Source organism: Hemiscyllium ocellatum, unplaced genomic scaffold, assembly GCF_020745735.1.
Source record: "Hemiscyllium ocellatum isolate sHemOce1 unplaced genomic scaffold, sHemOce1.pat.X.cur. scaffold_898_pat_ctg1, whole genome shotgun sequence".
NCBI classification, from domain to species: domain Eukaryota; kingdom Metazoa; phylum Chordata; class Chondrichthyes; order Orectolobiformes; family Hemiscylliidae; genus Hemiscyllium; species Hemiscyllium ocellatum.
In genome coordinates this window covers 49,515-120,629 of record NW_026869293.1, presented here as the reverse complement: position 1 = coordinate 120,629, position 71,115 = coordinate 49,515, and the positions used below count along the sequence as shown (strand labels likewise).

Sequence of the window (71,115 nt, the reverse complement as noted above, 5' to 3'; positions counted from 1 at the left end):
AACACCTCAGTTGGAGGAGGGTCTGGTTGGAGGAGAGGATGGGAAAGACACTTTGTTCAATTCTCCAAGAGCTCTGCCGTTATGGGAAATAAAGAGCATGAAAGCATGGGAAGGGTTAAACCATGAAGATCACTGGCGATCTGTTGCAAGGGATCTGTGGAATGTAGGATGGAATAATAATAGTGGACAGCTCTTACACTAATTAGCAGAATAAGGTTGCGGCAGAAAGTACACTATGACGAGTTGAGATAACATAGTTACTAAAGTTAGTCTCCCTGTTAAGTATCACTACGACAAGATTGGGGCCATAAATATTTGGGACATGACATTAAATATCTAATTAATAGTGGGTCGAGTCAGCCTGCTTGAGACTATTGACAATATATATCTAATCATAGCATGAGGAAAATATTAAGTAGACCTGGAATGAGAGATCGTTGTTACGAAAGCTGACACTAAATGTCTAACCGTGACATTAGAATAACATAAGAGATCATGGAAACTACCTGCCCCCCACCCCGCCCATTTATCTCACTACCCCCTTGGCTCACAGCCTCATTCCTAATGGAGATAGCTGGGACAGCTTTCACCGTCTCTCTCTCGCCTCCTGAGCACCTTTGAGGATGAAGAACCTCTTGATGTTCTCTTGTACAGATTCCCACCAGTCCACTGGTGACTCAAAGAGGGGCTTCACGGTTCTCCAACTGCGTAGTCCCTCTTGAACTCCTCAATGTTTCAACAGCTTTGTGTTCAGCTTCCACATTCCCTTACCAGCCCGCTGCTCATCCTGTAGGTGAGAGTCGGCCAGCAGGAGGCAGTGGTCAGAGAAGAACACTGGCTTGACGACGGTGGATCTGACCGAGAGCGTTTGGGGCACAAACAGGTAATCTATCCTTAAGTGGATAGACCCATCTGCCCATGACCAGGTGTATCCACGCTGCGCTCCCTCTGCAGGGGTGCTGAAGACGCCGTGCAGCTTGGCATCTTTTACCGTGTCCATCAGGGCTCTGGACGTGGCGTCCAGTTTACTGTCTCCCCCGCCGGATCGTCCATCTGTGTCAATGATTCAGTTGAAGTCTCCGGCCAGAGTGACCGGCCTGGACGTAGCCAGCAACAGTGGAAGCTGCTGCAGGACGGCCAACCGTTCACTCTTACCCACTGGGGCGTACACATTAATCGGTCTCAGGGGAGCATTCCTGTACATGACGTCAGTGACGACGAGGCGCCCGTCCACCACCTCCTTAACCTCGGAGATGGTGAAGTTGCCTCCTCGCAACAGGATATCATTACCCCCCGACCAAACTAAAGGCCATGGGCACACAAGCTCTTTTATTAATTTCAAAAATATACTTTATTCATAAAATACTTTGATGATCTATACAACTGGACAAGCCATACATATGTAAACATTCCATTTCTTTGCATACCGAAACAGAGTAATCATTCCTCTTTACAGGTCTGTGCGATTACATGTTTTAGCTGAGGTGTCAGCAGAGCCCAAATGACTGCATGGGCCCCCTGTTCTTCCTTAGGCAGGCAGATGTTACACGGTGGTCTTTCCCCACCGCGCCTTGGCAGCAGCTGCCCCAAGCTTCAGAGCGGCCCTCAACACGTAGTCCTGGACCTTGGAATGTGCCAGTCTGCAACACTCAGTCAGGGTGTTTGGGTATTTGGTTCGGGGGGAATGGGGCATGCGCCAAGTCTTGGGAGGAGCGTATCAGCAAAATGAGGCAGAAATCGGGCAGATGGAAGCCTCTCCATCACTGGAAAAAAACTTGGTCTCAGATTCTATGGACTACCTAAAGTACACAAACCAGACATCCCACTCAGACCCATAGTATCACTACCAGGGACACCATTACACAAACTGGCTAAAGAGCTACAACAGAAACTGAAACACCTGATCAGCGGATCCAGACACTCTTTACAGTCAACACAAGAATTCCTGGACATCATCAGAAATATACACATAGACAAGGAAGAAACCATGGTCTCATTTGATGTAATGGCACTGTTCACTTCTATTGACAAAACCCTAGCCAGAGAAACAATATCCAAACTGCTGGACATACATAACAGACAACAGGACGCTGAACCTATTAACAAAGAAGGCACACTTAAACTACTGGACCTATGTCTCACAACACACTTCACATTCAACAACCAGATATATGAACAAATCAACGGAACACCCATGGGCTCACCGAGCTCCGGACTCATAGCAGAAGCAGTAATGCAAAGGTTAGAAACAACAGTTCTAACGCAATTACAACCCAAACTCTGGGTCAGATACGTGGACGACACTTTTGTAATCATTAAAAACACAGAAATAGAGAACACACACCGGATCATCAACGCCACACTCACAGGAATCCGATTCACGAGAGAGGAAGAAAAGGACAACCAGCTACCATTCCTAGACGTGATGGTACAAAGAACACCGAATGGAGAATTCACCACGAAGGGAGATAGGGTTTTGTGATTTACATATGAAAGAAGTGAAACTATCATTTTCATTCTAACAGATGAGAGGTTTAACAAATAATCAAGGTATTTTTTAATATATAATTTAAGTTACATCACACTGTAAACTTTTGCTATAAATTCAGTGTCTTACAATTGTGTCCTCCACACCCGTCAGATGAAGGAGCAGCGCTCTGAAAGCTAATGCTTCCAATCTCACCGCTTGGACTATAACCTGGAGTTGTGTGATTTTTAACTTTGTATACTCCAGTCCACCACCGGCACCTCCAAATGAGGAAAAGGATGTTTTTTATACAGAAGCGATGTTGGCGGGGAGGAGTAAATGAGAGAGAGAGAGACCAAAGAGAATGAGAAGAGAAAGAGAGAATTTATGTGGAGTCAGCTGACCAAAGAGGAAGTTGAACGGTGTTCAAAGTTTAAAGATGGGAAAAAGTGAGGACTGCAGATACTGGAGATCATAGTCGAGAGTGTGGTGCTGGAAAAGCACAGAAAGTCAGGCAGCATCCGAGGATCAGGAGAATGCAGTTTCAGGCAAAAGCCTTTCATCAGGAATGAGGATTGTGAGCCAACGGGGTGGAGAGATAAATGGGAGGGGGAGTGGGTCTGGGGGAAACGCAGCTGAAAGTCTGACTTGGAGATGGAAGTGGGGCTGAAATTTGTCAGATGACCCATGAACCACAGGGTGTCCCCAGCCGGACGTTGACATGAACAAGGAGGCAGCTAGCGTACAGTTCCCATAGTGTAGTGGTTATCACGTTCGCCTCACACGCGGAAGGTCCCCAGTTCGATCCTGGGTGGGAACATTATGCTGCGGTACTTTATCTTCCTTTCGGGAAAAAGGCCCGCACTCACATGTTCCCCCATCCGAAGCTGAGAATTGATTCCTGGAGACAGCGTCAGTGAGAGGTCAGTGGAGGTTTTGGAGTGGGTCAGAGAGCTGTTGGAGAGAAGGTGTGTGTTTCTAAAGACGTCAGTTACCCAACATGGATCTTGGAGCCACATCCCAGAGATCCAGGCTCTCTCTCACTGTCAGAGAGATGGAGGACTGGATAGCAGAGGACTGGATAGCAGAGTCCTGAGTGTGGTGCTGGAAAAGCACAGCAGGTCAGTCAGCAGCAGGAGCAGGAGAATCGAAGTGTCAGGCAGACGGCCTCCATCAGGAATCAGGCAGTGAGCCGAGGGGGTGTAGAAATCAATGGAAGGGGGAGGGGGGGGGGAATGGAGATGAAAGTGCGATATGTCGAAAATAAAGTACCGCAGCACAATTCTCCCATCCAGAATCGAATTGGGGACTTTTCGCGTGTGAAGCAAACATGACAACCACTACACTATGGAAACTAAACACTTAGAAGGTCCTTGCACATGTCTGTTTCCGCTTGGGGACTGCCTGCGATTTATGGGTCATCTATCCAATATCAGCCCCACTTCCATCTCCAAGTCAGACTTTCAGCTACGTTTCCCCCAGACCCACTCCCCCTCCAATTTATCTCTCCACTCCGTTGGCTCACAATCCTCATTCCTGATGGAAGGCTTTTGCCTGAAACTCCATTCTCCTGCTCCTCGGATGCTGCCTGACCGTCTGTGCTTTTCCAGCACCACAGTCTCGACTATGATCTCCAGCATCTGCAGTCCTCACCTTCTCCCTGTGACATCAAGGGGCCGAAAGACATCTTGCAAATAGAAACAGCAGGTTGAGCTGCTGCAGGTATTTGTGGTTTGTCAGTGCAGTGTGTTTGATTGGAGCTACGCCTTCACAAGATAAGGCCGTGTTTGGACAGGTTCACAGGTTGTACCAGACTGAGATCTGGTCAATCGTTTTTTAATTCAGAGTAAAGCTAATGGTAGATCTGGGATTTGTATCCAGGTCCCAGACAGGGGCAGCAGGGAGTCAGATAACTGCAAGTTCACAGAGAGTGGACTCTTGGAGAGCAGTTGTGGATGTTCTCTCCTGACCTTACAATGGAAAGGATGGGGTTGGTGATGGCTCATCAGATGGGGGCGTCGCCTGGTGAGGCCAGAGGGTGTTACCCGTCCCTAATTGCCCCTTGAACTGTGTGGCTTGCTGGCGACACAGAGTTATGTAGACTCAAGCTCTGAGAGTCTCTCTCTCTACATCTCTCTCTCTGTGGCTTGCTGGCGACACAGAGTTATGTAGACTCAGGCTCTGAGAGTCACTCTCTCTACATCTCTCTCCATGGGATAAAAGTAATTGCCAATTCCCCCCACAGCAGTAGGGGGGACGGCGCTCGTGTGGCCCGGCTAGCTCAGTCGGTTGAGCATGCGACTCTTAATGTCTGGCTCGTGGGTTCGAGTCCCACGTTAGGCGATGGGCTTCTGCTTTTGAAACACACACACATTCCCGAACAACAAATCTCTCCCATTTGTACGCGCCCGGATCTTTCACTGCTCTGAGTCAATCAGGAGGCTCAATACTCTCGGGTTCCTGGTGAAGGGCTTTTGCCCGAAACGTCGATTCTCCTGCTCCTCGGACGCTGCCTGACCTGCTGTGCTTTTCCAGCACCACACACTTCCCTCTGATCTCCAGCATCTGCAGTCCTCACTTTCTCCTAATTTCTCCCTGCAGTCTGATGGAGTGCAGCGACACACAGACTCTCTCTCTCTGCAGCCGCTCGCTTCACTGAGAGCTCCATTACCCAGTGCTGCTGCCTTTCCCAGCGACACTGCGGGAGGATGAGGGCTGCACTCACTCACAGACACAAACTGTAACCTGCGGCGCTGTAAACCCGCCTGGGGCAGGGGAAGCGAGTCTGACTCCCCAGCAGCAGGTACCTTGGGGGTTGGGGGAGGGTATCAATTTTATCACAAGCTCACACTCCAGTTCGTTTATGAGGTTAGAAAAAAAAATAAACGCACACAATCAAGAGAGAGACAAAAACCGCCAGTTCAAAGACAAGCTGCAGCTTAAATCAGCACTTGAGACCGCTCGGCCAGCCTGACACATACTAACCCCACCCCATTCCGTGCTCAATCTTCACACGAAGACTGAGTCCAGTCAGTGTCTGCACACACCTCTCCGTTCACACAGACTTCTATCAAACTCTCTCACTCACCCACATTCCAGCCTGTTGTTTTGTCAGCACCCCCACCCCCCACCCTCCCTTGAGTACAAATACACACAAACAATGATGCTTTATTCCCACCTCTGGACTGAAGGACCCCGTCTCGCCAATCAAATCTTGCAGCCGGGCTCAGTGAGACTTGAGCAATGTGCTTTTCACAGCCCGGCCACTAGTGGGTGGGGGGGGGGGGCTACACTATTACTTTGAACTGGGCACCACACTTCATCTCTCTCTCTCTCTCTCTCTCTCTCACACACACACACACACACACACACACACACACACACACACACACACAGTCGCCTCACACACACACAGTCTCATAACTATGTCTCTGGTGGTGAAGTCTGACTGTAGGTGACAGAAATGGTGGAGGATGATGCATTGTATTCAGAGATTTGTGAGGTGGAAGGTGAGCACAAGGGGGTTTCTATCCTTGTTGCGGTTGGAGAGTTGGGGTTCAAGGGCAGAGGTGTGGGAAGTGGAGCAGTTGTACTGGAGGGCATCGTTGAACTCCTCGGAGGGAAAATTATGGTCCTTGAAGTAAGAGGTCATCAGGAATGTTCAGGAGTGGACTTGATTCTTCTGGGAGCCGATGCGGTGGAGGCAGAGAAATTGGGACTGATGGGTTGCAGTTTTACAGGAGGCGTGGTGGGAGTTGGTGGGTTTGAAGTGGATACCCACTTTGTGTCAGTCACAGGATATGGAGATGGAGAGGTCCAGGAAGTGGAGGAAGGTGTCTGAGATAGGGGTATTTGGAAGCAATGACTTTTGACACAGACAGACTCTAATCTCACACCTTCAATGCATTGTCTGAGCTGAGAATTCACCTTTATATGTGTGTGTGTGTATATATATATATATATATAAAACCTTGTTATCTCGAGAATGTGATTTCAAAGAAGTTCTGGGATTTACATATTACTGACCCGAAACCTGCAACCCTCTCTGAATGATGAAAGACTTAATACCAATCTAAGTTTGATCAATATATTCTTTCAGTTGCATGACACTGTGAAACAGCTAAACCTGCAAATTCAATTTGCTAAACGTCTTTCTGACACTTGATGGCACAGCACAGATCTCACTGGGTATGGAGGTCAAAAGCACTCGTCAAAGCATCTGGCCGGAAGTGAAATGCTCCATCTATCTGCCCAAAAGAGAAAGTCTACCTGTTTCACAACTGATGTCAGGAAGTGTGTCCCAGCTCTTGCTCAGAGATTTGACCTGGTCACAGTGAATCACAGGGGTGACTCCAAGCCAGAAATGACATGTACAAAGATCAGGCATTTGTGAAGTTACCATGGTGTCGTGGTTGTCATGTTCGCCTCCTCCGTGAACGGTTCCCAATTCGATCCTGGATGCTGTCATCGTGCTTTATCTTATGTTTTTCTCCTCCTTCATGGAAGTGGGCCAAATCTCACAGCCCCATCCCCTCATTCCTGATGAAGGGTTCATGTTCGAAATGTCGATTCTCCAACTCCTGGGATGCTGCCTGACCGCCTGTGCTTTTCCAGCACCCCGCCTTTTGACTCTGATCTCCAGCATCTGCAGTCCTCACCTTCTCCCTGTGACATCAAGTGTCAGAAAGACATCTTGCAAAAAGAAACAGCAGGTTGAGCTGCTGCAGGTATTTGTGGTTTGTCAGTGCAGTGTGTTTGATTGGAGCTATACCTTCACAAGATAATGTTGTGTTTGGGCAGATTCACAGTTTGAAACAGACTGAGATCTGGTCAATCGTTTTATTTTATTCAGAGAAAAGTTAATGGCAGACCTGGGATTTGTATCCAGGTCCCAGACAGGGGCAGCAGAGAGTCAGATAACTGCAAGTTCACAGAGAGTGGACTCCTGGAGAGCAGTTGCGGATGCTCTCTCCTGACCTTACAAGGGAATGGATGAGATTGGTGATGGCTCATGGGATGGGGGCATCGCCTGGTGCGGCCAGAGGGTGTTAACCGTCCCTAATTGCCCCTTGAACTGAGTGGCTTGCTGGCGACGCAGAGCTATGTAGACTCAGGCTCTGAGAGTCACTCTCTCTCTCTCTCTACATCTCTCTCTCTGTGGATCTGTGTGTTTGCAGTGAGTACATGGGAAAAAGGTAATTGCCGATTCGCCCCACAGCAGTAAGCGAAACGGGGGCGGGGTGCCCGGCTAGCTCAGTCGGTAGCGCATGCAGCTCTTAATCTCGGGGTCGTGCGTTCGAACCCCACGTTGGGCGTTGGGCTCCACTTTTAAAACACACACACTCTCTCCCATTTGGACGCGCCCTGATCTTTCACTGCTCTGAGTCAATCAGAAGGCTCAATACTCTCGGGTTCCTGGTGAAGGGCTTCTGCCTGAAACGCCGACTCTCCTGCTTCTCGGATGCTGCCTGACCTGCGGTGCTTTTCCAGCACCACACACTTCCACTCTGATCGCCACCATCTGCAGTCCTCACTTTCTCCTAATTACTAGCTGCAGTCTTATGGAGTGCAGCGACACACAGACTCTCTCTCTCTCTGCAGCCGCTCACTTCACAGAGAGCTCCATTCCCCAGTGCTGCTGCCTTTAACATCGACACTGGGGGAGGGTCTGAGCCGTACACACAGAGGCTGCACTCTCTCACAGACACAGACTGTAACCTTCGGCTCTGTAAACCCGCCTGGGGCAGGGGAAGCGAGTCTGACTCCCCAGCAGCAGGTGCCTTTGGGGGTGGGTTGGGGGTCAGTTTTATCACAAGCTCACACTCCTGTTCGTTTATGAGTTGACAAAAAATTAAACGCACACAATCAGGCGTGAGACAAAAATCGACAGTTCAAAGACAAGCTGCAGCTTAAATCATCACCTGAGACCGCTCGGCCAGCCTGACACATACTAACCCCACCCCATTCCGTGCTCAATGTTCACACGAAGGCTCAGTCCCGTCAGTGTCTGCACACACCTCTCTGTTCACACAGACTTCTATCAAACTCTCTCACTCACCCACATTCCAGCCTGTTACTTTGTCTGCCCCTCTCCGGTACAAATGTACACAAACAATGATGCTTTGTTCCCCCTCTGTCCTGAAGAACCCAGTCTCACCAATCAAATCTTGCAGCAGGGCTCAGTGAGACTTGAGCGATATGCTTTTCACAGCCCGGCCACTAGGGGGGCCCTACACTATTACATTGAACTGGGCATCACACTTCTCTCTCTCTCACACACACACAGTCTCATACACACACAAACACAGTCTCATAACTGTATCTCTGGTGCTGAAGTCTGGCTGTAGGTGGCAGAAATGGTGGAGGATGATGCATTGTATTCAGAGATTGGTGAGGTGGAAGGTGAGGACAAAAAGGTTTCTATCCTTGTTGCGGTTGGAGAGGTGGGGTTCAAGGGCAGAGGTCCGGGAAATGGAGGAGTTGTACCGGAGGGTATTGTTGACCTCCTGGGAGTGACTTAACACCAATCTAGGTTTGTTCAATATATTCTTTCAGTTGCATGACACTGTGATCTTTTGCTGTAAATTCTGTGTCTTACGATCCTGCTCCACAGCTCCCTGATGAAGGAGCAGAACTCAACAGCCATTGCTTCCAAATAAACGTGTTGGACAATACCCTGGTGTTGTGAGATTTTTAACTCTATCTTGTGATAGAGTTACAAACACACTGCACTGACAAACCATGAATACCTGCAGCAGCTAAACCTGCTGTTTCAATTTGCTAAATGTCTTTCTGACATAGTCCAGACCTCACTGCGTATGGAGGACAATTGCGGTCGTCAAAGCAGCTGGCCGGAAGTGAAATGCTCCATCTATCTGCTCAAAAGAGAAAGTCTACCTCTTTCACAACTGATGTCAGGAGGTGTGTCACAGCTCTTTCTGAGATTTGACCTGTTCACAGTGACTCACAGGGGTGCCTCCAAGCCGAAAAGGGCACGTATGAAGCGGCAGTGCTTGTGAAGTTTCTGTTGTTTCCTGGTTATCACAGCCGCCTCCGAAGCATACTATCCCCGGTTCAATCCTGGGTGCATTCATTGCGCTTTCTCTCATGGTGCTGGGCCCAGTCTCACAGCCCCAACTCCTAAGGAAGTGCTGATGCTCGAAAAGTCGATTCTCCCACTCCTCGGATACTGCTGTGCTTTTCCAGCACCAACGCCTTTTGACTCTGATCTCCAGCATCTGCAGTCCTCACTTTCTCACTGTGACATCAAGTGGCAAAAAAACATTTTGCAAATAGAAACAGCAGGTTGAGCTGCTGCAAGTATTTGTGGTTTGTCAGTGCAGTGTGTTTGATTGGAGCTACGCCTTCACAAGATAGGGCTGTGTTTGGTCAATCATTTTTTTTGTTCAGAGAAAAGCTGATGGCAGACCTGGGATTTGTATCCAGGTCCCAGACAGGGGCAGCAGAGAGTCAGATAATTGCAAGTTCACAGAGAGTGGCCTCCTGGAGGGCAGCTGTGGATGATCTCTCCTGACCTTACAAGGGAATGGATGAGGTTGGTGATGGTTCATGAGATGGGGGCGTCGCCTTGTGAGGCCAGAAAGTGTTACCGTGTTCCTAATTGTCCCTTGAACTGAGTGGCTTGCTGGCGACACAGAGTTATGTAGACTCAGACTCTGAGAGTCACTCCCTTTTTCTCTGTGGATTTGTGAGTTTGTAGTGAGTGTATGGAAAAAAGGCAATTCCCCCTACAGCAGGAGTGACCGAGGCCGGGGCAAGGCCCGGCCAGCTCAGTCGGTCGAGCATGAGACTCTTAATTGCAGGTTCGAGCCTCAAGTTGGGCGATATGCGCCCATCTTCAAACACACACACAACGTTCCGCACAACAGCTCTCTCCCATTTGGACGCGCCCTGATCTTTCACTGCTCTGAGTCAATCAGGAGGCCCAATCCTCTCGGATTCCTGGTGAAGGGCGTCTGCCCGAAATGTCGACTCCCCTGCTCCTCGGGTGCTGCCTGACCTGCTGTGCTTTTCCAGCACACTTTCAATCTGACCTCCAGCATCTGCAGTCCTCACTTTCTCCTTAATTGTCCCTGCAGTCTAATGGAGTGCAGCGACACACAGACTCTCTCCCTCTCTCTCTCTGCAGCCGCTTGGTTCGCTGAGAGCTCCATTCCCCAGTGCTACTGCCTTTCCCATCGACACTGGGGGAGGGTCTGGGCCGTACACACAGAAACTGCACACACTCACAGACACAGACTGTAACCTGCGGCTCTGTCAAACCCGCCTGGGGCAGGGGAAGCGAGTCTGACTCCCCAGCAGCAGGTGCCTTTGAGGGAGGGGAGGTGGGAGTGGGTGTCAATTTTAACACGAGGTCACACTCCAGTTCGTTTATGAGTTGACAAAAAGTTAAACCCGCACAATCAGGAGTAAGACTCAAAACTGCCAGTTCAAAGACAAGCCGCAACTGAAATCAGCACCTGAGACCGGCCAGCCTGACGCATACTAACCTCCGATTCCGTTCTCAATGTTCACACGAAGACTCAGTCCAGTCAGTGTCTGTAGACATCCTTATGTTCACAGACTTCTATCAAACTCCCTCTCTCTCTCACACACACACACATACACAGACACACACACACATTACAACCTGTTGCTTTGTCAGTTCCCTTTGGCACAAAGATGCACAAACAATGATGCTTTACTCTCCCACTGTACTGAACGACCAGAACTCGCCAATCAAGTCTTGCAGCAGTGCGCCTGGAGACCTGAGCAAAGTGCCTTTCACATCCAGGCCACTAGGGGACCCCTAGGCGCTCACATTGAACTAGCCGCCTCACAGTCATCCGCACACACACACACTCACCCGTACGCACAGACACAGAGGCACAGTTACACACAGAGTCACACCTACCCACACAGTCACACAGACACTAAGGGAGTTTCTCACTCACTCAGCGCTGCCTTTGCACTCCTCCCACGGGCTCATTTTGTTTAACCATCCCCTCAGCGAGAACCCTTCCCCTACCCATCCTCCCCCAGCACGGACTAAATGGGCAGAATGGTCTCCTCTATGAATACCAGAAGAAGCTGTCCTCCCATTGGGGAGTTAAAACAACTCATTTGGAGGAGGGTCTGGTTGGAATAGAGGGTGGGAAAGACACTTTGTTCAATTCTCCAAGAGCTCTGCCGTTATGGGAAATAAAGAGCATGAAAGCATGGGAAGGGTTAAACCATGAAGATCACTGGCGATCTGTTGCAAGGGATCTGTGGAATGTAGGATGGAATAATAATAGTGGACAGCTCTTACACCAATGAGCAGAATAAGGTTGAGGCAGAAAGTACACTATGACGATTTGAGATAACATAGTTACTAAAGCTAGACTCCCTGTTAAGTATCACTATGACAGGATTGGGACCATAAATATTTGGGACATGACATTAAATATCTAATTAATAGTGGGTAGAGTCAGCCTGCTTGAGACTATTGACAATAAATATCTAATCATGACATTAGGAAAATATTAAGTAGACCTGGAATGAGAGATCGTTGTTACAAAAGCTGACACTAAATATCTAACCGTGACATAAGAATAACATAAGAGATCATGGAAACTACTTGCTCCCCTGCCCATTTATCTCACTACCCCCTTGGCTCACGGTCACATTCCTAATGGAGACAGCTGGGACAGCTTTCACCGCGTCTCTCTCGCCTCCTGAGCACCTTTTAGGATGAAGAACCTCTTGATGTTCTCTTGGACAGATTTCCACCAGTCCGCTAGGGACTCAAAGAGGGGCTTCATGGTTCTCCACCTGCGTAGTCCCTCTTGAACTCCTCAATGTTTCAACAACTTTGTGTTCAGCTTCCACGTTCCCTTACCAGCCCGCTGCTCATCCTGTAGGTGACAGTCGGCCAGCAGGAGGCAGTGGTCAGAGATGAACACTGGCTTGACGTCGGTGGATCTGACCCAGAGCATTCGGGACACAAACAGGCAATCTATCCTTGAGTGGATAGACCCGTCGGCCCATGACCAGGTGTATCTACGCTGCGCTCCCTCTTCAGGGATGCTGAAGACGCCGTGCAGCTTTGCATCTTTTACCGTGTCCATCAGGACTCTGGGACTCTGGACGTGGCGTCCAGTTTACTGTTCCCGCCCTCCCCCCCCCCCCCCCATCTGCATCAATGATTCAGTTGAAGTCTCCGGCCAGAATGACCGGCCTGGACGTAGCCAGCAACAGTGGAAGCTGCTGCAGGACGGCCAACCGTTCACTCTTACCCACTGGGGCGGACACATTAATCGGTCTCAGGGGAGCATTCCTGTACATGACGTCAGTGACGACGAGGCGCCCGCCCACCACCTCCTTAACCTCGGAGATGGTGAAGTTGCCTCCTCGCAACAGGATATCATTACCCCCCGACCAAACTAAAGTCCATGGGCACACAAGCTCTTTTATTAATTTCAAAAATATACTTTGTTCATAAAATACTTTGATGATCTATACAACTGGACAAGCCATACATATGTAAACATTCCATTTCTTTGCATACCGCAACAGAGTAATCGTTCCTCTTTACAGGTCTGTGCAATTACATTTTTTAGCTGAGGTGTCAGCAGAGCCCAAATGACTGCATGGGCCCCCTGTTCTTCCTTAGGCAGGCAGATGTTACATAGTAGTCTTTCCCCACCGCGCCTTGGCAGCAGCTGCCCCAAGCTTCAGAGTGTCCCTCAACACGTAGTCCTGGACCTTGGAATGTGCCAGTCTGCAGCACTCAGTCAGGGTGTTTGGGTATTTGGTTCGGGGGGACTGGGGCATGCGCCAAGTCTTGGGAGGAGCGTATCAGCAAAATGAGGCAGAAACCGGGCAGATGGAAGCCTCTCCATCACGGGAAAAAAACCTGGTCTCAGATTCTATGGACTACCTAAAGTACACAAACCAGACATTCCACTCAGACCCATAGTATCACTACCAGGAACATCATCACACAAACTGGCTAAAGAGCTACAACAGAAACTGAAACACCTGATCAGCGGATCCAGACACTCTTTACAGTCAACACAAGAATTCCTGGATAACATCAGAAATATACACATAGACAAGGAAGAAACCATGGTCTCATTCGATGTAACGGCACTGTTCACTTCTATTGACAAAACCCTAGCCAGAGAAACAATACCCAACCTGCTGGACATACATAACAGACAACAGGACGCTGAACCTATTAACAAAGACGGCATACTTAAACTACTGGACCTGTGCCTCACAACACACTTCACATTCAACAACCAGATATATGAACAAATCAACGGAACACCCATGGGATCACCGATGTCCGGACTCATAGCAGAAGCAGTAATGCAAAGGTTAGAAAAAACAGTTCTAACGCAATTACAACCCAAACTCTGGGTCAGATACGTGGACGACACCTTTGTAATAATTAAAAACACAGAAATAGAGAACACACACCGGATCATCAACGCCACACTCACAGGAATCCGATTCACGAGAGAGGAAGAAAAGGACAACCAACTCCCATTCCTAGACGCGATGGTACAAAGAACACCGAACGGGGATTTCACAACGAAGGGAGATAGGGTTTTGTGATTTACATATGAAAGAAGTGAAACTATCATTTTCATTCTAACAGATGAGAGATTTAACAAATAATCAAGGTATTTTTCAATATATAATTTCAGTTACATCACACTGTAAACTTTTGCTAAAAATTCTGTGTCTTACAATTGTGTCCTCCACACGCATCAGATGAAGGAGCAGCGCTCTGAAAGCTAATGCTTCCAATCTAACCGCTTGGACTATAACCTGGTGTTGTGTGATTTTTAACTTTGTACACTGCAGTCCACCAGCGGCACCTCCAAATGAGGAAAAGGATGTTTTTTTATACAGAAGCGAGGATGGCAGGGAGGAGTAAATGAGAGAGAGAGAGACCAAAGAGAAAGAGAAGAGAAAGAGAGAATTTATGTGGAGTCCGCTGATCAAAGAGGAAGTGAACGGTGTTCAAAGTTTAAAGATGGGAAAAAGTGAGGACTGCAGATACTGGAGATCATAGTCGAGAGTGTGGTGCTGGAAAAGCACAGAAAGTCAGGCAGCATCCGAGGATCAGGAGAATGCAGTTTCAGGCAAAAGCCTTCCATCAGGAATGAGGATTGTGAGCCAACGGGGTGGAGAGATAAATGGGAGGGGGAGTGGGTCTGGGGGAAACGTAGCTGAAAGTGTGACTTGGAGATGGAAGTGGGGATGAAATTTGTCAGATGACCCATGAACCACAGGCTGTCCCCAGCCGGACATAGACATGAACAAGGAGGCAGCTAGTGTACAGTTCCCATAGTGTAGTGGTTATCACGTTCGCCTCACACGCGAAAGGTCCCCAGTTCGATCCTGGGTGGGAACATTATGCTGCGGTACTTTATCTTCCTTTCGGGAAAAAGGCCCGCACTCACATGTTCCCCCATCCGAAGCTGAGAATTGATTCCTGGGGACAGCGTCAGTGAGAGGTCAGTGGAGATTTTGGAGTGGGTCAGAGAGCTGTTGGAGAGAAGGTGTGTGTTTCTAAAGACGTCAGTCTCGCAACATGGATCTTGGAGCCAAATCCCTGAGATCCAGGCTCTCTCTCACTGTCAGAGAGATGGAGGACTGGATAGCAGAGTCCTGAGTGTGGTGCTGGAAAAGCACAGCAGGTCAGGCAGCAGCAGGAGCAGGAGAATCGAAGTGTCAGGCAGACGGCCTCCATCAGGAATCAGGCAGTGAGCCGAGGGGGTGTAGAAATCAATGGAAGGGGGAGGGGGGGGAAATGGAGATGAAAGTGCGATATGTCGAAAATAAAGTACCGCAGCATAATTCTCCCACCAAGAATCGAACTGGAGACTTTCCGCGTATGAGGCGAACATGACAACCACTACACTATGGAAACTAAACACTTACAGGGTCCTTGCACATGTCTATTTCCGCTTGGGGACTGCCTGCGATTTATGGGTCATCTATCCAATTTCAGCCCCACTTCCATCTCCAAGTCAGACTTTCAGCTACGTTTCCCCCAGACCCACTCCCCCTCCCATTTATCTCTCCACTCCGTTGGCTCACAATCCTCATTCCTGATGGAAGGCTTTTGCCTGAAACTCCATTCTCCTGCTCCTCGGATGCTGCCTGACCGTCTGTGCTTTTCCAGCACCACAGCCTCGACTATGATCTCCAGCATCTGCAGTCCTCACCTTCTCCCTGTGTCATCAAGGGTCCGAAAGACATCTTGCAAATAGAAACAGCAGGTTGAGCTGCTGCAGGTATTTGTGGTTTGTCAGTGCAGTGTGTTTGATTGGAGCTACGCCTTCACAAGATAAGGCCGTGTTTGGACAGGTTCACAGGTTGTACCAGACTGAGATCTGGTCAATCGTTTTTTTATTCAGAGTAAAGCTAATGGTAGATCTGGGATTTGTATCCAGGTCCCAGACAGGGGCAGCAGGGAGTCAGATAACTGCAAGTTCACAGAGAGTGGACTCTTGGAGAGCAGTTGTGGATGTTCTCTCCTGACCTTACAAAGGAATGGATGAGGTTGGTGATGGTTCATGAGATGGGGGCGTCGCCTAGTGAGGCCAGTGGGTGTTACCTGTCCCTAATTGCCCCTTGAACTGAGTGGCTTGCTGGCGACACAGAGTTATGTAGACTCAGGCTCTGAGAGTCACTCTCTCTACATCTCTCTCTCTGTGGATCTGTGTGCTTGCAGTGAGTCCATGGGATAAAAGTAATTGCCAATTCCCCCCACAGCAGTAGTGCGTACGGCGCGCGTGTGGCCCGGCTAGCTCAGTCGGTAGAGCGTGTGACTCTTAATCTCAGGGTCGTGGGTTCGAGTCCCACGTTGGTCGATGGGCTTCAACTTTTGAAACACACACACATTCCCGAACAACAGCTCTCTCCCATTTGGACGCGCCCTGATCTTTCACTGCTCTGAGTCAATCAGGAGGCTCAACACTCTCGGGTTCCTGGTGAAGGGCTTCTGCCTGAAACATCGATTCTCCTGCTCCTCGGACTCTGCCTGACCTGCTGTGCTTTTCCAGCATCACACTCATCCACTCTGATCTCCAGCATCTGCAGTCCTCACTTTCTCCTAATTACGAGCTGGAGTCTGATGGAGTGCAGCGACACACAGACTCTCTCTCTCTGCAGCCGCTCGCTTCACTGAGATCTCCATTACCCAGTGCTGCTGCCTTTACCATCGGCACTGGGAGAGGGTCTGGGCCGTACACACAGAGGCTGCACTCTCTCACAGACACAGACTGTAACCTGCGGCTCTGTAAACCCGCCTGGGGCAGGGGAAGCGAGTCTGACTCCCCAGCAGCAGGTGCCTTGGCGGGTGGGGGTTGGGTTGGGGGTCTGTTTTATCACAAGCTCACACTCCAGTTAGTTTATGAGTTGACAAAAAAATTAAACGCACACAATCAGGAGTGAGACAAAAATCGCCAGTTCAAATACAAGCTGCAGCTTAAATCAGCACCTGAGACCGCTCGGCCAGCCTGACACATACTAACCCCACCCCATTCCGTGCTCAATGTTCACACGAAGGCTCAGTCCACTCAGTGTCTGTACACACCTCTCTGTACACACAGACTTCTATCAAACTCTCTCACTCACCCACATTCCAGCCTGTTAATTTGTCTGCCCCTCTCCGGTACAAATGTACACAAACAATGATGCTTTGTTCCCCCTCTGTCCTGAAGGACCCCGTCTCGCCAATCAAATCTTGCAGCAGGGCTCAGTGAGACTTGAGCAATATGCTTTTCACAGCCCGGCCACTAGGGGGGCCCTACACTATTACATTGAACTGGGCATCACACTTCTCTCTCTCTCACACACACACAGTCTCACACACACACACACACACACACACACACAGGCTCATACACACGCACAGTCTCATAACTGTATCTCTGGTGCTGAAGTCTGACTGTAGGTGGCAGAAATGGTGGAGGATGATGCATTGTATTCAGAGATTGGTGAGGTGGAAGGTGCGGACAAAAGGGTTTCTATCCTTGTTGCGGTTGGAGAGGTGGGGTTCAAGGGCAGAGGTGCGGGAAATGGAGGAGTTGTACCGGAGGTTATTGTTGACCTCCTGGGAGTGACTTAACACTAATCTAGGTTTGTTCAATATATTCTTTCAGTTGCATGACACTGATCTTTTGCAATAAATTCTGTGTCTTGTGATCCTGCTCCACAGCTCCCTGATGAAGGAGCAGAACTCAACAGCCATTGTTTCCAAATAAATCTGCTGGACTATATCCTGGTGTTGTGAGATTTTTAACTCTATCTTGTGAAGGCACAGCTACAAACACACTGCACTGACAAACCATAAATACCTGCAGCAGCTCAATCTGCTGTTTCTATTTGCAAAATATCTCTCTGACACTTTATGGCACAGCACCGACCTCACTGGATATGGAGGTCAAATGCACTCGTCAAAGCAGCTGGGAGGAACTGAAATGCTCCATTATATCTGCCTGTGATGATTCAAAAGAGAAATGTTTACTTCTTTCGCAACTGAAGTCAGGAAGTGTGTCCCAGCTCTTGCTCAGAGATTTGACCTGGTCACAGTGAATCACAGGGGTGACTCCAAGCCAGAAATGACATGTGCAAAGATCAGGCATTTGTGAAGTTCCCATGGTGTAGTGGTTGTCATGTTCGCCTCCTCCGTGAACGGTTCCCAATTCGATCCTGGATGCTGTCATCGTGCTTTATCTTATGTGTTTCCGCTCCTTCATGGAAGTGGGCCAAATCTCACAGCCCCAACCCGCTCATTCCTGATGAAGGGTTCATGTTCGAAATGTCGATTCTCCCACGCCTGGGATACTGCCTGACCGCCTGTGCTTTTCCAGAACCACGCCTTTTGACTCTGATCTCCAGCATCTGCAGTCCTCACCTTCTCCCTGTGACATCAAGTGTCAGAAAGACATCTTGCAAAAAGAAACAGCGGGTTGAGCTGCTGCAGGTATTTGTGGTTTGTCAGTGCAGTGTGTTTGATTGGAGCTATACCTTCACAAGATAATGTTGTGTTTGGGCAGATTCACAGTTTGTAACAGACTGAGATCTGGTCAATCGTTTTTTTTTATTCAGAGAAAAGTTAATGGTAGACCTGGGATTTGTATCCAGGTCCCAGACAGGGGCAGCAGAGAGTCAGATAACTGCAAGTTCACAGAGAGTGGACACCTGGAGAGCAGTTGCGGATGCTCTCTCCTGACCTTACAAGGGAATGGATGAGATTGGTGATGGCTCATGGGATGGGGGCATCGCCTGGTGCGGCCAGAGGGTGTTACCCGTCCCGAATTGCTCCTTGATCTGAGTGGCTTGCTGGCGACACAGAGTTATGTAGACTCAGGCTCTGAGAGTCACTCTCTCTCTCTCTACATCTCTCTCTCTCTCTGGATCTGTGTGTTTGCAGTGAGAACATGGGAAAAAGGTAATTGCCAATTCCCCCCACAGCAGTCGGCGGGAATGCGTTCGCGTCGCCCGGCTAGCTCAGTCGGTAGAGCATGAGGCTTTTAATCTCAGGGTCGTCGGTTCGAGCCCCACGTTAGGCGGAGGGCTCCACTTTTAAAACACACACACTCTCTCCCATTCGGACGTGCCCTGATCTTTCACTGCTTTGAGTCAATCAGGAGGCTCAATACTCTCGGGTTCCTGGTGAAGGGCTTCTGCCTGAAACATCAACTCTCCTGCTCCTCGGACGCTGCCTGACCTGCTGTGCTTTTCCAGCACCACACACTTCCCTCTGATCTCCAGCATCTGCAGTCCTCACTTTCTCCTCATTTCTCCCTGCAGCCTGATGGAGTGCAGCGACACACAGACTCTCTCTCTCTCTCTGCAGCCGCTCGCTTCACTGAGAGCTCCATTACCCAGTGCTGCTGCCTTTCCCAGCGACACTGGGGGAGGATGAGGGCTGCACTCACTCACAGACACAAACAGTAACCTGCGGCGCCAGGGGCAGGGGAAGCGAGTCTGACTCCCCAGCAGCAGGTGCCTTTTTGGGGTGGGGGTGGGGGTGGGTTGAGGGTCAGTTTCATCATACGCTCACACTCCAGTTCGTTCATGGGTTTACAAAAAATTAAACCCACACAATCAGGAGCGAGACAAAAATCGCCAGTTCAAAGACAAGCTACCGCTAAAATCAGCACCTGAGATCGCTCGGCCAGCCTGACGCATACGAGCCACAGCCCATTCCGTGCTCAATGTTCACACGCAGGCTGAGTCCAGTCAGTGTCTGTACACACCTCTCTGTTCACACAGACTTCTACCAAACTCTCTCACTCACCCACATTCCAGCCGGTTGTTTTGTCTGCCCCTCTCCGGTACAAATGTACACAAACAATGATGCTTTTTTCCCACCTCTGGACTGTAGGACCCCGTCTCGCCAATCAAATCTTGCAGCAGGGCTGAGTGAGACTTGAGCAATGTGCTTTTAGCAGCCCGGCCACTAGGGGGACCGTACACTATTACATTGAACTGGGCATCACACTTCATCTCTCTTTCTCACACACACACAGTCACACACACACACACAGTCTCATACACACACACACACCCACACACACACACAGAGTCTCATATACACAGTCACACACACACAGTCTCATACACACACACACACAGAGTCACACACAGTCTCATACACACACACAGTCACACACACAGTCTCATACACACACAGTCACACACACACACACACAGTTACACACACGGACACTAAGGGGGTTTCTCACTCTCTCAGCACTGCCTTTGCACACCTCCCACGGGCTCATGTTGCTGGCCATTCCCATTTAACTATCCCCTCAGAGAGAACCCCTCCACCATCCTCCGCCAGCATGGACTAATTGGGCAGAATGATCTTCTGAATGAATACCAGAAGAAGCTGCACTCCCACTGGGGAGTTCAAACAGCTCATTTGGAGGAGGGTCGAGTTGGATGACAGGTTGGGAAAGACACTTTGTTCAAGTCTCCAGGAGCCCTGCTTACATGGAAAATAAAGAGCATGAAATCATGGGAAAGGGTTAAAGTATGTGGAAGTGGAGGAAGGTGTCTGAGATGGTCCACGTGACCCTGAGGCCAGGGTGCAAGGTGTTGGTGAAAAGCACAACACGTCAGGTGGCATCCGAGGAGCAGGTGAGTCAACATTTCAAGCATTAGCTCTTCATCAGGAATGTAGGGCCCATGGGGTCTGAGAGATAAATGGTAGGGGGAGTGAGGCTTGGGGGAGTAAGGTAGCTGAGAATGCGATAGGTAGATGAAGTGATAGGTGATGGTGTTAGGTCGGAGCAGTATGTGGAGCAGATAGATGGGAAGGAAGATGGACAGATAGGACAGTTCAAGAGGGCGGTGCCGAATGGAGGGTTGGATCTGGGATAATGTGGGTGGGAGGGGAGATTGGGAAACTGTTGAAATTGACATTGATTGTGTGTGGTCAGAGGGTCCCAAGGCAGAAGATGAAGCGTTCTTCCTGCAGTCGTTGGGATTTAGCAGTGGAGAAGGCCCAGGACTTGCATGTCATTGGCCGAGTGGGAGCGTAGTTGAAGTGGTTGGCCACAGGTAGGCACAGTTATTTAGTGTGTGTGTCCCACAGATGCTCTCTGGGACATGCCACAAGTTGACATCCTGTCTCCCCAATGTAGAGGAGACCACGTCGAGAGCAATGGACACAGCAGATGAGGTGTTTGGATGTGCAGGAAAATCTCTATCAGATGTGGAAGGATCCTTAAGGCCCTTGGATGGAGATGAGTGGGGAGATGTAGGTGCAGATTTTACACCTCTTGAAGTGGCAAGGGAAGGTGCCGGGAGTAGTGGGTGGGTCGATGGGGGCGTAGACCTAACGAGGAAAGGAATGCTTGGTGCAGAGTGCTGAAAAAGGTAAGGAGGGAACTATATCTCTGGTGGTGAAGTCTGACTGTAGTTGATGGAAATGGTGGAGGATGATGCATTGTATTCAGAGATTGGTGAGGTGGAAGGTGAGGACAAGGGAGTTTCTATCCTTGTTGCAGTTGGAGAGGTGGGGTTCAAGGGCAGAGGTGTGGCAAGTGGAGAAGTTGTACTGAAGGACATCGTTGACCTCCTGGGAGGGAAAAATTAGGGTCCTTGAAGTAGGAGGTCATCTGGAATGTTCTGGAGTGGAATTGATTCTTCTGGGAGCAGATGCGGTGGAGGCAGAGAAATTGGGACTGATGGGTTTTACAGGAGGCGGGGTGGGAGTTGGTGGGTTTGAAGTGGATGCCCGCTTTGAGTCAGTCACAGGATATGGAGATGGAGAGGTCCAGGAAGTGGGAGGAAGGTATCTGAGATAGGGGTATTTGGAAGCAATGGCTTTTGAATGGTTTTTGTTACAGACAGACTCTAACCTCACACCTTCAATGCATTGTCTGAGCTGAAAATTCATCTTTATATGTATATAAAACCTTGCTATCTCGAGAATGAGAGTTCAAAGAAGTTCTGGGATTTACATATTACTGACCCGAAACCTGCAACCCTTTCTCAATGATGAAAGACTCAACATCAATCTAGGTGTGTTCAATATATTCTTTCAGTTGCATGGCACTGTGATCTTTTGCTATAAATTCTGTGTCTTATGATCCTGCTCCACAGCGCCCTGATGAAGGAGTAGAACTCAACAGCCATTGCTTCCAAATAAACCTGTTGGACTATATCCTGGTGTTGTGAGATTTTTAACTCTATCTTGTGAAGGCACAGCTACAAACACACTGCACTGACAAACCAGAAATACCTGCAGCAGCTAAACCTGCTGTTTCAATTTGCTAAATGTCTTTCTGACACTTTATGGCACAGCACAGACCTCACTGGGTATGGAGTCAAAAGCACTCGTCAAAGCATCTGGCAGGAAGTGCAATGCTCCATCTATCTGCTCAAAAGAGGAAAGTCTACCTCTTTCACAACTGATGTCAGGAGGTGTGTCCCAGCTCTTGCTCAGAGATTTGACCTGTTCACAGTGAATCACAGGGGTGCCTCCAAGTCGGAAGGGGCATGTACGAAGCTGAAGCACTCGTGAAGATTCCTCGCGGTTATCACGTTTGCCGCACGCGCTACAGGTCCCAAATTCGATCCTGGGTGTGAAAATCGCGTTTTATCTGACGTGTTTCCCCTCCTTCATGGAACTGGGCCAAATCTCACAGCCCCAACCCCTCACTCCTCATGAAGGGTTCGTGCTCGAAATGTCGATTCTCCCACTCCTGGGATGCTGCCTGACCTCCTGTGCTTTTCCAGCACCACGCCTTTTGACTCTGATCTCCAGCATCTGCAGTCCTCACTTTCTCCCTGTGTCATCAAGGGGCCGAAAGACATCTTGCAAAGAGAAACAGCAGGTTGAGCTGCTGCAGGTATTTGTGGTTTGTCAGTGAAGTGTGTTTGATTGGAGCTACGCCTTCACAAGATAAGGCCGTGTTTGGGCAGGTTCACAGGTTGTACCAGACTGAGATCTGGTCAATCGTTTTTTTATTCAGAGAAAAGTTAATGTTAGATCTGGGATTTGTATCCAGGTCCCAGACAGGGGCAGCAGAGAGTCAGATAACTGCAAGTTCACAGAGAGTGGACTCCTGGAGAGCAGTTGCGGATGCTCTCTCCTGACCTTACAAGGGAATGGATGAGGTTGATGATGGTTCATGAGATGGGGGGTCGCCTGGTGAGGCCAGAGGGTGTTACCCGTCCCTAATTGCCCCTTGAACTGCGTGGCTTGCTGGCGACACATAGCTATGTAGACTCAAGCTCTGAAAGTCACTCTCTCTCTCTGCATCTCTTTCTCTCTGTGGATCTGTGTTTGCTGTGAGTGCATGGGAAAAAAGGTAATTGCCAATTCCCCCCACAGCAGTAGAAGGAAAAGTGCCCCCGTGGCCCGGCTAGCTCAGTCCGTAGAGCGTGAGACTCTTAGTCTCAGGGTCGTGGGATCGAGCCCCGCGATGGGCTTCCCCTTTTAAAACACACACACATTCCCGAACAACAGCTCTCTCCCATTTGGATGCGCCCTGATCTTTCACTGCTCTGAGTCAATCAGAAGGCTCAATACTCTCGGGTTCCTGGTGAAGGGCTTTTGCCCGAAACGTCGATTCTCCTGCTCCTCGGACGCTGCCTGACCTGCTGTGCTTTTCCAGCATCACACTCATCCACTCTGATCTCCAGCATCTGCAGTCCTCACTTTCTCCTCATTTCTCCCTGCAGTCTGATGGAGTGCAGCGACACACAGACTCTCTCTGCAGCCGCTCGCTTCACTGAGAGCTCCATCACCCAGTGCTGCTGCCTTTCCCAGCGACACTGGGGGAGGGTCAGAACCGTACACACAGAGGCTGCACTCACTCACAGACACAGACTGTAACCTGCGGCTCTGTAAACCCCGCCTGGGGCAGGGGAAGCGAGTCTGACTCCCCAGCAGCAGGTGCCTTGGTGGGTTGGGGGTCAGTTTTATCACAAGCTCACACTCCAATTCGTTTATGAGTTCACAAAAAATTTAACGCACACAATCAGGAGTGAGACTCAAACCGTCAGTTCAAAGACAAGCTGCAGATTAAATCAGCACCTGAGACCGCTCGGCCAGCCTGACACATACGAACCCCCCCCCATTTCGTGCTCAATGTTCACGAAAGCTCAGTCCAGTCAGTGTCTGCACACACCTCTCTGTTCACACAGACTTCTATCAAACTCTCTCACTCACCCACATTCCAGCCTGTTGCTTTGTCAGCACCCCCCCCCCCCGACCAAACTGGGCACAAATGAACACAAACAATGATGCTTTATTCCCACCTCTGGACTGAAGGACCCCGTCTCGCCAATCAGGGGTCCGGGAGACTTGAGCAATGTGCTTTTTGCAGCCAGGCCACCAAGGGGGCCCTCAACTATTACATTGAACTGGGCATCACACTTCAACTCTCTTTCTCACACACACACACAGTCTCACACACACACAGAGTCTCATTCACACACACACACACACACACACACACACACACGCACACAGAGTCTCATTCACACACACACACACACACACACACACACACGCACACAGTCTCTCTCTCTCACACACACAGTCTCTCACACACAGTCTCATATACACACAGTCTCACAGACACAGTCTCATACACAAACACAAAGTCTCATACACACACACACAGTCTCATACACACACACACACAGTCTTATGTGCACACACAGTTACACACACAGTCCACACAGACACTAAGGGGGTTTCTCACTCATTCAGCACTGCCTTTGCACACCTCCCACGGGCTCATGTTGCTGTCCATTCCCATTTAACCATCTCCTCAGCGAGAACCCCTCCACCCTCCTCAGCCAGCATGGACTAAATGGGCAGAATGAATTTCTGAATGAATACCAGAAGAAGCTGCCCTCCCATTGGGGAGTTCAAACAGCTCATTTGGAGGAGGGTCGAGTTGGATGACAGGGTGGGAAAGACACTTTGTTCAAGTCTCCAGGAGCCCTGCTTATATTGAAAATAAAGAGCATGAAATCATGGGAAAGGGTTAAAGTACGTGGAAGTGGAGGAAGGTGTCTGAGATGGTCCACGTGACCCTGAGGCCAGGGTGCAAGGTGTTGGTGAAAAGCACAACACGTCAGGTGGCATCTGAGGAGCAGGTGAGTCAACATTTCAAGCATTAGCTCTTCATCAGGAACGTAGTGGCCCATGGGGTCTGAGAGATAAATGGTAAGGGGAGTGAGGCTTGGGGGAGTAAGGTAGCTGAGAAAGCGATAGGTAGATGAAGTGGAAAGTGATGGTGTTAGGCCGGAACAGTATGTGGAGCAGATAGGTGGGAAGGAAGATGGACAGATAGGACAGTTCAAGAGGGCGGTGCCGAATTGGAGGGTTGGATCTGGGATAAGGTGGGTGGGAGGGGAGATTTGAAAACAGTTGAAATTGACATTGATTGTGTGTGGTCAGAGGGTCGCAAGGCAGAAGATGAAGCGTTCTTCCTGCAGTCGTTGGGTGGCTGGGATTTAGCAGTGGAGAAGGCCCAGGACTTGCATGTCATTGGCGGAGTGGGAGCGTAGTTGAAGTGGTTGGCCACAGGTAGGCACAGTTATTTAGTGTGTGTGTCCCACAGATGCTCTCTGGGACATGCCACAAGTTGACATCCTGTCTCCCCAACGTAGAGGAGACCACATCGAGAGCAATGGACACAGCAGATGAGGTGTTTGGATGTGCAGGAAAATCTCTATCAGATGTGGAAGGATCCTTAAGGCCCTTGGATGGAGATGAGTGGGGAGTTGTAGGTGCAGATTTTACACTTCTTGAAGTGGCAAGGGAAGGTGCCGGGAGTAGTGGGTGGGTCGATGGGGGGCGTAGACCTAACGAGGAAAGGAATGCTTGGTGCAGAGTGCTGAAAAAGGTAAAGAGGGAACTATATCTCTGGTGGTGAAGTCTGACTGTAGTTGATGGAAATGGTGGAGGATGATGCATTGTATTCAGAGATTGGTGAGGTGGAAGGTGAGGACAAGGGAGTTTCTAACCTTGTTGCAGTTGGAGAGGTGGGGTTCAAGGGCAGAGGTGCGGGAAGTGGAGAAGTTGTACTGAAGGACATCGTTGACCTCCTGCGAGGGAAAATTATGGTTCTTGAAGTAGGAGGTCATCTGAAATGTTCTGGAGTGGAATTGATTCTTCTGGGAGCAGATGCGGTGGAGGCAGAGAAATTGGGACTGATGGGTTGCACTTTTACAGGAGGCGGGGTGGGAGTTGGTGGGTTTGAAGTGGATGCCCGCTTTGAGTCAGTCACAGGATATGGAGATGGAGAGGTCCAGGAAGTGGGAGGAAGGTGTCTGAGATAGGGGTATTTGGAAGCAATGGCTTTTGAATGTCTTTTGATACAGACAGACTCGAACCTCACACCTTCAATGCATTGTCTCAGCTGAGAATTCACATTTATATGTATATAAAACCTTGCTATCTCGAGAATGAGAGTTCAAACAAGTTCTGGGATTTACATATTACTGACCCGAAACCTGCAACCCTTTCTGAACGATGAAAGACTTAACACCAATCTAGGTTTGTTCAATGTATTCTTTCAGTTGCATGACACTGTGATCTTTTGCTATAAATTCTGTGTCTTGTGATCCTGCTCCACAGCTCCCTGATGAAGGAGCAGAACTCAACAGCCATTGCTTCCAAATAAACCTGTTGGACTATATCCTGGTGTTGTGAGATTTTTAACTCTATCTTGTGAAGGCACAGCTACAAACACACTGTGGACAAAGACAGCTTCAGTTCCAAGACAGAAGCTGTGTCCAAACTCATCCACCCGAAGTCTGTCTATGTCTCTGTATCTCTCCCTCTCTTTCTGCAGCTCCCTGTCTGTATGTCTGTCCTCTTGTGTTTCCCTCTGTGTGTCGATTTGTCAGGAGTGGCAATTCGAGCACTCACCGCCAGGGGAGACTGCGACCTGAGACCGCTCGGCCATTCTGATGCATGCTATCCTGTACATTCTCCCCATGTCTGCGTGCGTTTCCTCCCACAGTTTGGTGAATTCGCCGTGCATTAGGTGAAGGGGTAAATTTAGGGGAATGTGTCTGGGTGGATTGCTCTTCGGAGGGTCAGTGTGGACTTGTTGGGCCAAAGGGCCTGTTTGCATTTATAGAGGAAACTAATCTGCCCATATAGTCTGTGCTGGCACAGCGGGTGCGGTTCTTGCTGCGGCGGTTAGATCAAATGGGAATGGGCAGCAACATGGTCCAGTGGGAGGTGTGTCGAGCCAGCGCTGTGTGAGTGACAAAGCTCCAGCACCGACCCATTCCCTGTTCAGCCCAGTGTAAAGCAGAGCTGTGTCATCACCCCAACACTGTTCTCCATTTATTCCCCGCAGTGCTTCACCTCATCGCCTACAAACCTCCCGCTGGAGAGAGGGGAGCTATCCTACAAAACTAGTGTGAAATTATTCAACCTCGTTTGATCGGCCAGACTGGATTGTTAAGGACAATGGCCGGAGGGAGGTGGGGAGGGAATTAATTTTTTGAGAATATTTTTGCACACCTTGCCCTAACAAAGCGACAGGTTGTAAATGAGAGTGTGTGTGAATGTGAGAGAGAGTGAGTTTGACAGACATTTGTGTGGACTGATGCGCCTGGACTGAGACTTCCTGGGAACATAGTGGAGCTGGTACCTGGATAACTTGGGCCAGGATGGTCTCAGTTCGCAGTCTCCCCTGGCTGCATGTGTTGGGAATGTCATTCTTGACTGGAAGGGTTTTGTTTTAAAAGTTATCAGTGACTAGCGTGCGATCTTGTGATAAAAGTGACACTCTCCTTCCCCCGCAGGGATTTGTTCTCCCGCTGCTCCAGGGACAATTTGCAAAACCACCCTTTAACGTTTGTGTCTGTGAGTGAGTGTGAATGTGTGCAGCCTCGGCGTGTCCGGTCCACACCCTCCCCCAGTGTCGATGGTAAGGTCAGCAGCACTCGCTAATGGAGCTCTCACTAAAACGAGCAATTGCAGAGAGAGATTGTGTGTGTCGCTGCACTCCATCAGACTGCAGGGTGAAGCGAGCCTCTCCTTGACTCAGATCAGTGACAGAGGCAGAGTGGGAGTGATTGTTGTCAAGAATGGGGATGATGGGTGTCTGGAACATTGCTGACCTGCCGATGAAACAGAGGAGCTGCTCACAGGAGTCCAGATCCCAGGTCCCGCACAGGGGCCCTAATTGTTTGTGTAACGCTGCACTTAATTTTCGAAAATCATTACGAAATGTTGGCTCTTAACTCGAGGTGGCACAAGTTTCAGTTCAAAGGTTAGCACTTTATTACTGAACAGCCGGTGACAGCTTAGGAGTGACACCATCAGGAGTCCCGCAGCCACCTTGTTTAGGCACCCCGTGAGGAATCTCTGAACATTGTACACAGGCAGTATCTTTATATATTATTCGGATCTGGCTTACATCGTATTGCTGATTGCTATTATCTTGGTGATACAGGTATTTCTCAATCTAACAATAACTACTGAGTCCACTTTCCTGTGACAGATATCGAGATATATTTTTTACAGGAGCCTGTTACTGTACTATTCAGAATCTTATGTTAATAGGAAAGGAGGTAGACAATAGGATTTTGCAATGTCTCATTGTTGATCTTCATACACCCTTGTTAATATGCAAGGAAGTGCGTTACTAGGAACAGGAGGCAGTTAATGAGATTTATAATCAGGGCTGCCAGTCCTATCCAGGGAATCAAACACATTTGCCCGGGACGAGGAACAATATGCGCACGTTTGGCTCCAGACGATTTTGACAGTTCAGAGGTCGTCAGACACCCGTTTGATTTCCGGTCTCAGCCTGTTAAAGAATGGAACACACTTAAATACATAGTGAGTCTTTTGAATAGAGGATCTTTAACAATTGACTTGCAAGAGTCCCAATCACTAAGATAAGTCAGTTAACGTGTTGCTTTTGTTTTAGCTTTGGTGTTCTCAAACTTGATCATAGTTTACAAAAATCACACTTTAACGTTTGTGTCTGCCTGTGAGTGAGTATGACTGTGTGCAGCCTCTCTGTGTAGGTCCCACACACTCCCTCAGTGTCAATAATAAAGGCAGCAGCACTCACTGACGGAGATGTCAGTAAAACGAGGGGCTGCAGAGAGACTCTGTGCATCACGACAGTGCATCAGGCTGCAGGGAGAAGCGAGCCTCTATGGTCTCCCGATCTCTCCATGGATACGAGCTTCCACGCAATAATGATCTGAATGAACTGATCACAGCTTGGATTGGGAAAAACTCATGCAGGCTCCCCCTCCTCCTGATTCTGCTGTCCGGCGAACCTGCACACACCGCCCTCTCACACACTCACTGCATACACTCACAAACTGCAGAATTCCCACCATCACATCGGCCAAGGTCTCTCTCGCGCACACACACACACACACACACACACACACACACACACGGAGAGAGATTGAGAGAGATGAGATACAGATACAGAAATCGAGATGGAGAGGGAAACACAGGGAGACAGAGATACAGACAGGAAGATACAGAGAGAATAATACAGATACAGGGACTGACAGTGCATGAGTCTGCACACTGCCAATATCCTGGAGCTGAGATTATATCAATTCACTATCTATGATGTTTTCTGTTTCGTATGTAAAAGTGCTATTGCTGCTGGGAATCGGAAATGTAATCTAACGTTGTTTACAACCCACAGATGGATTTGACAAAACGCATTCAGGCTCCTCCTTCTGATGCTGTCAGGGGAACCTGCAATCACCACCCTCCCACACACACACACTGCAAACACTCACAACCTGCAGCATTTACACTGTGACACCGGTCAAGCTCACACACACAGAGACACACAGACAGATTGATGGAGAGAGACAGGCACACACACACACACACGCAGAGACACACAGACAGATTGATGGAGAGAGACAGACACACACACACAGAGGGACAAACAAAGAGAGAGAGAGAGGGAGATAATGGAGACAGGAATCTAGACAGAGAGGGATACACAATAATAGAGACAGAGATAGAGAGAGGGAGATACAGAGAGATGGGGAGAGAGATAGAAAGACACAGCGAGAGACTCTCAGTATATTGGTCTGCACACAGACAATGTCCCAGAGCTGAGGTTATATCTATTCGCTGTGAATTGCAGAGCTGCCCCTTGTGTCATGTACAAAGTCTCGACTTCATTGCTGCTCCCTTGGCATAGTGGTTATCAGTTTCACCTCACACGCGAAAGATCCTCGGTTTTACTCTGGGTGGGAGCATTATACCTCAATTTGTATCTTTTGCCTCCCTCGGGAAACTCATACGTCATCCATCAGAAGCTGAGAGTTGCTTCCTTCGAGCCGAAAATGTGTGGCAGGGTCAGTGAGAGGTCAGGGGAGATTGCAGAGTGAGTCAGAGAGCTGTGAGAAAGAAGTTGCGTGTTTCCAAAGATGTCAGTTACCTGACATGGGCCTTGGAGCCACATCCCTGAGATCCAGGCTCTCACATTGTCACCAACTGAGCCAGCCACAGATGATGCTGGGTGTTACCTCATCAGTTATTACAGTAAGGTAGTCCCCAGTGATTGCCTGTGCGATCATTCCAGGTTTTTAAAAAAATCTCACTGGTGTTGTAAATCTCCAAATCAATCTGACGGTGCCGGCAATACTGTAATAGAATCAACTCATTGATCCCGACCCTCCTCCAAATGATGTGTTTGCACTCCCAAATGGAAGAGAAGCTCCATTTTGCATTCAGAAAGGAGACGACTCTCCCCATATTGTCCGTGGTGGTGTGGGAGGGAGGGGTTCTTGCTGAGGCAGTTGGAGGAATTGGGATTGGACAGCAAGATGAGCCAGTGGGAGGTGTGTCAAGGCATCGCTGAATGAGTGAGAAAGCTCTAGCACCGACCCACTCCCTGTTCAGCCCAGTGTGAAGCAGAGCTGTATCATTACCCCAACACTGCTCTTCATCCACCTCCCGCAGTGCTGCACCTCATCACCGACAAACCCTCTGTGGGAGAGGAGTTAACCGACAAAACTCACGCGAAAGTAATCAACCTCATTCGATGGACCAGACGGGATTGTGAAGGTTCACAGTGGGGGTGGGGAGAATTAAATGTTTGAGAATGTTTGTGCCCACCACCCACCCCTGTCTGATAAAGCAACAGGTCGTAAAATGTGTCTGCGTGGGAGAGTTCGACGGATACGTGTGTGGACTGGTCATGCCTGGACGAAGTCCTCCTGTGAGCATTGTGGAGCGGGACTGCTCTGTGTGGGTCAGGATGGCTGTACTGTTTAAAGCGTTACGTTCAGTTCGCAGTCTCTCCTGGAGACGTGGGTTCGTAATCCCACACCTGACAACTTGGCTTTTGCTTCAGAAGTCGTGAATGACCTCCAACTCAGGATTTGAGCTATTGCTGCACCAGTGAAATAGGTGTTGCCACCAGGCAGGGACGGACATGTACAAGAGCGGTGCAGCGGGGAAGTTTCCATCGTGCAGTGGTTATTGCATGTGCTTGACATGCAAAAGGTTCCCCAGTTCAATCCTGGGTGGGGCCGATGGTGCTGCATTTCTGTCTCTTTCCTCCCTCGAGGAACAGGCCCAAACTCTCACACCTCACTCTACTTGGTCCTGCTTTCTCTATCCAGAACTGGGACAGTGCAAGGTGTCAAAGGAGAGACGCGCTGGGGATGACCCCTCACGGGAAGCTGAGAATTGATTCCTGAGAGCAGGAGATGTGGGATATGGTCAGTGAGAGGTCAGGGGAGATTACAGAGTGGGTCAGAGAGCTGTTGGAAAGTAGGTGCGTGTTTCAAACGATGTCAGTCACCCAACATGGGCCTTGGAGCCACATCCCTGGGATCCAGGCTCTCACATTGTCACCAACTGAGGCAGCCAGAGATGATGCTCGGTGTTACCTCATCAGTTGCTGTAGTGAGGTCGTTCCCAGTGATTTCCCCAGCGATCACTTCCGGATTAAAAAGAAATCTGGCTGATGTCGGAAATCTCCAGTTCAAGCAGGGAGTGCTGACAATGCCGTAATAGATTCAACTCATTGATCCCGACCTCCTCCAAATGAGGTCTGTGCACTGTCCATTGGGAGGGGAGCTCCTTATATTCATTGAGGAGATCATTCCGTCCATTTAGTCTGTGCTTGCGGTGGGGAGGGATTCTCGCTGAAGGGTTGGATAAATGGGAGTGGGCAGCAACGTGAGCCAGAGGTAGGTGTCAAAAGGCAGCGCTGAGTGAGTGAGAAACTTCCTTGGTGTCTGTCTGTCTGTTGGAAGGAGGGTGTGGCGCTCTCTCATTTTAAAAGCATGAACACGTCTAAGGGTGACACCTTCATAACCTTGCTCTGTACCTCCAAATAAAGCCGTGGGGCTTTCACCTGGCGTGGTGTGACGTTGAAGTTTGCGCTCCATGAGACCGCAGGGAGAAGTGAAGCCCTTAATTCACTCAGAGCAGTTCATGATCAGGGAGAGTGCCAAACGGATGTGAGGTATTGTGTTTCTAAAACAGGGCGCATCGCCCGTTGAGGGTCTCGAGCCCACGACCCTGAGATTAAGAGTCTCAGACGGTGCCAACTGAGCTACCCAGGCGACAGAACCGAGTGCCTCTACTGGCTAATTCCTCTTCGTTTCCTCTTTTATTGCCACTAACATTTTTTTTGGTTTTAAATGTAAAAGTGTTGCTGCTGGGTATCGGAAAATTGAAACAGCTTGGATTGGACAAAACTAATTCAGGCTCCTCCCCCTGAGCGGGGAACCTGCAGTAACCTCCCTCCCACACACTCACTGCAATAACCTTCCTGAATAGGATTATCAGCCCTGGTTATAAACCTCATTTGATGGAGCAGACGGGATTGTTAAGGTCCGCACTTGGGGGAGGGGAGATGACTTGTTTGAGATGTTTTGTGCCCAACAAGTTGTGAATGTTTGTGTGTGTTGAATGTTTGATAGATATGCTTGTGAACTGATACTGTCTGGACTGAGACTTCCTGTGAGCATGGCGGGGCCAGGAGCGGGTTTGTATGCATCAAGATCCCCTGGAGGCGTGAGCTGGAATCCCACTCCTGACAGTGAGGGTTTTGTTTAAAAATTCATGAATCACTGGAATGTGACCTTGTAATCAAATTGACACTATCCGTCTCCCTGCCCGGATTTGAGTTCCCGCTGCTCCAGGATAATTTACAAAATCCACGCTTTAATGTTAGTGTCTGTGAGTGTGTGCGGGCCACACCCTCACCAAGTGTCCGTGGGAAAGACAGCGGTACTCGGAAATCGAGCTCTGAGTAAAAGGAGCGGTTGCAGAGAGTCTGCGCGGCATTATACTCCATCAGACTGCAAGGAATAACGAGCCTCGACAATGACTCAGATCAGTGACAGACGCAGAGTGGAAATGATCGTGGCGAAGAAAGAGGTGGGATGTCTTGAGTGCTTTTAAAAAGAAACGCCTCGGGCAACCTATCGAGACCTGTCAAGAAAGGGTCTCATCCTCTACCGGCTGAGCCCTGCATGGGACGCTCTTACTGCCTTATCCCTTGCTGGGTTCAATTTTCTTCCACCATTTCCGCGAATGTCTGTTTTCGTTTCAAATGTAAAGGTGCTGCTGCAGTGAGGGTGTGGGAGGGAGTTGCTGCAGGTTCCCCCGTCAGGAGGAGGAGCCTGAATGAGTTGTGTCCAATCCGGCCTGTTTTAGTTTACGATTCCAACAGCAGCACCTTGACATTGGAAACAGAAAACAAATTTAGTGGTACAAATAGAGGAAACAAAGTAACAACAAAAATGGATTGGACAGATCGAGGACGCTGGGGTGGAGCTCGGCTAGCTCAGTCGGTAGAGCATGAGGCTCTTAATCTCAGGGTCGTGGGTTCGAGCCCCACGTTGGGCGGATCTTTATTTGACGCTTAGCAAGCCATTCAGCTTCTGAAATGCTGCTCGCATCCTCCTGGACACTCTGCCTATCATCAACTTCTCGGAGCGAATCAAGGCCTTCAAATTTCAACGGCACCCCACACCAGGTGAAACTCCAACTGGCTTATTTGGAAGTGCAGAACAAGCTTTTGAAGGAGTTACACTTCGAGGCATGCCTGACTTTAAAATGAGACAGCCCCCCAACTTCCGACAGACAGAGACACACACAGTCATAGACACAGACGCAGACACAAATGGGGTTTCTCGTTCATTCAGCGCCACCTTTTGACAGATCCCAATGGTTCACGTTGCTGTCCATTCCCATTTATCCGACCCTTCAGCGAGAATCCCTCCCCACCGCTCGCCCATGCTGACCCACACAAAAGGGGGGTCTTCTCCACAATGCTCACATGAGGTCTTAGTCCAGGCCTTGTCAGTCCACGTCCGTATCCTTCCAACTCTCTCACGCAGACACATTTTACAACCTGTTGCTTTATCAGACAAGGGTGTGTGGCAGCCACAAATATTCTCAAACAATTAATTCTCCCCACCCCCCCCCCCCCCCCCCCCACTGTGGAGCTCTCCACGCTTCAGGCTCACTGCCTTTATTCCTGATGAAGGGCTTTTGCCCGAAACGTCGATTTCACTGCTCGTTGGATGCTGCCTGAACTGCTGTGCTCTTCCAGCACCATGATCCAGCTTCACAATCCCGTCTGGTCCATCGAATGAGGTTAATTACTTTCGCGGTTGTTTTCTCAGTTACTTCCCCTCCAGCGGGGGATTTGTCAGTGATGAGGTGAAGCACTGCGGGAGAAGGATGGAGAACAGTGTTGGGGTGATGACACAGCTCTGCTTCACACTGGCCTGAACAGGGAGTAGGTCGCTGCTGGAGGTTTCTCACTCACTCCGCGATACCTTGACACCACCTCCCACTGGTTCATATTGCTGTCCATTCCCAATCCATCCAATCCCCTCAGCGAGAACTCCGTCCCACCCCCACCCTACGCCAGCCCGGAGTAAATGGGCAGAACGATCAACTCTATGAATACTAGAACGAGCTCCCCTCCATTTGGCGAGTGCAATCACCTCAACTGCAGGAGGATCGGATTCAATGAGTTGATTCAATTTCAGCATTTCCAACACTCTCGGATTGAACTGGAGATTTCCAACATTAGCGCGATTTAAAACAAAAATCTGGAATGATCGCTGGGGCAATCACAGGGACCTACCTCACTACAGCAACTCATGAGCAAGCACCCAGCATCATCTCTGGCTGGCTCAGTTGGTGATAATGTGGTAGAGCCTGGATCTCAGGGATGTGGCTCCAAGGCCCATGATGGGTGGCTGAAGACTTTTGAAACACGCACCTTATTTCCATCAGCTCTTGAACCCACTCTGCGATCTCCCCTGACCTCTCACTGACCCTGCCTCACATATCCTGCTCTCAGGAATCAGCTGTCCGCTTCTGATGGCGGGTTATGAAAGTTTTGACCAGTTTCCTGAGCCAAGGGAAAAACCAAGTATCGTGTTCCCGCCCAGGATCAAACTGGGGACCTTACGCGCATGAGGCAAACATGATAACCACTATATTACGGGAACTACGTTACGTTTTAAGGCTTTGTTCATGTCACTTCCGGCCTGGGGGCGCAGCTCTGCACTTCACAGTGAACAGATGTCATCTCAGCCCCGGGACATTGGCTGCGTGCTGACTGATACACCGAGAGTCTCTCAGTGCTTATATCTCTTTCTCCCTCCCTATCTCTCTGCAGCTTCCCCCGCTCTCTGTATCGCCATCTCTCTCTGTATCTTTATATTCCTCTTTTTCCCTCTCTGTCCAGGGCCCCGGTGAGACCACACCTGGAGTATTGTGTGCAGTTCTGGTCTCCAAATTTGAGGAAAGACATTCTGGCTATTGAGGGAGTGCAGCGTAGGTTCATGAGGTCAGTTCCTGGAATGGCGGGGCTACCTTACGCTGAAAGACTGGAGCAACTGGGCTTGTATACCCTTGAGTTCAGAAGACAGAGGGAATCTGAATGAGACATATAAGATTATTAAAGGATTGGACACTGGAGGCAGGAAACATGATTCTGCTAATGGGTGAGTGCCGAACCAGAGGACACAGCTTAAAAATACGGGGTAGACCATTTAGGACAGAGATGAGGAGAAACTTCTTCACCCAGAGAGTGGTGGCTGTGTGGAATGCTCTGCCCCAGAGGGCAGTGGAGGCCCAGTCTCTCGATTCATTTAAGAAAGATTTGGATAGAGCTCTCAAGGATAGTGAAATCAAGGGTTATGGAGATCAGGCAGGAACAGGACGCTGATTAAGGATGATCAGCCATGATCATATTGAATGGTGGTGCAAGCTCGAAGGGCAGAATGGCCCACTCCTGCACCGATTGTCTCTGTCGAGATTCTTGTCTCCGTTATCTCCCTCTCTGTTTGACTGTATGTGTGCCTGTCTCTCTTCCTCTGTGTGTGTACGAGAGAGAGAGACAGTGAAAGAAGTTTTCCTCGGCTCTTGAAGTGGGCTGAAAGTGTGAAGAGAACAGTGTGGAGTGGAGAGGGAGCCCTGGGCTATCTTATTCCACACCACTCTTTGTAATTGACCACCCAAACTGATCCTCACAGGAAAGGGAGGCATAATGTTCCCACGCAGGATCGAACTGGGGACCTTTCGCGTGTAAGGCGAACGTGATAGCCACTACACTATGGAAACAACCCTGGGTCGCAGCCGTTGTCCATTCCCCTGTCCACCTTGGGCGCGTTTAGCGATTCACTGTGAACAAACACATCGTCAGTTCCAAGACAGAAGCTGTGTGCAAACTCATCCTCCCGAAGTCTGTCTATGTCTCCGCATCTCTCCCTCTCTTTCTGTAGCTTCGTGCCTGTATGTCTGATCCTTCGGCCCATATTGTCCGTACAGGCGTGGGGGTTGGTGATGAGGGGTTCTCACAGCGGTAGTTGGATGGAATGGGAATGGACAGCAAGATGTGCCAGTGGGAGGTGTGTCAAGGTAGCGCTGAGTGAGTGAGAAAGCTCCAGCACCGACCCACTCCCTGTTCAGGCCAGTGTGAAGCAGAGCTGTGTCATCACCCTAACACTGCTCTTCATCCACCTCCCGCAGTGCTTCACCTCATCACCGACAGACCCCCCGCTGGAGGGGAGGTAACTGACAAAACAACCGCGAAAGTAATCAACCTCATTCGATGGACCAGACGGGTTTGTGAAGCTCCACAGTGGGGGTGGGGAGAATTAATTGTTTGAGAATATTTGTGCCCGCCCCACACCCTTGTCTGATAAAGCAACAGGTTGTAAAATGTGTCTGCGTGGGAGAGTTCGAAGGATACGGACGTGGACTGACAAGGCCTGGACTAAGACCTCATGTGAGCATTGTGGAGAAGACCCCACTTTGTGTGGGTCAGCATGGACGAGCGGTGGGGAGGGATTCTCGCTGAAGGGTCGGATAAATGGGAATGGACAGCAACGTGAGTCATTGGGAGCTGACAACTGGTGGTGCTGAGTGGGCGAGAAACCCCGTTCGTGTCTGTGTCTGTGTCTATGACTGTGTGTGTCTCTGTCTGTCGGGAGTTGGGGGGCTGTCTCATTTTAATGTCATGAACGCCTCTGAGTGTAACACCTTCATAAGCTTGTTCTGTACTTCTGGACTTTCACCTGGTGTGGTGTGCCGTTGAAGTTTGCACTCCATTAGACTGCAGGGAGAATTGGAGGTCTTGATTCGCTCAGAGAAATTAATGATAGGGAGAGTGTCCAAAAGAGATGAAGAGAAGCTTCTTTACCCAGAGAGTGGTGGCTGTGTGGAATGCTCTGCCCCAGAGGGCAGTGGAGACCCAAGCTCTCGATTCATTTAAGAAAGAATTGGAAATATCTCTCAAGGATAGTGGAATGAAGGGTTATGGAGATAAGGCAGGAACATGACACTGATTAAGGATGATCAGCTATGATCATATTGAATGGTGGTGCAGGCTCGAAGGGCAGAATGGCCCACTCCTGCACCTATTGTCTATGTCTGGATTCTTGTCTCCGTTACCCTCTCTCTCTGTTTGACTTTCTGCGGATGTGCACCTGTCTCTCTTCCTCTGTGTGTGTGTGTGTGTGTGTGAGAGAGAGAGAGAGAAAGAGAGCGAAAGAAGTTTCCCTGGGCTGAAGAAGTGGGCTGAAAGTGTGAAGAGAACAGAGTGGAGTGGGGAGGGAGCCCTGGGCGATCTTTTCCCACACCACTCCTTGCATTCGACCACTCAATCTTAACCTCACAGAAAAGGGAGCCATAATTCTCCCACCCAGGATTGAACTGGGGACCTTTCGCATGTAAGGCAAACGTGATAACCACTACACTATGGGAGCCACCCTGCCAGGCTGCTCTTGTCCATTCCCCTATCCACCTTGGGCGTGTCTTGCGAGTCACTGTGGACAAAGACAGCTTCAGTTCCAAGACAGAAGCTGTGTCCAAACGCATCCACCCGAAGTCTGTCTGTGTCTCTGTATCTCTCCCTCTCTTTCTGCAGTTCCCTGTCTGTATGTCTGTCCCCCTGTGTTTCCCTCTTTGTGTCGAATTTGCGACATAATCGCACATCCGGCGTTAATGATGTTTCAAGCAAGAATGAATATGTCAGGAGTGGGATTCGAACCCACGCCTCCAGTGGAGACTGTGACCTGAACGCAGCGCCTTAGACCGCTCGGCCATCCTGACGGTCACGCCGCCACCCTCACAGCCAGTCCCAGTCCGGGCGGTATTAGTTCTCGTGCACATCTATCAAACTCGCTCACACACAAACATTTTCAACCGATTGTGTTGTCAGACAAGACTTTTAAAACAAAAGCCTCCCAGTCAGGAGTGGCAATTCGAGCACTCACCGCCAGGGGACACTGCGACCTGCGACCGCTCGGCCATCATGACGCATGCTATCCTGTACATTCTGCCCATGTCTGCGTGCGTTTCCTCCCACACTTTGGTGAATTGGCCATGCATTAGGTGAAGGGGTAAATCCAGGGGAATGGGTCTGGATGGATTGCTCTTCGGAGGGTCGGTGTGGACTTGTTGGGCGAAAGGGCCTGTTTGCATTCATAGAGGAGACTAATCTGCCCATATAGTCTGTGCTGGCACAGCAGGTGCGGTTCTCGCTGAGGCGGTTGGATCAAATGGGAATGGGCAGCAACATGGTCCAGTGGGAGGTGTGTCGAGCCAGCTCTGTGTAAGTGACAAAGCTTCAGCACCGACCCATTCCCTGTTCAGCCCAGTGTGAAGCAGAGCTGTGTCATCACCCCAACACTGTTCTCCATTTATCCCCCACAGTGCTTCACCTCATCGCCTACAAACCCCCCGCTGGAGAGAGGGGAGCTAACCTACAAAACTAGTGTGAAATTATTCAACCTCGTTTGATCGGCCAGACGGGATTGTTAAAGACAATGGCCGGAGGGTGGGGGGGGGGAAGGAATTAATTTTTTTAGAATATTTTTGCACACCTTGCCCTAACAAAGCAACAGGTTGCAAAATGAGAGTGTGTGTGAGTGTGAGAGAGAGTGAGTTTGACAGACATTTGTGTGGACTGATGCGCCTGGACTGAGATTCCTGGGAACATAGTGGAGCCGGTACCTGGATAACTTGGGTCAGGATGGTCTCAGTTCGCAGTCTCCCCTGGCGGCATGAGCTGGAATTGTCACTCTTGACTGGAAAGCGTTTGTTTTAAAAGTTATCAGTGACTAGCGTGTGATCTTGTGATAAAAGTGACACTCTCCCTCCCCCGCTGCTCCAGGGACAATTTGCAAAACCACCCTTTAACGTTTGTGTCTGTGAGTGAGTGTGACTGTGTGCAGCCTCGGTGTGTCCGGTCCACACCCTCCCCTAGTGTCGATGGTAAGGTCAGCAGCACTCGGTAATGGAGCTCTCACTAAAACGAGCAATTGCAGAGAGAGATTGTGTGTGTGTCGCTGCACTCCATCAGACTGCAGGGAGAAGCGAGCCTCTCCTTGACTCAGATCAGTGACAGAGGCAGAGTGAGAGTGATTGTTGTCAAGAATGGGGATGATGGGTGTCTGGAACATTGCTGACCTGCCGATGAAACAAAGGAGCTGCTCACAGGATTCCGGATCCCAGGTCCCGCACAGGGGCCCAATGTTGTCCCCTCATCGTTTGTGTAACGCTGCACTTAATTTTCGAAAATCATTATGAAATGTTGGCTCTTAACTCGAGGTGGCACAAGTTTCAGTTCAAAGGTCAGCACTTTATTACTGAACAGCCGGTGACAGCTTAGGAGTGACACCATCAGGAGTCCCGCAGCCACCTTGTTTAGGCACCCCGTGATGAATCTCTGAACACTGTATACAAGCAGTATCTTTATATCTTATTCGGGTCTGGCTGACATCGTATTGTTGATTGCTATTATCTTGGTGATACAGGTATTTCTCAACCTAACAATAACTACTGAGTCCACTTTCCTGTGACAGATATCGAGATTTATTTTTACAGGAGCCTGTTACTGTACTATTCAGAATCTTATGTTAATAGGAAAGGAGGTAGACAATAGGATTTTGCATTGGTCTCATTGTTGATCTTCATACACCCTTGTTAATATGCAAGAAAGTGCGTTAATAGGAACAGGAGGCAGGATTCGAGCGTCCAGACAATAATGATCTGAATGACCTGACCACAGCTTGGATTGGGCAAAACTCATGCAGGCTCCTCCTCCTCCTGATTCTGCTGTCCGGCGAATCTGCACCGCCCTCTCACACACTCACTGCAAACACTCACAACCTGCAGAATTCCCACCATCACATCGGCCAAGGTCTCTCTCTCGCGCGCGCACACACACACACACACAAACACACACGGAGAGAGATTGAGAGAGATGAGATACAGATACAGAAATCGAGATGTAGAGGGAGACACATGGAGACAGAGATACAGAGAGAGTGATACAGATACAGAGACTGACAGTGTATGAGTCTGCACACTGCCAATATCCTGGAGCTGAGATTATATCAATTCACTATCTATGATGTTTTCTGTTTCGTATGTAAAAGTGCTACTGCTGCTGGGAATCGGAAATTTAAAATAACATTATTTACAACCCACAGATGGATTTGACAAAACGCATCCAGGCTTCTCCTCCTGCTGCTGCTGCTGTCGGGGGAACCTGCAATCACCACCCTCCCACACACACACACACTGCAAACACTCACAACCTGCTGCATTTACACTGTGACACCGGTCAAGTTCACACACAGAGACACACAGACAGATTGATGGAGAGAGACAGGCACACAGACACATTCACACACAGAGGGACAAACAAAGAGAAAAAGGGAGATAACGGAGACAGGAATCTAGACAGAGAGGGACACACAATGATAGAAACAGATAGAGAGAGGGAGATACAGAGAGATGGGGAGAGAGATAGAAAGACACAGAGAGACTCTCAGTATATGAGTCTGCACACAGACAATGTCCCAGAGCTGAGGTTCTATCTATTCACTGTAAATTGCAGAGCTGCCCCTTGTGTCATGTACAAAGTCTCGACTTCATTGCTGCTCCCTTGGCGTAGTGGTTATCAGTTTCACCTCACACGTGAAAGGTCCTCGGTTTTACTCTGGGTGGGAGCATTATACCTCAATTTGTATCTTTTGCCTCCCTTGGGAAACTCATACGTCACCCATCAGAAGCTGAGAGCTGCTTCCTTCCAGCCGAAAATGTGTGGCAGGGTCAGTGAGAGGTCAGGGGAGATTGCAGAGTGGGTCAGAGAGCTGTGAGAAAGAAGGAGCGTGTTTCCAAAGGCATCAGCCACCCATCATGGGCCTTGGAGCCACATCCCTGAGATCCAGGCTCTCACATTGTCACCAACTGAGCCAGCCAGAGATGATGCTGGGTGTTACCTCATCAGTTGCTGTCGTGAAGTCGTTCCCAGTGATTTCCCCAGCGATCACTTCGGGATTAAAAAGAAATCTGGCTGATGTCGGAAATCTCCAGTTCAAGCAGGGAGTGCTGCTGGCAGATTCAACTCATTGATCCCGACCCTCCTCCAAATGAGGTCTTTGCACTCCCCATTGGGAGGGGAGCTCCTTATATTCATTGAAGAGATCATTTCGCCCATTTAGTCTGTGCTTGCGGTGGGCAGGGATTCTCGCTGAAGGGTTGGATAAATGGGAGTGTGCAGCAACGTGAGCCAGTGGGTGGTGTCAAAAGGCAGCGCTGAGTGAGTGAGAAACTCTCTTGGTGTCTGTGTGTGTGTGTCTGTCTGTCTGTCGGAAGGAGGGTGTGGCGCTCTCTCATTTTAAAAGCATGAATACCTCTAAGGGTGATACCTTTATAGGTCTGTTCTGTACTGCCAAATAAGCCAGTGGGAGGTGTGTCAAGGCAGCGCTGAGTGAGTGAGAAAGCTCCAGCACCGACCCATTCCCTGTTCAGCCCAGTGTGAAGCAGAGCTGTGTCATCACCCCAACACTGCTCTCCATCCATCTGCCGCAGTGCTTCACCTCCTCGCCGACAAACCCCCACCCCCACCTCCATGCTGAAGGGGATATAACCTACAAAACTCGTGCAAAATTATTCAACCGCATTTGATGGACCAGACCGGATTGTGAAGGACCACAGTTGGGCGGAGATGGAATTAATTATTTGATAATATTTGTGCCCCCTCTCCCTTGCCTGACAAAGCAACAGATTTTAAAATGTATGTGCGCGTGAGAACGTTTGCTAGATATGTGTGGGCTGATAGTGCCTGGACTGAGACTTCCAGTGAGCATTGTGGAGCCAGTGGCTAGTATTGGTCTGAATGACCGAGCGGTCTAAGGCGCTGCATTCAGGTCGCAGTTTCCCCTGGAGGCGTGGTTTAAACTCCCAGTCCTAACAGTGAGGGTTGTGTTTTGAATTCATGGAAGACTGGGGTGTGACCTTGTGTAAAAAGTGAGGTCTGCAGATGCTGGAGATCAGAGCTGAAAATATGTTGCTGGTTAAAGCACAGCAGGTCAGGCAGCATCCAAGGAACAGGAGATTCGACATTTCGGGCACAAGCCCTTCATCAGGAATGAGGAAAGTGTGTCCAGCAGGCTAAGATAAAAGGTAGGGAGGAGGGACTTGGGGGAGGGGCGATGGAGATGTGATAGGTGGAAGGAGGTCAAGGTGAGGGTGATAGGCCGGAGTGGGGTGGGGGCGGAGAGGTCAGGAAGAGGATTGCAGGTTAGGAATGTGGTGCTGAGTTCAAGGGAATCGACTGAGACAAGGTGGGGGGAGGGGAAATGAGGAAACTGGAGAAATCTGAGTTCATCCCTTGTGGTTGGAGGGTTCCTAGGCGGAAGATGAGGCACTCTTCCTCCAACCGTCGTGTTGTTATGTTCTGGCGATGGAGGAGTCCAAGGACCTGCATGTCCTCGGTGGAGTGGGAGGGAGAGTTAAAGTGTTGAGCCACGGGGTGGTTGGGTTGGTTGGTCCGGGCGTCCCAGAGGTGTTCCCTGAAGCGTTCCGCAAGTAGGCGGCCTGTCTCTCCAATATAGAGGAGGCCACATCGGGTGCAGCGGATGCAATAGATGATGTGTGTGGAGCTACAGGTGAATTTGTGACGGATATGAAAGGATCCCTTGGGGCCTTGGAGAGAAGTAAGGGAGGAGGTGTGGGTGCAAGTTTTGCATTTCCTGCGGTTGCAGGGGAAGGTGCCGGGGTTGGTGGGGGGTGTGGACCCGACGAGGGAGTCACGCAGGGAGTGGTCTTTGCAGAACGCTGCTAGGGGAGGGGAGGGAAATATATCCCTGGTGGTGGGGTCCGTTTGGAGGTGGCGGAAATGACGGCGGATGATATGCTGTATACGGAGGTTGGTGGGGTGGTAGGTGAGAACCAGTGGGGTTCTGTCTTGGTGGCGGTTGGTGGGACGGGGCTCAAGAGCGGAGGAGCGGGAAGTGGAGGACATGTGGTAGAGGACATCGTCGATCATGTCTGGGGGGAATCTGTGGTCCTTGAAGAAGGAGGCCATCTGGGCTGTACGGTATTGGAACTGGTCCTCCTGGGTGTAGATGCGGCAGAGACGAAGGAATTAGGAGTATGGGATGGCGTTTTTACATGGGGCAGGGTGGGAGGAGGTGTAGTCCAGGTAGCTGTGGGAGTCAGTCAGTTTATAGTAGATGTCTGTGTTGAGTCGGTAGCCCGAGATAGAAATGGAAAGTTCTAGGAAGCGGAGGGAGGAGTCTGAGACAGTCCAGGTGAATTTGAGGTCGGGATGGAAGGTGTTGGTAAAGTGGATGAACTGTTCAACCTCCTCGTGGGAGCACGAGGCAGCGCCGATACAGTCATCGATGTAGCCGAGGAAAAGGTGGGGTGTGGTGCCAGTGTAGTTGCGGAAGATGGACTTTTCCACATATCCTACAAAGAGACCGGCATAGCTGGGGCCCATGCGGGTACCCATGGCAACTCCTTTAGTTTGGAGGAAGTGGGAGTTTGGAGTTCCAGACTGAACTGGTCCTCACCCTGAATAACTACTCTTTCCTATCCTCCTGAACTGATCCTGCACGGACTGGGACTTCCTGGGAGCAGGGCGGCCACAGGTAACTGTGTAATCTTCAGGATGGCCGCGCGGTCTAAGGCGCTGCGTTCAGGTCGCAGTCTCCACTAGACGCATGGTTTCGGATCTCTCTCCTGACATCCTCGTTTTTGCTTGAAACATCATTAATGACGGGTGTGCGATTGTGTCGGAAAATCGACACGATCCCTCTTCCGACCAGGGACGATTTACAAAAAAAAAACACACTTTCTTGCTTGTGTCTGTGAGTGAGTGTGACAACGTGCAGCCTCCCTGAGCACGGCCCAAACCTTCCCCCACTGTCGGCGGGAAAGGCGGCAGCAGCAGCGCTCGGTCATGGAGCTCTCAGCAAAACCAGCAGAGAGAGTTTGTGCCTCACTGTATTCCGTCAGACTACAGAGAGAAAGGAGCCTGGATGTTCACTCGGATCAGTGACAGAGGCAGAGTGGAAGTGCATGTTGTGAAGAGTGAGAGAGGTGGGGGACATACGAAGACAGACAGAAATCGAGATGGAGAGGGAGACGCAGGGAGTCAGAGAGAGTGAGATGGAGATACAGAGCCAGAGAGTCTCAGTGTATGAGTTTGCACACAGCCAATCTCCCGGAACTGAGATTATATCTACGACGTTTTCTGTTTCCAATGTAAAAGTGCCTACTGCTGCTGGAAATCAGAAATTAAAAACAACAGAACTTACAATCCACAGCTTGGATTGGACACAACTCATCCAGGCCCCTCCTCATCCTGAGGGAGACCCAGAGATACAGAGAGGGAGAGGGAGAGATGAATCGGAAATTGAAACCAACAATATCTACAACCCATTGCTTGGATTGGACCAAACTCATCCAAGGTTCCTCCTCCTGCTGCTGCTGCTGTCGGGCAACCTGCCCCCACCTCCCTCTCACACAATCACCGCAAACACTCACAACCTGCAGCATCCACACAGATCTCTCGGCACCGTCCCAACAGTGAAACACACATACAGAGACACACATACACACACGCACACACACACAGACGGAGAAAGAAAGAGAGATATGGAGGCTGAAATCGAGACAGAGAGGGAAACACAGGGGGACAGACATACAGACAGGAAGCTACAGAAACAGGGAGAAATACAGAGACATAGAGAGACTTCGGGTGGATGAGTTTGCACACAGCTTCTGTCTTGGAACTGAAGCTGTCTTTATTCACAGTGAATCGTAAAACGGGCCCAAGGGGCCCAGGGGAATGGACATCCCCTGCCGCCCAGGGTTGTTTCCATAGTGTAGTGGTTATCACGTTCGCCTTACACGCGGAAGGTCCCCAGTTCGATTCTGGGTGGGAACATTATGCCTCCCTTTCCTGTCAGGATCGGATTGGGTGGTCGAATACAAGGAGTGGTGTGGGATAAGATAGCCCAGAGCTCCCTCTCCACTCCACTCTGTTCTCTTCGCACTTTCAGCCCACTTCCTCAGCCCAGGGAATCTTCTTTCTCTGTCTCTCTCTCTCACACACACAGGGGAAGAGAGACAGGTACACATAAACAGAAAGAGAGGGAGATAACGGAGTCAAGAGTATAGACATAGACAATAGGTACAGGAGCAGGCCACTCTCCCCTTCGAGCCTGCATCACCATTCAATATGATCATGGGTGATCATCTTACATCAGTATCCTGTTCCTGCCTTATTTCGATAACCCTTGATTCCACTATCCTTGAGAGCTCTATCCAATTCTTTGTGTGTGAGTGAGTGTGAATGTGTGCTGCACACACCTTCCCCCAGTGTCCATGGCAAAAGCAGTAGTGGGCAGGACGGTGGCACAGTGATTAGCACTGCTGTCTTACCGTGCCAGTAGACCCAAATTCACTTCCCGACTCAGGCGACTGACTGTGTGGAGTTTGCACATTCTCCCCGTGTCTGCGTGGGTTTGGGGTGGACAAAGTTAAAAATCACACAACACCAAGTTATAGTCCAACAGCTTTCTCTGGAGCACCGTTCCTTCACAGGTCGCTTCACTGAAGGAGCAGTGCTCCGACAGCTAGTGCTTCCAAATCAACCTGTTGGCATTGTGTAATTTTTAACTCCCCACCCCGTGCCGTTGATGAATAGCTGCAGCAGGGCTGGCATTGAATGGCTGGATGGCAGGATAGTAAGTAAGAAACAGAGTGAGGTGTGAGAGTTTGGGCCAGTTCCCTGGGGAGCAGGGAAATAAGTCCCAGCCTTTCCTTACAAATGAAACTATTCATTCCCGGCAACATCCTGGTATATCTCTTCTGAACCCTCCCCAGCTTAATTCGTATCCTTCCGATAATAATGCGACCAGAACTGGAGACAGTACTCCAGAAGAGCACTCACCCATATCCTATGCAACCTCAGTATCAAATTCCAACTCATACAATGAAAGCAATGAAGGACTGAGCAATAGGTGCAAAACATATTGTTAACCATTCTGTTTATATGTGACAAAAACTTGGAAGGATTATGTGCCTGAACCCCTAGGTCGCTCCATTCTACAACACTACTCAAGGTCGTACTTTTAATTGGATAAACCCTACCCTTCTTTGTTGTAGTTGAGAGTGGTGCTGGATAAGCACAGCACACCAGGTAGCATCCAGGGAGGAGGTCAATTGACCTTTCGGGCATAAGCCCTTCATCACCTCTGATTTCTAGCATCTGCAGTTCTCACTTTCTCCTTGCTTGTTGTATTAAAATGCTTGATAGGTCATATCTTGTTTCTTTTTTAATTTAACGTGGCAGTCTTTCATTGAAACGTATGTCTCAATAAGCTGTAGATTTGCGTTTTATGGTAAAGGTTTATTAACAAAATAAACCAGGACAAAAGAAAAAAAAACTAAGACAACACAAATGACTAAACAAAATCACATCCCAAACATTACAAAAATCCGATAAAATTCCCTTCCCCATCAAATTAGTAGGTTCAACTTAATTATTTTCTCTCAGTTCAGGTCTGTCGAGCTGCGAGTTCTTTTACATCTCCCACTTACATGACTGAGAGCTTAGACTTTCTCAGCTTTGAATAATGGATATGTCCTCAACTGTTCTGAATAATCCCCTTTGTCCAGGAGAGGCCACACTTCCATCTGACTTCAGTCAGATTCCCGTTAAAGTGCCCAAAAGCTTCCCAAGCTCTTGGCTTTTCTATGTTGAAATCAATCCATGGTTATTCTAAACACAGAAGCAAGGTAATGCCTTTCAATGTTTTCTTTTTCCTATTGTTTCACCCCAAATAAATATAAACAAACTTCCATGGACACTACATGAGGCACGTACAGGTTTAAAGTCATGACTTAATTAATTATCTAAGCTTTCACAAGAATAGGCAAAGACCCAAATGCAATTACTTTAAACTCCAAAGTTTAAAACAAATGATATTGTGATGGAGATCACACATCTTCCATTACAGTATCAATTGAAAAGTAGATCCCACCCTGTGATATCATTTTAAAGCCATTATAAATATAAGAACAGTGGGAGTCCATTTTTGAGGCGGCCCCTCCATTCGTGTAAAATCACAGCTAATCTTTCATCCAACCAGTAGTTGCCTATACCCTTTCTCCTCAGGGGTGTAGGTTTGCTCGCTGAGCTGGAAGGTTCGTTTTCAGACGTTTCATCATCATACTCGATAATATCTTCAGTGAGCCTCCAGATGAAGCACTGTGGTGTAGCCCACTTTCTACTTATATGTTTGGATTTCCGTGGGTAGGTGATGTCATTTCCTATGGTGATGACATTTCCTGTTCTTTTTCTCGAGGGTGGTAAATGGGATCTAAGTCGATTTTGTGTTTGTTGATAGAGTTTTGGTTGGAAGGAAGTCTCATTCATGTCTTGTTTGACTTGTCCTAGGACGGATGTGTTGTCCCAGTCGAAGAGGCATCATTCCTCATCTGTATATAAGGATACTAGTGAGAGTGGGTCACGTCTTTTTGTGGCTAGTTCATGTATCCTGGTAGCGAGTTGTCTGCCTGTTTGTCCAATGTAGTGTTTGCTACAGTTCTTGCAAGGTATTTTGTAAATGACATTATTTTTGTTTGTTGTCTGCATCATGTGTTTCAAGTTCATGAGCCGCTGTTTCAGTGTGTTGGTGGGTTTGTGGGCTTCCATGATGCCAAGGGGTTTGAGTAGGGAACTAGATGTTACCTAGTATGGTGATGAAACATCTGAAAACGAACCTTCCAGCTCAGAGAACAAACAGAACCTCAAACTGAGCTACAAATCTTCTCAAACTCACCTTTATCCCCATCCCAGGGCAAAATCTCTGCTTCAAGTTTCTTTAGCCATGGTTAGGGTTGGGGGAATGTTGGTGAGGGGACGGAGGAGAAGCAGCCTCTTGAAATGGTGCATCGTCCATATGACAACACCCCAAACCATTTCTACTCATCGGCCTGGATGATAGGCGTGAATGGGAGCACCCACCACAAGAACAGACGGCGAGACTGGGAGTGGCTCTCCTTCACGGAGTTGAACAAGTTGAAGTCCATGTCATCCAACAACCAGCTCAGCATGCGGATGGTCACCAGGGCTGGGAGCTGAGAGACACACTGCACAAAGGCCTTGAACGTGTCTGCCTGGGACTTCAGTCGGTTCCCCTACAGATGGGAAATATTCAGATCCCTCAGCTGGCACACGTCATCCAGGGTCAGGAAGAAATCCCCCCAGCCCAGGTCGCTGAGCTCTTCATTCATTCTCAGATCGAGAACATTCGGTTTCCAAAGTTGACCGCTTCTGGCTGCTTTGGCTGTGGGGTAGGACAGTTTGGGAAGAAAACTAGCTGGTAAGAGATGAGGGCCCAGACTGAAAAGATGACAGACTCCCCTCCCTAAAGGACAATTTGAGCGCAAATGGGTTTTTACACAATTTGATGGCTGTTTCTCAGTCACCATCACAGAGTCAAGCTTTCAATCCCAGACTTACAAATACAGCTTTGATTCCAATAACTGCCTCACCAGGATTGGAATCCTCAGATTTAGCCTGCATGCTGGATTTGGAGTAGTTGCCTCCTCCAGCCCCGATAACCCTCCCTATCTCCGTAACCTCCTATGTTCCCCTACAGCCCTCCCTAGCTCTATAACCTCCTCCATCCCCTACATCCTTCCCTGTCTGTTACCTCCTCCTGTCCCTATACCTCTCCCTACCCTTGTTACCTCCTCCAGACCTTACAAACCCCCTCATCCCTGTAAACCTGCTCTGTCCCCTATATACCTCCTTATCTCTGGAGACTCCTCCAGCCACGTATCTCACCCTATCTCTGCCACCTCCTCTAGCGCCAAAACCCTCCCTATCTCTGAAACCTCATCCAGCCCCTACAATCCTTTGTACACCTAAGGATTCCTGCATTTTACTGACTCTCTAGAAAATCAAACCAGGAATTCCAGAGTAATGTTTCCAATTAGGGGGTAAAGGAAAATAGAATTTGGTCCAACATGTAACAGGCAAAACAAGAGATATAAATGCATGTTCTTTCTTAATTCAGCACGGGGCATGTGCATCGCTGGGTGGGCCCATCTTTGTCCTGTGGGAGGAAACCCACACAGGCACGGGGCGATCACGCAAACTCCACACAGTTGCCTGGGGGGTGATCGGACCTGGGTCCCTGGTGTTACGAGACAGGAGTACTAACCACTGTGCCACCTTTGGCCTAGATAGAGCAAGACTTGTTCCCAACACTACAATATGGAACCAGGGCTGACACTGAGGAAGGGGTGTGGGGGATTCCTCCCAGTGCAGTGTTGAATTAAGGGCCCTCTTGAGTAGGTTAGCAACATAGGGCAGTCCAAAAGGCAAGTCTCATGGCCCAGCCAGCCTTGCCACCAACACTGGCACCCGACCAACGGGCAGCAAACATCGTCCTTGCCAACCATCTGCGTGCGGCAGGAGTAACCTTGGCAAAGGATGATTGAGGTCATGGTCACTCTCACGTGCCCCTGGCAGTTCTTGTCAGATCAAAGGGGAAGAGCTGGCGGTTGTGTGGGCTTTGGTGGGGGCTGGGAGAGCACGTGGGTGCTGTCAGCATCCAGCAGCCAACAAGCCCCTGAAAGATGCTGTCCCCTTCTGGGGGCAAAGGGGCAGATCCACTTTACCAGCATGGTGGGTGATGGTCACTGAAGCCGTTCCTGACTCACAACTCTGCCATCCTCCTTGTCTCTAGCCGGTAGGTACAGGCATCTGGAATTCAAAATCAGAATCGGTGTGAGCTGGAATCTCTTGTATTCCGCAATGACTTGAGAGGGAGAATGGGAAAAAAGCCGTCCTTTGTATAGAGCCCCCTGTGGATCAGAATCTCAGTCCTTGGGTACATTGGATTACCCATCCTGCACTGGTGTCTGAGGAAGAGAATTCCAAACAGTAACAGGTTTGGATGGATATGGCTGAAAGTGTGTTGCTGGAAAAGCGCAGCAGGTCAGGCAGCATCCAAAGAACAGGAGATTCGACATTTCGGGCACAAGCCCTTCATCAGGAATGAGGAAAGTGTGTCAAGCAGGCTAAGATAAAAGGTAGGGAGGAGGGACTTGGGGGAGGGGCGATGGAGACGTGATAGGTGGAAGGAGGTCAAGGTGAGGGTGATAGGCCGGAGTGGGGTGGGGGCGGAGAGGTCAGGAAGAAGATTGCAGGTTAGGAGGGCGGTGCTGAGTTCGAGGGAACCGACTGAGACAAGGTGGGAGGAGGGGAAATGAGGAAACTGGAGAAATCTGAGTTCATCCCTTGTGGTTGGAGGGTTCCCAGGCGGAAGATGAGGCGCTATTCCTCCAACCGTCGTGTTGTTATGGTCTGGCGATGGAGGAGTCCAAGGACCTGCATGTCCTCAGTGGAGTGGGAAGGAGAGTTAAAGTGTTGAGCCACGGGGTGGTTGGGTTGGTTGGTCCGGGCGTCCCAGCGGTGTTCCCTGAAGCGTTCCGCAAGTAGGTGGCCCGTCTCCCCAATATAGAGGAGGCCACATCGGGTGCAGCGGATGCAATAGATGATGTGTGTGGAGGTACAGGTGAATTTGTGGCGGATATGGAAGGATCCGTTGGGGCCTTGGAGAGAAGAAAGGGAGGAGGTGTGGGCGCAAGTTTTGCATTTCCTGCGGTTGCAGGGGAAGGTGCCGGGAGTGGAGGTTGGATTGGTGGGGGGTGCGGACCTGACGAGGGAGTCACGAAGGGAGTGGTCTTTGCGGAACGCTGATAGGGGAGGGGAGGGAAATATATCCCTGGTGGTGGGGTCCATTTGGAGATGGCAGAAATGACGGTGGATGATACGCTGTATACGGAGGTTGGTGGGTGGTAGGTGAGAACCAGTGTGGTTCTGTCTTGGTGGTGGTTGGAGGGACGGGGCTCAAGGGCAGAGGAGCGGGAAGTGGAGGAGATGCGGTGGAGGGCATCGTTGATCACGTCTGGGGGGAATCTTCGGTCCTTCAAGAAGGAGGCCATCTGGGCTGTACGGTATTGGAACTGATCCTCCTGGGTGCAGATGCGGCGGAGACGAAAAATTGGGAGTATGGGATGGCGTTTTTACATGGGGCAGGGTGGGAGGAGGTGTAGTCCAGGTAGCTGTGGAAGTCAGTCGGTTTATAGCAGATGTCTGTGTTGAGTCGGTAGCCTGAGATAGAAATGGAAAGGTCTAGGAAGGGGAGGGAGGAGTCTGAGACAGTCCAGGTGAATTTGAGGTCGGGATGGAAGGTGTTGGTAAAGTTGATGAACTGTTCAACCTCCTCGTGGGAGCACGAGGCAGCGCCGATCCAGTCATCGATGTAGCGGAGGAAAAGGTGTGGGGTGGTGCCAGTGTAGTTGTGGAAGATGGACTGTTCCACATATCCTAAGAAGAGACAGGCATAGCTGGGGCCCATGCGGGTACCCATGGTAACTCCTTTAGTTTGGAGGAAGTGGGAGTTTGCAGTTCCTGACTGAACTGGTCCTCACCCTGAATAACTTCTTTCCAATCCTTCTGAACTGATCCTGCCCGGACTGGGACTTCCTGTATGCAGGGCGGCAGAAGTCTGCGCGGTAAGCGTCAGGATGGCAGAGCGGTCTAAGTCGCTATGTTCACATCGCAGTCTCTACTAGAGACGTGCGTTCGAATCCCACTCCTGACATTCTCGTTTTTGCTTGAAACATCATTAATGCCGGGTGTGCGATTGTGTCGGAAAATCGACACGATCCCTCTTCCAACCAGGGACGATTTACCAAAAAAAACACTTTCTCGCTTGTGTCTGTGAGTGAGTGTGACAACGTGCAGCCTCCCTGAGCACGGCCCAAACCTTCCCCCACTGTCGTCGGGAAAGGCGGCAGCAGCAGCGCTCGGTCATGGAGCTCTCAGCAAAACCAGCGGCTGCAGAGAGAGTTTGTGCCTCACTGTAATCCGTCAGACCGCAGAGAGAAAGGAGCCTGGATGTTCACTCGGAGCAGTTGCAGAGGCAGAGTGGAAGTGCATGTTGTGAAGAGTGAGAGGTGGGGGACATACGAAGACAGACAGATATCGAGATGGAGGGGAGACGCAGGGAGTCAGAGAGAGTGAGATGGAGATACAGAGCCAGAGATTCTCGGTGTATGAGTTTGCACACAGCCAATCTCCCGGAACTGAGATTATATCTACACCGTTTTCTGTTTCCAATGTAAAAGTGCCTACTGCTGCTGGAAATCAGAAATTAAAAACAACAGAACTTACAATCCACAGCTTGGATTGGACACAACTCATCCAGGCCCCTCCTCATCCTGAGGGAGACCCAGAGATACAGAGAGGGAGAGGGAGAGATGAATCGGAAATTGAAACCAACAATATCTACAACCCATTGCTTGGATTGAACTAAACTCATCCAAGGATCCTCCTCCTGCTGCTGCTGCTGTCGGGCAACCTGCCCCCACCTCCCTCTCACACAATCACCGCAAACACTCACAACCTGCAGCATCCACACAGATCTCTCGGCACCGTCCCAACAGTGAAACACACACAGAGAGACACACATACACACACAGGCAGAGAAAGAGAGATATGGAGGCTGAAATCGAGACAGAGAGGGAAACACAGGGGGACAGACATACAGACAGGAAGCTACAGAAACAGGGAGAAATACAGAGACATAGAGAGACTTCGGGTGGATGAGTTTGCACACAGCTTCTGTCTTGGAACTGAAGCTGTCTTTATTCACAGTGAATCGTAAAACGGGCCCAAGGTGCCCAGGGGAATGGGCATCCCCTGCCGCCCAGGGTTGTTTCCATAGTGTAGTGGTTATCACGTTCGCCTTACCCGCGAAAGGTCCCCAGTTCGATCCTGGGTGGGAACATTATGCCTACCTTTCCTGTCAGGATCAGATTGGGTGGTCGAATACAAGGAGTGGTGTGGGATAAGATAGCCCAGAGCTCCCTCTCCACTCCACTCTGTTCTCTTCGCACTTTCAGCCCACTTCCTCAGCCCAGGGAATCTTCTTTCTCTGTCTCTCTCTCTCACACACACAGGGGAAGAGAGACAGGTACACATAAACAGAAAGAGAGGGAGATAACGGAGTCAAGAGTATAGACATAGACAATAGGTACAGGAGCAGGCCATTCTCCCCTTCGAGCCTGCATCACCATTCAATATGATCCTGGGTGATCATCTTTCATCAGTATCCTGTTCCTGCCTTATTTCGATAACCCTTGATTCCACTATCCTTGAGAGCTCTATCCAATTCTTTGTGCGTGAGTGAGTGTGAATGTGTGCTGCCCACACCCTCCCCCAGTGTCCATGGCAAAGGCAGTAGTGGGCAGCACGGTGGCACAGTGGTTAGCACAGTAAACCCGGATTCAATTCCCGACTCAGGCGACTGACTGTGTGGAGTTTGCACATTCTCCCCGTGTCTGCGTGGGTTTGGGGTGGACAAAGTTAAAAATCGCACAACACCAAGTTATAGTCCAACAGCTTTCTTTGAAGCACTGTTCCTTCACAGGTCGCTTCGCTGAAGGAGCAGTGCTCCGACAGCTAGTGCTTCCAAATCAACCTGTTGGCGTTGTGTAATTTTTAACTCCCCACCCCGTGCCGTTGATCAATAGCTGCAGCAGGGCTGGCATTGAATGGCTGGATGGCAGGATAGTAAGTAAGAAACAGAGTGAGGTGTGAGAGTTTGGGCCAGTTCCCTGGGGAGCAGGGAAATAAGTCCCAGCCTTTCCTTACAAATGAAACTCTTCATTCTCGGCAACATCCTGGTATATCTCTTCTGAACCCTCCCCAGCTTAATTCGTATCCTTCCTATAATAATGCGACCAGAACTGGAGACAGTACTCCAGAAGAGCACTCACCCAAATCCTATGCAACCTCAATATCAAATTCCAACTCATACAATGAAAGCAATGAAGGACTGAGCAATACGTGCAAAACATATTGTTAACCATTCTGTTTATATGTGACAAAAACTTGGAAGGAATATGTGCCTGAACCCCTAGGTCGCTCCATTCTACAACACTACTCAAGGTCTTACTTTTAATTGGATAAACCCTCCCCTTCTTTGTTGTAGTTGAGAGTGGTGCTGGATAAGCACGGCACATCAGGTAGCATCCAGGGAGGAGGACAACTGACCTTTCGGGCATAAGTCCTTCATCACCTCTGATTTCTAGCATCTGCAGTTCTCACTTTCTCCTTGTTTGTTGTACTAAAATGCTTGATAGGTCATATCTTGTTTCTTTTTTAATTTAACGTGGCAGTCTTTCATTGAAACGTATGTCTCAATAAGCTGCAGATTTGTGTTTTATGGTAAAGGTTTATTAACAAAATAAACCAGGACAAAAGAAAAAAAACTAAGACAACACAAATGACTAAACAAAATCACATCCCAAACATTACAAAAATCCGATAAAATTCCCTTCCCCATCAAATTAGTAGGTTCAACTTAATTATTTTCTCTCAGTTCAGGTCTGTCGAGCTGCGAGTTCTTTTACATCTCCCACTTACATGACTGAGAGCTTAGACTTTCTCAGCTTTGAATAATGGATATGTCCTCAACTGTTCTGAATAATCCCCTTTGTCCAGGAGAGGCCACACTTCCATCTGACTTCAGTCAGATTCCCGTTAAAGTGCCCAAAAGCTTCCCAAGCTCTTGGCTTTTCTATGTTGAAATCAATCCATGATTATTCTAAACACAGAAGCAAGGTAATGCCTTTCAATGTTTTCTTTTTCCTATTGTTTCACCCCAAATAAATATAAACAAACTTCCATGGACACTACATGAGGCACGTACAGGTTTAAAGTCATGACTTAATTAATTATCTAAGCTTTCACAAGAATAGACAAAAACCCAAATGCAATTACTTTAAACTCCAAAGTTTAAAACAAATGATATTGTGATGGAGATCACACATCTTCCATTACAGTATCAATTGAAAAGTAGATCCCACCCTGTGATATCATTTTAAAGCCATTATAAATATAAGAACAGTGGGAGTGCATTTTTGAGGCGGCCCCTCCATTCGTGTAAAATCATAGCTAATCTTTCATTCAACCAGTAGTTGCCTATACCCTTTCTCCTCAGGGGTGTAGGTTTGCTCGCTGAGCTGGAAGGTTCGTTTTCAGACGTTTCATCATCATACTTGATAATATCTTCAGTGAGCCTCCAGATGAAGCACTGTGGTGTAGCCCACTTTCTACTGATATGTTTGGATTTCCGTGGGTAGGTGATGTCATTTCCTGTGGTGATGACATTTCTTGTTCTTTTTCTCGAGGGTGGTAAATGGGATCTAAGTCGATTTTGTGTTTGTTGATAGAGTTCTGGTTGGAAAGAAGTCTCATGCATGTCTCTGTTTGACTTGTCCTAGGACGGATGTGTTGTCCCAGTCGAAGAGGCATCATTCCTCATCTGTATATAAGGATACTAGTGAGAGTGGGTCACGTCTTTTTGTGGCTAGTTGATGTTCATGTATCCTGGTAGCTAGTTTTCTGCCTGTCTGTCCAATGTAGTGTTTGCTACAGTTCTTGCAAGGTATTTTGTAAATGACATTATTTTTGTTTGTTGTCTGCATCATGTGTTTCAAGTTCATGAGTTGCTGTTTCAGTGTGTTAGTGGGTTTGTGGGCTTCCATGATACCAAGGGGTTTGAGTAGGGAACTAGATGTTACCTAGTATGGTGATGAAACATCTGAAAACGAAACTTCCAGCTCAGAGAACAACCAGAACTACAACCTGAGCTACAAATCTTCTCAAACTCACCTTTATCCGCATCCCAGGGCAAAATCTCTGCTTCAAGTTTCTTTAGCCGTGGTTAGGGTTGGGGGAATGTTGGTGAGGGGACGGAGGGGAAGCAGCCTCTTGAAATGGTGCATCGTCCATATGACAACACCCCAAACCATTTCTACTCATCGGCCTGGATGATAGGCGTGAATGGGAGCACCCACCACAAGAACAGGCGGCGAGACTGGGAGTGGCTCTCCTTCACGGAGTTGAACAAGTTGAAGTCCATGTCATCCAACATCCAGCTCAGCATGCGGATGGTCACCAGGGCTGGGAGCTGAGAGACACACTGCACAAAGGCCTTGAACGTGTCTGCCTGGGACTTCAGTTGGTTCCCCTACAGACGGGAAATATTCAGATCCCTCAGCTGGCACACGTCATCCAGGGTCAGGAAGAAATCCCCCCAGCCCAGGTCGCTGAGCTCCTCATTCATTCTCAGATCGAGAACATTCGGTTTCCAAAGTTGACCGCTTCTGGCTGCTTTGGCTGTGGGGTAGGACAGTTTGGGAAGAAAATTAGCTGGTAAGAGATGAGGGCCCAGACTGAAAAGATGACAGACTCCCCTCCCTAAAGGACAATTTGAGCGCAAATGGGTTTTTACACAATTTGATGGCTGTTTCTCAGTCACCATCACAGAGTCAAGCTTTCAATCCCAGATTTACAAATACAGCTTTGATTCCAATAACTGCCTCACCAGGATTGGAACCCTCAGATTTAGCCTGCATGCTGGATTTGGAGTAGTTGCCTCCTCCAGCCCCGATAACCCTCCCTATCTTCGTAACTTCCTATGTTCCCCTACAGCCCTCCCTAGCTCTATAACCTCCTCCATCCCCTACATCCCTCCCTGTCTGTTACCTCCTCCTGTCCCTATACCTCTCCCTACCCTTGTTACCTCCTCCAGACCTTACAAACACCCTCATCCCTGTAAACCTGCTCTGTCCCCTATATACCTCCTTATCGCTGGAGACTCCTCCAGCCTCGTATCTCTCCCTATCTCTGCCACCTCCTCTAGCGCCAAAACCCTCCCTATCTCTGAAACCTCATCCAGCCCCTACAATCCTTTGTACACCTTAGGATTCCTGCATTTTACTGACTCTCTAGAAAATCAAACCAGGAATTCCAGAGTAATGTTTCCAGTTAGGGGGTGAAGGAAAATAGAATTTGCTCCAACATGTAACAGGCAAAGCAGGTGATATAAATGCATGTTCTTTCTTAATTCAGCACGGGGCATGGGCATCGCTGGGTGGGCCCATCTTTGTCCTGTGGGAGGAAACCCATACAGGCACGGGGCGATCACGCATACTCCACACAGTTGCCTGGGGTGGGGGGATCGGTGTTACGAGACAAGAGTACTAACCACTGTGCCACCTTTGGCCTAGATAGTGCAAGACCTGTTCCCAACACTACAATATGGAACCAGGGCTGACACTGTCTGAGGAAGGGGTTTGGGGGATTCCTCCCAGTGCAGTGTTGAATTAAGGGCCCTCTTGAGTAGGTTAGCAATATAGGGAACTCCAAAAGGCCAGTATCATGGCCCAGCCAGCCTCGCCACCAACACTGGCACCCGACCAACGGGCAACAAACATCGTCCTTGCCAACCATCTGCGTGCGGCAGGAGTAACCTTGGCAAAGGATGATTGAGGTCATGGTCACTCTCACGTGCCCCTGGCAGTTCTTGTCAGATCAAAGGGGAAGAGCTGGCGGTTGTGTGGGCTTTGGTGGGGGCTGGGAGAGCACGTGGGTGCTGTCAGCATCCAGATGCCAACAAGCCCCTGAAAGATGCTGTCCCCTTCTGGGGGCAAAGGGGCAGATCCACTTTACCAGCATGGTGGGTGATGGTCACTGAAGCCGTTCCTGACTCACAACTCTGCCATCCACCTTGTCTCTCGCCAATAGGTACAGGCATCTGGAATTCAAAATCAGAATTGGTGTGAGCTGGAATCTCTTGTATTCCTCAACGACTTGAGAGGGAGAACGGGAAAAAAGCTGTCCTTTGTATAGAACTCCCTGTGGATCAGAATGTCAGGCCTTGGGTACATTGGATTACCCATCCTGCACTGGTGTCCGAGGAAGAGAATTCCAAACAGTAACAGGTTTGGATGGATATGGCTGAAAGTGTGTTGCTGGAAAAGCGCAGCAGGTCAGGCAGCATCCAAGGAGCGGGAGAGTCGATGTTTCGGGCATGAGCCCTTCTTCATTCCTGAAGCTGGTGATAGGACTCTGTGAGAATCACAGAGTTGTTTCCACAGGGGAATGGATGGACAAGTGTAACTCTGTATATCTTAGTGAGCGGTTTATGGAACCTACAGAGAGTTGGAAAGTTGTTACTCTGAGTTGGCCTAAGTTCTCCTATGTCTTGTGATCTTTATCTGAAACTTATCAAACATGATTGAGTGGCGGAGTAGACTTGGATGGGCTGAATGACCTAAATTCTGCTCCGATGTTTCATGGTCTTTAGAGATGAAGTGAAAACAGAGTGAGAGCAGATTCAGAGCAGGAACATTCAACACCCAAATCGAGGAGAAGTGATGTCTTTGTGGTATTCACACTGGATTGTTACTCCAAAGACCCAGATGATATTTGGGTGGGTGGGTGGGCAGGTGGAGTTGGGGTGTGTGGAATGCAGGCTCAAATCCTCCCACAGCAGATAGAACCCTCCTTCCCACCCCACCCCCAATGATAATAAGAATTGAGAGTCCCCTTCATCCTCACATTCCTTCACACCAACCTCCAAAACCATCCAACATTACCATTAGCTGGAAAGAGACTCCATCACCAAAAGAGAAACTCCATTCCCCACCCTTTTTCACTATCCACAGGGATCGTTTCACTCTGCCACTCCCTCATCGACTCTGCACTCCCCACTGACCTCTCCACTTACACCCAGGACCACTCCCTTGCCACCTGCCCCCACTCCTCCCCTCTTCCTGAAGCTTCAGATCTGATAGAGATTCACCTGCACGTCATCCAACCCGATCCATTGCTCCTGATGTGGTCTCTGTATCGGGGGGAGACCAAACGCAGACTCGCTGAGCATCTGCGCTCCGTCTGTGCCAACCAACCTGACCTTCTGGTTGCCATCTGCTTTAATTCCCTCTCCTCTCCCTCTCCAGTGCCATGTCCATCCCACGATCTGCTGAGCGAGTACTCAAAAAGCGTGACGCTGGAAAAGGCACAGCCGGTCAGGCAGCGTCAGAGGAGCAGGGGAACCACCGTTTCGGGCATAAGCTCAGTGACCTCAGTATTGACTTCAGCAGCTTCAGAATTCCCCCATCCTCCCTCTGCAGCCTAATTCCATGTCTAGCCTTCCCCCTTCTCCTTGCCTCCCTGCCCTGACCTAATGTCAGCTGTTCATCCTTCTCACTGCTTCTGCCTACCATCATCCCACCACCTTACCCCGAGGCCAAATCCCCTCCTTCTATAGGCTACTGGGCTCCCCTCACCCCTTCTAGCCCTGACAAAGGCTTTCGGACCATTGACCTTCCTGTTGACCGAAACATTGATTTTTCCTGTTCCTTGGATGCTGTCTTCCAAGCTCTTCCAGCCTCACATCTCCTGACTCTGATTTCCAGCCCCTGCACCCCTTCCTGTCAACCTGGACGAGAGTGGTCAATGGTTCTCGACTTGAGCCAAAAAGTAGTTGGGTGGGTGGGCCGAATGGCCATCTCTACAGTTGCCCCCTTCCACACCCCTACCCAACCCCACATTCACTCTCGCGCATCAGGGAGAGAGATGGATGAGATTACCTTAATGTCAAACCCAACCAATGTGCTGATCCCTTGCCTCAGTGGGGTCCCAGATCGGTTCACTCTCTGTCGGTGCATGGTCTTTCAGCTTCTCAGTCAGTTGCTCCAGTCCTTCTGCTCAAAGGGGTGATCTCTCCCTGCAGTCGACCTCCCAGAGCCAGCTCTGAATATTGACGGGCAGTGTGTTTTGGCTTTCTCCGAGTGACCAGGACCGGCTCTTGCTTCACCAGAGTTCAGGTGATTTCTGTCACTTACCGTCCGACCGGCCCACTGCTTGTGGCACAACTTCCTGTATGAATTGCGGAACACACACACACAGATCAACAATGTGTCTGTGTGCGGAGACTGTGTGTGTGTGTGTGTGTGTGTGTGTGTGTGTGAGAGAGAGGGAAACAGACAGGAAAGGAGGAGAGACAGACTGACGGGAATGGGGAGAGAGGAGGGGAGGGAAGTGGGTAGGGAGAGTGGGAGAGAGGGGAAGGGGAGGGGAAAGGGGATGAGGATTTGGGTGTGAGGGAGAATGGGGAGTGGGAAGGGGAGGGGAGAGGTTAGTGGGTGGAGGGGAGTCGAGGGACGGGTAGGGGGATGGGGGAAAGGGGATGGGAATTCGTGGGTGGGAAGAGGGCAGGGGAGAGAGGGGAGGGGAAAGGGGAGAGGGTTGTGGTTGCAAGGGGGAGCTGAGCTGGGGTATGTGCAGAGGAGAGGGGGTGGGAAGAGAATGGGGTGGGGGTGAGAGGAGAAAGGGAGCGGAGGGGGTGGGAGAGGGGTAGGAATGGAGAGGGTTAGTGTTGGGGGGAGGTGTCGGAGGGGTGAGGGGAGTCGACAGGAGGGGAGGAGAGGGGGAGAGGACAGGGAGAGGAAAGAGGGAGGGGGGAGTTGGAGGGGAGGCGGACGGGGTAGATGGGGACGGAAGGGGGTGAGCAGGGGAGGAAAGGGGTGAGAGGAGGATTGAAGAAGTGGGTGGGGGAGATGGGGAGAGGAGAGGGTGAAAGGGGATGGGAAGCAGAAGATGGGAAGAGGCGGAGGGAAGAGTGGGAAGGGGGAAGAGAGGAGACAGAGGGTGAGGGAGGAATAAGGAACAAAGAAAATTTTCAGCCCAGCAACAGGTCCTTCGGCCCTCCAAGTCAGTGCCGATCGAAATCCAGTGTCGAAACCTATCGTGCAATTCTTAAGGATCTGTATCCCTCTGCTCCTCACCTACTCATGCATCTATCCAGATGCACTTAAATGAATCCACCGTGCCTGTCTCTACTATCTCTGCTGGCAACACGTTCCAGGCACCTACCACCCTCTGTGTAAAGTACTTGCCATATGTTTCCCCCTTAAACCTTTTACCTTTCACCTTTCACCTTGAACGTGTGAACTCTCATTATTGAATCCCTCACTCGGGGAAAAAGCTTGTCTCTATCCACGCTGTCTATACCCTTCATGATTTTGTAAACCTCAATCAGGTCCCCCCTTAATCTCCTGTTTTCTAATGAAAACAAACCTAACCTACTCAAAGTCTCTTCATAGCTCGAACCTTCCATCCCAGGCAACATCCTCGCAAATCTTCTCTGCACCCTCTCCAAAGGGGAAGCGGCGAAGAGGGTGAGGGGGGAAAAGGGGAAGAGGGTGAGGAGGTAAAGGGTGAGGGAGAAGAGGCTGAGAGGTAAGAGGAAGAGGGTAAGGGGAAGCGGGGAAGACGGTGAGGGTGAAGGGGAAGAAGGTGAGGGGAAGAGGGTGAGGAGGAATGGGAAAACAGTGATGGGGAAGGGGGAAGAAGTTGAGGGAGGAAGGGGAAGAGGGTAAGGGGCAAGATAGTAAGGAGGAAGGGAAAGAGGGTGAGGGGTAGAGGGTGTGAGTGAAGGGGAAGAGTGTGAGGAGGAAGGAGGGAAGAAGGTGAGGGGGAATGGGGAAAAAGGTGGTAGAATAGGGTGAGGGGCAAGGGGGAAGAGAGTGAGGGGGAAGTGGGGAAGAGGGATCGGAAGGGGACAAGAGGAGGAAAGAGGAGTGGGGGGGAGGGAAGAGAAGAGACGGGGGATGGAGGGCTATGGGAGGAACTGAAAGGGGAGGCAGAATGGGAAAGGGGGAAGGGGAGAAGAGTGGAGGAGGGGAGTGTGTGAGCGATGGGGAAGAGGGGAGGAGGGAGGGGTTGATAGAAGGGGAGCGTAGGTGGGAAGGGGAGTGCTAGTGAAGAGGCAGAAGAGGAGAGAGGGAAGGGGAGGGAATAGTGTGGATGGGAATGGAAGAGGGTGGAAGGGGCATGGAAGGGGAGGGAAGGAAGGTGGCAGGGAAAGGGGAGGGGAGGGGATATGAGGTTATGGAAAAGGGATGGGGGAGGGAGAAGAGGAGGGGGAAGGGTGGGGAAGGGATGTGGGGAAGGTGAAGGGGAAAGGGAGGGGAAGGGAGATGGCAGGGTGGAGGGGGCAGGGGAAGTGGAGGTGGAAAGGGGTGGGATGGGGAAAGGGGAGGGAAGGAGGAAATGGGAGGGAAGGGAGAAAGGGGAGCGAAGAGGGTGAAGGGGGAGTGATGAGGTGGAGGGTTGAGGGGAGAGCAGAGGGAAGGGGAGTGGTTAGGGGAGGGGGTTGGGGTGGAGGGAATGGTGGGGAAGAGATGGGTATGGAGGGGAGGGGGTACAAAGGGGGAGAGGAGTGGGAAGGGGAGAGGGAAGAGGAAAGGGGAGATGCAGGGTGAGAAAGAGGTGAGGGAGGAGGGAGGGGTTAGGGACAAGGTACAGAGAGGGAGGAGGGGGAGAGAGTAACTGAAGGAGAGAGAGAGAGAGAGAGAGATGAGAAAGCGGTGATTGCTTACATTGACAGGAGGTCATGTGAGTTAAGTGAAATGCCTGGCTCATGCCCAGGGCAGCCATTTTAATAACCTTTTATGACCCAGTTGCGATGACAATCAGATTAAAATAAGCCTTGTCAGCACAGAATATCTTTACAGAAACGCTCTAAAATGATAAAAGGTTTGGGGCAATTCTGGATGTTTCAGGACATATTCATTGCAGACTTCCAGCCTGATTAAGGAAACCTCTTCTGCATTTTAGGGACAGGGTAACACCTTCTGGGCTCGCCAGGCGATGCCCCCATCCCGTGAACCATCACCAACATCATCCATCCCCTTGTAAGGTCAGGATGGAACATCCACAGCTGCCCTCCAGGAGTCAACTCTCTCTGAACACAGTGATCTGACACTGCGGCCCCTGTCTGGGAGCCTGGATACAAATCTCAAGCCTAGTATTCATTTTTCTCTGAATAAAAAAATGATCTCAGTCTGTTACAGCCTGTAAACCTGCCCAAACACAGCCCTCTCTTGTGAAGGCATAGCAACAAACACACCGCACTAACAAACCATAAGTACCTGTTGCAGCTCAACCTGCTGTTTCCATTTGCAAAATGTCTTTCTGTCATTTGATGACACAGCACAAACCTCATGGGTATGGCGGAGAAATGCACTAGTCAAAGCAGCTGGGAGGAAGTGAAACATTCTATCTGCCTGTGATGACTCAAAAAAGGAAAGTATGCTTCTATCACAACTGAAGTCAGGAAGAGTGACACAGCTCCTCCCCTGAGATTAGATCTGTTCACAGTAAGTGAGGGGTGTCCCAGACAGGAAGAGACATGTGAAACCAACCTGACAAAGTGCAATGGTTATCCCTTTCGCCTCACACACAAAAGGTCCCCAGTTTGATCCTTGGTGGGAGCATTTTGCTGCATTTTTATGTCTTTCTCTTCCCTCAGGGATCTGTCTCAAACTCTCACACCTCACTCTGTTTTGTCCTGACTGTTCCATCCAGAACTGGGACAGGGCAAGATGTCAAAGGAGAGAAGCGCTGGGGATGACCCCTCACGGGCAGCTGAGGATTGATTCCTGAGAGCAGGAGATGTGGGGATAGGGTCAGTGAGAGGTCAGGGGAGATTGCAGAGTGGGTCAGAGAGTTGTTGGAAAGAAGGTGCGTGTTTTCAAAATGCATCAGTCACCCAACATGGGCCATGGAGCCACATCCCTGAGATCCAGGCTCCCTCACATTGTCACCAACTGAGCCAGCCAGAGATGATGCTGGGTGCTACCTTGTCAGTTGTTGTAGTGAGCTAGTTCCCTGTGATTTCCTCAGTGATCATTTCTGGGTTTTTAAAATAAAATTTTGCTGACATTGGAAATCTCCAGCTCAGGTCGAGGGTGCTGCCAATGTTGTCATAAAATCAACTCATTGGTCCCGACCCTCCTCCAATGAGGCGTTTGCACATCCCAATAGGAGAAGGGCTCCTTGTAGTCATAGGGGAGTCCTTTCCGCCTGGTTAGTCCATGCTGGCAGAGTGGGGAGGAGAAGAGGGTTTCTTACTGAGGGGGTTGAATACATTGGAATGGACAGCAGCTTGTGGTAAGGTCCTAGGGAGTGTTGCTGAACAAAGAGACCTTGGAGTGCAGGTTCATAGCTCATTGAAAGTGGAGTCGCAGGTAGATAGGATAGTGAAGAAGGCTTTTGGTACCTTTCCTTTATTGGTCAGTGTAATGAGTACAGGAGTTGGGAGGTCATGTTGCAGTTGTACAGGACATTGGTTAGGTCACGTTTTGAATATTGCATGCAATTCTGGTCTCCTTCCTTTCGGAATGATGTTGTGAAACTTGAAAGGGTTCAGAAAAGATTTACACGGATGTTGCCAGGGTTGGAGAATTTGAGCGATAGGGAGAGGCTGAACAGGCTGGGGCTGTTTTCCCTGGAGCGTCGGCGGCTGAGGGGTGACCTTACAGAGGTTTATAAAATCATGAAGACCATGGATAGTATAGATAGACAAAGTTTCTTCCATCGGGTGGGGGAATCCAGAACTAGAGGGCATAGATTTAGGGTGAGAGGGGAAAGATATAAAAGAGACCTGAAGGGCAACTTTTTCACGCTGAGGGTGGTACGTGTATGGAATGAGCTGCCAGAAGACGTGGTGGAGACTAGTACAATTGCAACATTTAAAAGGCACGTGGACAGTTATTAATAGAGAGGGTTTGGATGGATATGGGCAGGGTGATGGCAGGTGGGACTAGGTTGTTTTGGAATATCTGTATGGCATGGCCGAGTTGGACCGAAGGGTCTGTTTCCGTGCTGTACATCTCTATGACTCTATGAGCCAGTGGGAGGTTTGGAAAGGCAGTGCTGAGTCTCTGAGAAACCCCTTTAATTTGTGGAAATGTGACTGTGTCTGTGTGTGTGTGAGACTGTGTGCGAGTGCGTGTGTATGTATGTCTGTGTGTGCGTGCGTGAGTGTGTGACTATGTGTGCGTGTGACTGAGTGTTTGTGTGCATGTGTGTCTGTGTGGGAATGTGCGGGCCCCAGTAGTTTGAGTGCGGATGGGCTCCCTAGTGGCCTGGATGGGAAAGGCATTTTGCTCAAGTCTCCAGGATCCCTGCTGCACGATTTGATTGGCGGGACGGAGTCGTTCTGTTCAGAGGGGGAATAAAGCATAATTGTTTGAGTATATTTGTACTGGAGGGGCGCTGACAAAGTAACAGGCTGGAATGTGAGTGAGAGAGTTTGATAGAAGTCTGTGTGAACAGAGAGGTGTGTACAGACACTGTTGGACTGAGCCTTCGTGTGAACATTAAGAACGGAATCGGGGGTTAGTATGTGTCAGGCTGGCCGAACGATCTCAGGTGCTGATTTAAGTTGCAGCTTGCCTTTGAACTGGCGGTTTGAGTTTCATTCCTGATTGTGTGGGTTTAATTAAAAAAAAACTCATAAACGAACTGGAGTGTGACCTTGTGATAAAATTGATACCCACCCCCAACCCCAAGGCACCTGCTGCTGGGAAGTCAGAATCTGTTCCCCTTCCCCCAGGCGGGTTTACTGAGCCGCAGGTTACTGTTTGTGTCTGTGATTGAGTGCAGCCTCTGTGTTTACGGCCCAGACCCTCCCCCAGTGTCGATGGGAAAGGCAGCAGCACTGGGTAATGGAGCTCTCAGTGAAGCGAGCGGCTGCAGAGAGAGAGAGAGAGCCTGTGTGTCGCTGCACTCCATCAGACTGCAGGGAGAAATGAGGAGAAAGTGAGGACTGCAGATGCTGGAGGTCAGAGTGGAAGTGTGTGGTACTGGAAAAGCACCGCAGGTCAGGCAGCGTCCGAGGAGCAGGAGAGTCGACGTTTCGGGCAGAAGCCCTTCACCAGGAACCCGAGAGTATTGAGCCTCCTGATTGACTCAGAGCAGTGAAAGATCAGGGCGCGTCCAAATGGGAGAGAGCTGTTGTTCGGGAATGTGTGTGTGTATTTTAAAATGGAGCACATCACCCAAAGTGGGAGAAGAATCCACAATCCTGAGATTGAGAGCCGCATGCTCTACCGACAGAGCTAGCCGGGCACTTCGCACTCTCGCGTACGCTACTGCTGTGGGTTTGGGGGGGGGGGGGAGGGGGTGGATTGGAAATTACCTCCTTCCCATATACTCAATGCAAACACACAGATCCATAGAGAGAAAGAGAGATGCAGAGAGAGAGAGAAAGAGTCTGAACCTACCTTGCTCTGTGTTCCCAGCAAGCCACTCAGTTCAAGGAGCATTTAGGGACAGGGGTTGTGGGGTCGGGGGGAGGGCATCTCGCTGAGGGATTGGATAAATGGGAAAGGACTGCAACTTGAGCCAATGGGAGATGTGTAAAAGCAGTGCTGAGCGAGAAACCTCCTTAATAAGAGTCTCTCAATGTCTCTGAATCTATCTCTCCTCTCTCTGTATCTATGCAATCTCAGCCCCGGGGATACCTGCTGTTTCTGTGCACGGAGTTGTGCAAACTCAGACGCAAAAACTCTCTTTCTTTCTCTCTATTTCTGTCTCTGTATCCACCCACCCCCCACCCCCTCTCTCTCGCTGTCTGTATCTCTCTCTTTCTCGCTGTCTTTCTCTCTGCCTCTGTGTGTGTGTGTGTGTGTGAAAGAGAGAGAGCTTGACCGCTGTGACGGGATGAATGCTGTAGTTTGTGCGTGTTCGCAGTGTGTGTGAGAGGGAAGTGATAGCAGGTTCCCCCCAACAGAAGGAGGAGAAGACTGGATGAGTTTTGTCAAATCCAAGCTGTGGACTGGAGGTTATGTTGGTTTTAATTTCCGATTCATCGCAGCAGCACCACCACTTTTACATTTAAAACAGAAAACATCACTAAATTGGACCAAGGCGAATTTGGATGGAATTAAGACCATAAGACATCGGAGTGGAAGTAAGGCCATTCGGCCTATCGAGTCCACTCCGCCATTCAATCATGGTGCTTGCAGGAGGAGTTTGTTTGCAGGCAAAGGGACCTCTAGCAAGTGGGAGGCCTTTCAAAGTGAGATAGCTAGAGTTTAAGGTCTATATGTTCCTGCGAGGGTGAAAGGGCAAGGTTGGATGACAAGAGATATTGAGGCATTGGCCAGAGAAAAAAAAGGATGCGTGGCTCAGGTACATACAGCTGGGATCATGGGAATCTCTGGAGGTACACAGGGGGTACAGGAGTTTACTGAAGAAGGAAATCAGGAGGGCGAAAAGGGGGCACGAGATAGCCTTGGACGAGAAGGTTAAGGTGATTCCAAAGTGGTACGTTCAGTATCTCAAAGGAAAAAGAATAACTAGAGAGAGAATAGAGTCCGAGCTGAAAATGTGTTGCTGGAAAAGCACAGCAGGTCAGGCAGCATCCAAGGAACAGGAAATTCCTGATGAAGGGCTTATGCCCGAAACATCCAATTTCCTGTTCCTTGGATGCTGCCTGACCTGCTGTGCTTTTCCAGCAACACATTTTCAGCTCTGATCTCCAGCATCTGCAGACCTCACTTTCTCAGAGAATAGGGTCCCTCAATCACACAGTACCATAACCTGGCATTGTGTGATCAGATGTCGTGGTGGGGTTCCTGGCGACTTGAACAAAGTGGCAAAAGTGAGGACTGCAGATGCTGGAAACCAGAGTTTAGATCAGAGTGGTGCTGAAAAAGCACAGCATCCGAGGAGCAGGAAAATTGACGTTTCGGGCAAAAACTCACCGACTCACGTCTTGAACAAAGTGCTTTTCCCATCCAGGACACTCTGGGGGTCCCCTGCTCACTCACACTGTCCAGGGCCACACACACACACACACACACACACACACACACACACACACACACATAGTCTCACACACACACTCACAATCACACATACACACAGTTTTTCTCTCTCTCTCTCTCTCTCACACACACACAGTCTCACACACACACTCACAATCACACATTCACACACAGAGTCTCTCTCTCTCTCTCACACACACACACACACTCACAATCACACATACACATATAGAGTCTCTCTCTCTCTCTCTCTCACACACACACACACACACGCACACACGAGGTTTATCACTATCTCAGCGCTGCCTTTACACACCTCCCACTGGTTCATGCTGCTGTTCATTCCCATTTATCCAACGCTTCAGCGAGAACCCCTCCCGACCTCCCCAACTCCTCCAGCAGGGACTAATGAGTACAAGAGTGAGCTCCTCTCCCATAGGGGAGAGACAACATCTCATTTGGAGGAGGGTCGGGTTTGATGAGAGGATGGGAAAGATACTTTATTCAAAACTCCAGGAGCCCTGCAGAGAGATTTGATTACACAATGCCAGGCGATGGTGCTGAGTGATTGAGGTCTTTGTGGGAACATATTCTCTCTCGAGTTATTCTTTTTTTTTCATTGAATATCCTTAATCTTTGGAATCAACTTAATCTTCTCAGCCAAGGCTACCTTGTGCCCACTTTTCGCCCCTCGTGATTTCCTTCTTCAGTAAACCTCTGTATTCCCTGTATACCTCAGTGATTCCCATGATCCCAGCTGCCTGTACTTGAGCCACCAACTCCGCACCGCCCTCATTCCCTCCTCTAACTGTCCATCTCCTCCTTCCAACCCTATCCACTCCACCCACCTGACCGACCTATCACCATTACCCCCACCTCCATCTACCTATATCACTCTCAGCTACCTTCCCCCCGCCCACCTCCCCGGTCCCCACCCATTTAACTCACAACCCCCTCTGCTCACAGCCTCATTCCTGATGAAGGGCTTTTGCCCAAAATGTTGATTCTCCTGCTCCTGATGCTGCCGGACCTGCTGTGCTTTTCCAGCACCACATTCAGGACTCTGACCTCCAGCATCTGCAGTGGTCATTCTCTCCGACAATGGGAGAGAGACCCTGGATCTCAGGGGTGTGGCTCCAAGATATATGTTGGGTGACTGACGTCTTTTGCTACATCTCCCTTCTCTCCAACAGCTCTCTGAACCACTCTGCAACCTCCCCTGACCTCTCACTGACCCTGTCCCCAGGAATCAATTCTCAGCTTCGGATGGGGGAAATGTGTGAGTTTGGGCCTGTTTCTCGAAAGGAAGATGAAGTTGTGCAGCGGAACGTTCCCACTCAGGATCGAACTGGGAACTTTCCGCGTGTGAAGTAAATGTGACAACCACCGCACTATGGAAACGCAACAGAGCTGCGTCTTTTGGACATGTCCCTTCCTGACTGGGGTGGGGGGGAGAAGGGTGCCCTGCGATTCACGGGGAATTTATCCAATTTCAGCCCCGGGCTACCTGCTGCTTCCGTGTAGAGTTATGCAAACTCAGATACTAAGAGTCTGTGTGTGTATGTGTGTGTGTGTGTGTGTGTGTGTGTCTGTCTGTCTGTCTGTGTGTCTCTGCGTGTGTGCGTCTGTGTGTGTGTGAGTGTGTGTCTCTGTGTGTGTGTGTGTATGTGGGTGTGTCTGTGTGTGCGTCTGTGTGTGTGTGTGTCTGTGTGTGTGTCTCTGTGTGTGTGTCCGTGTATGTGTGTGTCTGTGTATGTGTGAGTGTGTGTCTGTGCGTGTGTCTGTGCGTGTGTCTGTGTCTGTGTCTATGTGTCTGTGTGTGTGCCTACGTGTGAATGTGAGCTTGGCCGGTGTGACGGTCTGAATGCTGCAGGTTGTGAGTGTTTGGAGTGAGTGTGTGGGAGGGAGATTATTGCAGGTTCCCCCAACAGCAGCAACAGCAGGAGGAGGAGGAGCCTGGATGAGTTTTGTCCGATCCAAGCTGTGGAGGGTAAATGATGTTAGTTTTAATTTCCGATTCATAACAGCGGCAGTAGCATCACTTTTATATTTAAAAGAGAGAACATCAACGAGTGCGCATGCAGCCCGGCTAGCTCAGTCGGTAGAGCATGAGACTCTTAATCTCAGGGTCGATGTGCTTATTTTCAAATACACCTAGACACACGCCCACCCTTTGACAAACACCCACTCTTGTGTCTGTCTCTTCCCTCACGGAGAGGCGCGTTTCTCTCCGCAGCCTGATGGAGTGCTGTAACACATATGGCTCTCTCTCTTCTGCAGCGGCTCGTTTTACAGAGAGCTCCATTAACGAGACCCTTTTAATCATCGACCCTGGGGGTGGGCCGTGCACAGAGGCTGCATTCAAGTCACACTCACTCAGACACAAACATTAAAGTGTGGTATTTGTAATCGCCCGTGAAGCAGCGGGAGCTCAAATCCTGGCCGGGGAGGAGAGTGTGAATTTGATGACACTCCAGTCATTGGTGAACGCAGCGCCTTAGACCGCTCGGCCATCCTGACGCACTCAGCCCGCTACGTCCTCTCGGGAAGACACATCTCTCTGTAACTCGTCCACCCTGACACATACAAGCCACTGGCTCCACAAAGCTCACCGGAAGCCGGTGGAATCGGTTCACACACATCTGTCCACATGCACCTCTCTAGCTCTCTGTCACATGTACCCACCTTATCAGCCTGCTCCTGCCCCACTGAACTCATTTCCTCCAAGACAGACACAGATAGAAGAAAGTGAGGTCCCATATTCCCAATTCCTTCGTCTCTGCCG

At 49.8% G+C, this 71,115-nt stretch overlaps 10 non-coding genes across 10 annotated transcripts; 7 read left to right on the top strand and 3 right to left on the bottom strand.

Annotated features, from left to right (window-relative positions):
- Positions 1–3,214: 3,214 nt before the first annotated feature.
- trnav-cac (transfer RNA valine (anticodon CAC)) lies at positions 3,215–3,287 on the top strand. The gene has a single exon. It is a non-coding gene; the product is annotated as a tRNA-Val (tRNA).
- An 11,516-nt stretch (positions 3,288–14,803) lies between these two features.
- Positions 14,804–14,876, top strand: trnav-cac (transfer RNA valine (anticodon CAC)). The gene has a single exon. It is a non-coding gene; the product is annotated as a tRNA-Val (tRNA).
- A 1,391-nt stretch (positions 14,877–16,267) lies between these two features.
- Positions 16,268–16,341, top strand: trnak-cuu (transfer RNA lysine (anticodon CUU)). Its single transcript has one exon. It is a non-coding gene; the product is annotated as a tRNA-Lys (tRNA).
- Positions 16,342–18,974: 2,633 nt separating this feature from the next.
- Positions 18,975–19,047, top strand: trnak-uuu (transfer RNA lysine (anticodon UUU)). The gene has a single exon. It is a non-coding gene; the product is annotated as a tRNA-Lys (tRNA).
- A 14,722-nt stretch (positions 19,048–33,769) lies between these two features.
- On the top strand, positions 33,770–33,842 carry trnak-cuu (transfer RNA lysine (anticodon CUU)). The gene has a single exon. It is a non-coding gene; the product is annotated as a tRNA-Lys (tRNA).
- Positions 33,843–36,508: 2,666 nt separating this feature from the next.
- Positions 36,509–36,581, bottom strand: trnav-uac (transfer RNA valine (anticodon UAC)). The gene has a single exon. It is a non-coding gene; the product is annotated as a tRNA-Val (tRNA).
- Positions 36,582–38,154: 1,573 nt separating this feature from the next.
- trnav-uac (transfer RNA valine (anticodon UAC)) lies at positions 38,155–38,227 on the bottom strand. The gene has a single exon. It is a non-coding gene; the product is annotated as a tRNA-Val (tRNA).
- Positions 38,228–38,490: 263 nt separating this feature from the next.
- On the bottom strand, positions 38,491–38,573 carry trnal-cag (transfer RNA leucine (anticodon CAG)). Its single transcript has one exon. It is a non-coding gene; the product is annotated as a tRNA-Leu (tRNA).
- Positions 38,574–45,638: 7,065 nt separating this feature from the next.
- Positions 45,639–45,711, top strand: trnav-uac (transfer RNA valine (anticodon UAC)). The gene has a single exon. It is a non-coding gene; the product is annotated as a tRNA-Val (tRNA).
- A 7,857-nt stretch (positions 45,712–53,568) lies between these two features.
- trnav-uac (transfer RNA valine (anticodon UAC)) lies at positions 53,569–53,641 on the top strand. Its single transcript has one exon. It is a non-coding gene; the product is annotated as a tRNA-Val (tRNA).
- The last annotated feature ends 17,474 nt before the right edge of the window (positions 53,642–71,115 follow it).